The sequence below is a fragment of the Oryza sativa genome, chromosome 5 (assembly GCF_034140825.1).
Source record: "Oryza sativa Japonica Group chromosome 5, ASM3414082v1".
Taxonomy (NCBI): Eukaryota; Viridiplantae; Streptophyta; class Magnoliopsida; order Poales; family Poaceae; genus Oryza; species Oryza sativa.
Window position 1 is genome coordinate 9,081,447 of NC_089039.1, and position 72,089 is coordinate 9,153,535.

Sequence of the window (72,089 nt, forward strand, 5' to 3'; positions counted from 1 at the left end):
GTGGCTAGTACTGTCTCAATCGATATAAGTTTTACCAGGTACTTATGTCGAACGAACGAGTACGACCGCAGTTTCTAGAATGGGGACAGACCTTGTTATTATGTTAATTAGCAATATGGCACCTCTGTATAGTGGTTCTTATTTTTAAGTCCTCGCGCAGGAGGCAACTATAGCCGCGAAGGGCAACTTTAACCATTACCATGTACAGGTAAATGGTTTGTGATACTCGAGTATAAACTATATGGTATATTTCTAAACCCTGATCGAGATGACATGGTGTCATACGATCAGTTCCCCTTAAATATCTCGGGAACGCCAGAACTCCTCTTGCTGCTATTAACAATACGTTCAGAGCATATGAGGATATAAGTTCATGGAACAGGTGCCACAATTGTTAATGACTTAATACTGGGCCATGACTAAAGCTGATGATTATCAGCAAGTCGTGGACTGCGGGTAAAGCGTACATCTGCTGCAGTAGAATATCTTTGAAACTATCCGAATAGCCGTACTCATGGAATTGAGTACCGGGACTCATATGGTACCCTGGTTAGAAATCTAAAGTCTATATGTTTTATAAATTCTTGCTATAACTCTTCTAGATTGTCTAGTACTACTTTTTGCAAAGAACCCTACTATATGTCAATGCATAACATATTCCCATGATAACTTGCTGAGTATTGTAAATACTCATCCTTGCTCTTATAACCCCTTTTTCAGATTTGGGTCAAGAGGAGGACCCTTATGACTATTACTACGATGACCCGGATAACTTAGAGAATCCCTAAAGGTTATACCTCCCTAGTCATAATGTATAGAAACTTCCGCTGTGTATTAATTAGTTAGGTGAGTACCTATTATTGTAAAACACTTAGTATTGTAAAACTTTAACGTTCGCAACAAAGAACCAGTTATATTGTATGTATCAATATTTACTGATCCAGGGATTGATACATTAATTCTAGTCGGATCCAAGTTGTTAGTTTTGGGCTCCGACACTTTTGCCCAAACATATCTCTAAAGAAATTACATGAAATATCCTAATTAATAGATACAATTGCCTATCCGAGAGCTTTATCTCCATCATGGCAATCCTTGTGATGCACCTTGATCGATTATAGAAACATCTTTGAAACCGTCATCATCGGAATCGGCTGCATCACCTCTATCGGCTGTATCGACTGTCCTCTGTCCGATCCAAACTTATTTGTGCATTCAATCCTCGTCCAAGAATCAGCCGAGGTACACAAACTAACAATTTAATATACAAAATCATCAATAATACAACGTTACATACTTACAAAAGAAAAGAAAACTGCAGCGAAAAAACGATCTAGCGAAGCTCTAGCTCCACTCCCACGGGCAGCTCAACTAGGGTATAAGCCAAACGTCTTCTCCTTCGCAACTTGTTTTCAACTGAGGTTTGATTGATTATTGCAAGGTGAGCATATGACATACTCAACAAGCCACACAACAAATATGCAAGTGCACAAGGATACCAAAGGATGGCATAATATAAACTCATTTGCAAAAGCAGCATTTAGCAAACATTTAAAAGTTTTAATCAACACTGAACAGCACACCCATGCTACACAGGCCCAACCATCCTGAACAACCATACCCGGCTGTACAGATCTATCTCCAAACCAGGAATGTACCATTCTAAACCAAGAGCTAATCAAATTATTACCAGTTATAGCATCATTTATTATGGTGAGAAGTGTGAGACTAATCACGAAAGACATTGTTAGACCCGCCCATAACCACGGGCACGGCTATTCGAATAGTTTTACTCTGGCCAGAGGTGTACCACTGTACCCACAAGACACAACCCACCGTCATGTCACCGTGCCGCGCGGACACGTCACCATGGCGAGTGATTGTGACAAGACCCCTCGCATAACTCAACTCAAAGCAGTGCACCGTTCCTGGATCATAATTACCCCCTTATAAAACAAGGCATGGACTCCCCAGCGACCCCCGTGGGCTTATCTCCGCCACTTCTCAGTCTGGCACACCACAATGAGCCTTGCTATACAAAGTGTCCAGCCGTTGCCCACTCTGGCTTGTGGTTGGCACGGTTAATGTTTCACAACTGAATCTCGTGAACCGGTCCTTAATTGCAATGAGCACGACCATCAAAACCATGTGCTCACAACCCACCATTATCAAGTTTTAGTTGTCAAATTAATTAATTAACCAATCACGATTGACCATCGTGAGCTACCTTTACCATGTACATCATTAAGTAACAGTGAAACATTAGTTATCCCAATAGTGTGCTAATGTTTCTAAGCATGGCTAAGCAATTATATCTAATATATCTAGTTGAACCAATATATAAATCCAATTAGTCAAATTATAACCCAAGGTAATCAAGAAATAGGGTAATCAATGCAAATTGGCCATAACAAAGGAATAGGTTCACACCACCCAGTGACATTCGAAAATAAATGCACAGTTAAAATAAATAGAGAATTTAAATATATGATTAACATGCTCAAAGGAATTGTGTTTGGGATCTGTGTGACTTGCCTTGCAATAAAGGGTCTTCAATTAATCTTCTTGAATACTTCTGACGCACTCACGAATCTTCGAAACGACGGAAACGACAAGCTAACATGTAAAATGAGGAAAAAGACTAATAAAAACCAAATAAACAGTACATGTAAAGTAAACAAACATGTAGATCATGATTTTAGATGAATTATGAGACTTGAACGGCCTCATTCCGACTTCATATGAATTAGTTACGAATTTTACAAGATTTAATTCCAATTAAACCTATTAAAGAAAAGACTATTCTAAATTAATTAAACCATTTACAAATGATTTATAACTGAGATAAAATATTAAAACAACCTCCGGAAATAGATTGAATCATATTTAGTAGATAACATATATAAAAAAACATAATATGCCACTGAAAAGAGAGAATGGATAGAAGTCTCACTGAACCAAAGCGATCGGAGAGAAAGGGTCGACGATGACGGTCCGGCGACAACACACGAAGACGATGACGACGCTAGGGCCAAACAAGATTCGATTAGATGGGATTAAGACCCTAGGGATAAACTATACCGGTGAACGACATAGGAGCGGCGGTTGCCCGCGAACCACGGCACAATAACCGGTAGAGGTGGCCAAACGGGCGGCCCGGCCCGGCACGGCACGGGCACGGGTCCGGCACGGCCCGTTTCGGCACGGCCCGTTAGGCACGGCTCATGAAACGGGCCGTGCCGTCCCGACCCACGTGCCGAGCCGCCGGCCCAAGCACGGCCCGTGGATGGCCGGGCCGTGCCCGTGCCGGCACGGCATGCGTGTGGCCCGCCGTGTCAGTACGGGCCCGTGAATGAAAAATGGGCCGTGGACGGGGCACGGTTGGCCCAGGAACCGAAATGGCGCGGAGGGATGTGATGCGGACTTGCGGAGGTGGCTGGCAGGCTGGGCCATCAGCTAGGAGGGGTGCTCAACGGACTTGCGGAGGCGGCTAGCGGGCTGGGCCGTCAGTTGGGAGGGATGAGATACGGACTTGCGGAAGGATGAGATGCGGACTTACTACAGTAGCCGTGCCGTGCCGTGCCGGCCCGCGGGCTCGGCCGGCGGCCCAAGCACGGCACGGCTACTCGTGCCGTGCCGGCACGGCCCGTTACTGTAGCAGGCCGTGCCGGGCCGTGCCGGCTACAGGTTCCGCCGTGCCTCGGGCCGCCCGTTTTGGCCCGGCCCGTTTGGCCACCTCTAGGCACCGGGAGGAAGAGGAGGCAACGGCGATGCTTACCAACACTTACACAGCGATGAACGGCGAAGAAGATGGCTGGCGACGAGATCGGGACGACGGCGAGGTACGGGTCAACAACAGCGACGGCTTTCTGGTGACGAGCGGCGGCAACAGAGGGGTGTACGGGCTTCGGCTTGGCGCTGCGATGCCGACGACGGCCTCTGGGTGAACCGGCGACGACCGCAACAGCGAGGAGGCTCGGCCGGAGATCAAACCGAGGCGGCGAACTCGGCCTTCACGGTGACAGCGACTTCCAGCGAGACTTGGCGGAGGGGAACCGGTGGACGGGGTAGAGATCGACCTTGCGGAGCCGATGGAGGTGGTGGCGCAGGAGGGCGACGGCCTAGGCGACGGCGCACGGCGGCTGGAGCGGCGGCCGGAGGTGGAGAGAGAAGGCGAGCGCGGGGAGAGCGTTTCCGGCGACGGCGGCGGACGGGACTTAAGGGGATAGGTAGAGGACGACTAGGGGGTCCTTTATATAGGCACGGGAGCTCGGGATCAAGCCCACATCGACGGGAAAAACTCGGGCGAAAGTTTAGGATCTTCGCCGGAAAAAGGAAAGATTGATCCGCGAAATTGGAAAGGATTTCCATAGAAACTTTTGGGGATTTCTCGGGGAAAATGAAGAGGAGATTGTGAGGATTCCATTCCCACAACTAATTTGGAAAAAGGAGCAACAGGGAGGTCGGATTTGGTGGGAGGAGATCGGCGGAAACTGTGCACGGGCTGGAGACAGTCGGCTCTGTCCAGGGGTTGAAGACAACACTGTAGCGAGAGGGAAGAAAAACAGACTTTTCTGCGGGCTGAGAGGAAGGGAGAGAGAAGGAGGGAATGGGCTGAAAAGGGCCCAAGACTAGGAAGAGGATTATTATTACTTTTCCAAATAAATTAACCCATGAGATGATCTTTGAATTGTTAAAAATACTTCCAATGCTCAAATAATTCCAAGAAAAATCTTCAACATACTTGGACACTCAAAGTATTTAACAATATTAAAACCAGACCATTTAATGATTAATTTATTGATTAACTAATTACTGAATTGTTCTTTGTATTATTAAAATTAGGAATTGAGCTCTGAAAAATCCGAGAAAATTTCAGAGAGTATAGTTAATCATGGAGAATTTAATAAAAATTAAATCCAGCCATGCTTTATGTTTAGGAAATTTTATTTCCTACATTTAACTTCACTTGTAAATTAATCAACATCTAATATAAATTCTATTAATAATTTATTAAATAATTTATAAATCTTGAAACGGAAAATCAGGCTGTGACAAGACTCCAGCCGATGCCTTCGCAGCCGATGCATGCTTTGTTCTTCGAATCTATCTTTCTACCGAATCCGCTTCGATTCCAATGTCGAACCTGGTTCATATCTTACCAAATTTGGTCGTCAACAGGTTGACGCTATGTTACCCCATGCTCGAGGAGAACAACTACGGCGTTTGGGCAGTGAAAATGAAAATTTTCATGCGCGCACAAGGCGTGTGGGCTGCTGTGGAGGGCAACACGGCCGATGAGAAGATGGACCAAATGGCTCTCACCGCCATTGTACAAGCTATGCCGGAGGCCGTGGTGATGACCATATTTGAGAAGGAGACGGCGAAGGCAGCGTGAGACGCCCTCAAGTTGATGAACATGGGTGAAGAGAGTATCAAGAAGGCCTGAGTACAAACCCTTAAGAGCGAGCTTGATGGTATGAAAATGGGTAATTCTGAGAAAATTAATGATTTTGCTTTAAAGGTTACCACGATCATGAACGAGATTCACTCTCTTGGCGTGAAAGTGGAGGAGACCACCGTCGTGGAGAAGCTCCTACATTCTGTTCCCGAGAAGTCCTAATCCCTCATAAGCACCATTGAGCAATGGGGGGATGTGTCAGAGATGATGGTGACAAAGACAATTGGGCACCTGCGGGCATTCGAGGACTCTTCACAGGGGCTGCGTCGTGACAAAGAGGGGGAGCAGCAGCTGTTCGCCGCATATGCCGAGCCACGACTGATGCGTGCTGAGTGGGAGGCCAAGGTTGCTAAAGAGAGGAGGAGTGGAGGTGGTTCCGGCAGCAGCAGTGGTGGTGACAAGAGGAAGTACCACGGCAAATTCGACAAGGCAAAAGTTCATTGCTACAATTGTCAAGAGTATGGGCATTTCGCTGATGAGTGTCCTAAGCCGAAGAAGGACATGGCTTTTCTTGCCACAGTTGACGCGGATGATGAGCCAACATTGGTGTGATGACGAACGAGGAGGTGATAATAAAAACTAGATTAGGAGGTGATTGTTGGGTTTAATCTTGTTGATTAAGTGTTCTTGTCGTGTGAGTGCATGTAGTCGAGCTGTACTCAATCATGTGTGTGTCAGAAAGAATAAGTTGATAGGTGTATGTGCGAGTTAGTTGGATCAGTGATAGCTATGATCTGCATGCAAGTGATTACATGCAGCTAGTGCAAGTTGCCTTGGAGGAGTGGCCAAGTCAAGTGAAGTGAGAGTTATGGCGTGAAGTGTGGATCAGCTAGCATGCATGCATATGTTAGTGGTGATCTGCATGCAAGCAATTGTGGCTTGCATGTCGATAAGTTAGTGAGTGGGTACTTAGCCACGAGAATGCTCGGCCGCGTCGTGCGGCCAATCGTGGCTAAGTTATTGTTTTATTATTGTGTGGCTAATTAAGCATGTAAGCATTCCGTTTAGTTATATTGTTTGTGGAGAATAGACAGTGCATTAGCTGCGCGCTGGTGCGCAGCGCCACAAAATATTGCTTGTGCGTACATCTAGCGCTTGTGCGTGAGAGTTCTTATGTTCATCTGTTAGACTCTTTCTATAGTGTGTAAACAATAAGTGAGTGCGTGATCTTGTGAGCTAGGCCACCAACAAGCGACACCATGGGGTTCGTAAGCGGCAAGGTCTACGCACAAGCGGCAATGGCCTCCACCTCATCTACATGGATGCCCGCGTCCCGGCCTCTGTCGTCTCCGACCTCATAGCCCGTGCTACTTGGGAAAGCGGCCTCTCCAAGCATGTCGCCGCCACCGGCGCCACTCGCGGAAGCCACCTCGGTGACCCAGAACCAGAATACATGCAATCCGTCTGCAACCCGCTCACCGGCGAGCTGTTCCGCCTCCCGGACATCGAAGGCACCAAGCGGAGCACCATGTTCCCCGGGTGCCGCAACACTAGCCTCTTCACCTGCTCCGATGCCGGCCACGGGCCGCCTGACAGCTATGTCGTCACCGTGCTCTGCGAGGACAGTAACAGTGGAGCCTTCAACATGCGGCGGTTCCTCTTGCAAACCATCCCCGCTCCCGCTCCCATGGCAGATAAACATGTACATCGAGGCGGTGGAGTTCGTTGGATAGCTGTGGTGGCTCGATCTGACATGGTACATCGTCTCCACCGACCCGTTCAACGACCGGCTGGAGCTCGTTTTTTTTGAGCTCCCGAGGAACAGTGTGTGCCTAGAGCCCAGCACAAATATAATACAAGAGCAGGGTATGCACCGGCGCCTGGTGGTCAGCGAGGGTAGGTTGCGCTACATCGAGTTGTTTTAGAAGGATCCTTTCGTGCTCAGCTCATTTGCCCTTAACGACGATGGCAGCAGCTGGACGCTAGAGCATCAGGTGGTGCTTGGTCGAATCTGCGAGGTGAAGGGATGAGGAGGTCTGTGGAACACACTGCGAATTGGTGTTCTTGATCCACTGAACGCGAGCATCATTTGTGTCATCATTGACAAAGATGTTGTTGTTGCGGTAGACATGTGCTTTAGGGGGACAGAAGCGCATGCGCTTGTTGCCGCAACGACGTGGACCAAGCTACCAAGGGCTGCATGGATGCGGCGGCGATGGCTGCAAAGGCAAGCTCGACGTTGAGCAGTGGCTGCTTTGACTTGACGAGCCCGCTAGCTGCTAAGGCTGCAGTGACACCGACTCCCGCATGGATGTGTTCTCGGGCGACTCTACTCTGTGCAAGAAGAAGGTACCTCTTCTTTTACGCTGTCATCCGTGGTGTTTCTTCGTTCTGCCGTGTGTGCACCCTTATATCTACTCTATGTTAGAATTCTCACTTCATATTTCCCCATCACAACCTAAACCTCAAACGTATCACGTACTCAATCCATCATACAAGAATGTATCACGGATACTGCTCCCTCCTAGAGCACCGCTCAAGTGTTACAATACACATCTAGAAAGTAATTTGGAAATCTGGAAAAGAAAAATCAGGTGCATAGGTGATGTTGTCGTCTAGGACTTCACACAAAATAAAAAAGAATCAAATGAAAATTTGACCCCACACACATAGAATAAAAAAGAGCAAATCTATGTCTGATTTGAAAATGAAATTGCGCCAAAAGACAGTGATTGCGTGCATCGCCGCCAGGCCTTAGGATGCGCTTCGCATCCGAGAATGGGCTCCGATTGAAGTGTGCAGACATGCAACTTGTTTTTTGATGCATTGTTGCACTTCGCCTTACTTGCAGGATGTGATCAATCTCGCATTCATTCTTGCTTGCTATCTACCGTTGTTTGATCTTTTGTCGATTCTTTTCTTTGGGTTGTCTTTGTCTTGACCGCAGAGGAACACGTAGGAGGTGATGTGTAACACCCCAGAAACTACAAAGACACCGGGATGCTACTAAATAGAAATACATTTAATGAAGAAGGAGAAATTTTGACAGCAACTCCTCTAAAACATAAGCATTGCGGAAGCGTCAAATATAAGTATAGCATTGCAAGTAGCCATCCACAAAAAAAAGGAGAAAGGAACATTCAGGGATGAAATAAACTAATTTGAACTCTCAGATTCATCTAGTGCAACTTAACAAGGGTACAATTCCTTTATTATAAAAATCATGACAACTTTAAAGATTAAGGTGGCAGTGTGGAATGCAGCTGTGCTTCTACTCCCGTTTCCCCCAAGCGAGCATGTCACTTTAAGCACCTGAAAACACTGTAGGGGTGTGAGAATAAATCTCAGCTGGCGATGGAGAGGGGGACGGAAGCGCACGCGCCAAGTTGTATGCCAGCTAGTAAGGCTGTAGCAATGTTAGCTCTCGTATGGATGGAGTTCTCCGGCAACTCTACGCTATGCAAGAAGAAGGTACCTTTTCTTGTACACGTCATCCGTGGTGTTTGTTGGTTCTGCTGTGTGTGTCTCCTTAGATCTACTAAGGGCTCCCTCCCATAATATACCTATCTTCTTCCTTTCTTGTTCGAATATACCTCCCTCGCCATCTGCCTTTGGATGCGACCGAGAATGGACTATGCTATTCCCATGTGTAATGCAAACATGCTGCTACTTCTTTTCTTTTTCTTTCTTAATGCATTGGCAATTATAGAGGGTTTTGTCTTACTAACAAAATTTTGGGTGAAGATGGTGCAGCCCTTCGCATTGGGAGGGAATCATGCTTGCATTCGTTCTTTGTTGCTATTTGCTACTCTTTATGCTCTTTTGCGGATTCTGTCCTTTGGGTTGTCTTAACTACAGGAACACGCAGGAGGAGGTGAAGGAAGTCCATGTGAAGCAAAATGTGCCTGCGCCATCTTCTTACTTGCTCAAGTCTAGGTAAAAAAGATCCCCTCTAATTCTCAAGTCATGCATAAATTTGTCTACTTTTTGGGCTGACGGTTTAGTTACAAAGCAGTATGACGTAATTCCTTTCTTTCTGAAGCTAACCACAATTATCTTGGATTTTTAATTTTTAATCTAGAGAGAAATGATGAAACTAATATGTATACATGATTATAATCTATAAACATCTTAGAGTAATGTGTGCTCCACTTCTTTGAATGCACTGCTGCACTTCATCTTAGTAATGTGTATATACATAATTATCTTAGATTTTCAATTTTTAACAATATTGAAACTAATCTCTGTACATGATTATAACATGTAAACAACTTAGAGTAATGTGTACGCCACTTTTTTTTTATTGATGCACTTCATCGTATTAACAAGATTTATTCAATCTCTCATTCGTTCTTTGTTGTTATATACTGGTGTTTATGCTCTTTTGCCATTTTTTTACAGGGGCTACAATCACTATTTGTCAAGGCATGCGGTGTTAGTGTATCTGTGCAAGTGGATATAAATATAATACAAAGGTTGATTCTCTAGTCAATTTTGCTTGTCAAAAGATAGGAGTCAAAACTCAAGACACCTATGCACTGTTGACTATGATAAATCATTGTCGGAGTATACTTTACATCGAAACTCAACTATTGAAATACGTTACCGAGAAAGAGTCGGACAGTGAGTATTATCTATTTAAAACTGATGTTAATTTTCTTTATTTATACGTGTCTATAACGTTGTAACATTGTGTTTTGCTGTAGGTGAATGACATTCGATAAAAAAAAATCAATGTTAATGACAGATTATTGTACCATACTGTTCCATTACATCTAGATCGTTAAGATGTTGGAATCATTGTACCCCAAGACGTGGTCTTTCTTATATTTTGCCTCCTACAATATTCAGAAGCTGTTGATGCATGTTGCTGGACTACATCGTGAAGGGTTGTGCTATAATGGGGCTTTTACTAGCCAAAACATTATTTTTCATCATGATGCATTTACTGTAGTAAACGTCTCTACAGTGTCATTTAATGCAGGTCTGTATGTAGGGATTATACAGGTATTTACATTATATTCTCTACAAGGTTTGGACCGGTGTACCCATTGCATTTCGAGCATCTCTTTCAAATTTTTAAGGATGTGTCCTTGGGATGAACTCTAGAGATTAGTAAATAGTTGCCTTTGTTACATACCATCCTAGTGTTGAATCATATGTTGACAGAATGAAACAACTAATAATTTTAGATAATGTGCTACATACACACTCTAGACATCATACGGCTAATGTAGTTGCGTTGGGAGGATATACATTGAAATCTAAGGGGTTGTCTGCATTTTGCTAATAACTTTTTTAAAACATGCAAGAAACATGGTTCGTATAGTACTTACTTCATTATTCTTTCACTGGTGAAAATATATTTAAGTCTAAAATTGTGTTTTCCCCTAAACAGTTCCTAGAAGAACAAATCAAGACAATATTCTGTCTACACATGACAAACTACTTGCCAATGATATTACAAAGGCTTGCTTGACTTGCTCCACGGAACTAACACATGCTATATATCATTGACTTGTAAGTGGATTCAAAATATTTCCCAGTCAATTTCAATCTCAAATATTTCTCAGTGAAGTTCAAAAGGTGAAGTGAGATTATTTATGTAGGCTTTTAAACCGAATGACAGATGTAAGAATAGGAAATTAGGTACAGCTATGCTAACTTGATCAGAAATTGACTTTTCAAACTATCAATATATTCCTCATACCATCCTCGCATTCTTCTCTTGAACTGTAGGAAGAAATCTGGAGGTGTTTCAGTTGAAAAGTTGTGAATGAACGTCCTTGTATATGTGGTTTCTAGTTGCTCTAGCCTCATGGAGGCATGTATGGTGTCAATCTGGGGACATTCTCTATGTTTCTTTGTCCTTGTTGAGACGAATGACCGATGTTGCAGGTTGGTATGTGTTGCTTTATGGCGGGATGGTATCACGCTAGATTGTAAAGAAAAATAACCATGTTAGAAGCCGCTTAATTTATCTAGCTGTTTTTCTTTGCATTCCAGTATTACGCCAACCCGCCATGCTACAACACATACTACCCTACAACATTGGTCATCGTCTCAACAAGGACAAAGAAATAGAGAGGATGTCCCCAGATTGATACCATACATATCTCCATGAGGCCAGAACAACTAGCAACAACAGATACAAGAACATTCATTCACAACTTTCCAACTGAAATACCTCCAGATTGTTTCCTACAGATCAAGAGAAGAATGCAATGATGGTAAGAAGAATATAATGATATTCTGATAAGTCAATTTCTGATCAAGTTAGCATAGTTGCACCTAATTTCCCGTCCTTACGTCCGTCATTCAGTTTGAAAGCCTACAGAAATAATCACACTCCATCTTTTGAACTTGATTGAGAGATTTGAGATTGAACTCGATTGGAAAAGACTTGAGATCCACTTACAAGTCAATGATATATGGCTTGTTTTGGTTGCGTTGAGCAAGTCGAGCAAGCCTTTGTAATATCGTTGATAAAAAGTTTGCCATGTGTAGAGAAAATGCTACCTCGTTTTGTTCTTCTTGAAACTATTTAGAGAAAAACACAGTACCAGTGAAAGAATAATGTAGTAAGAATTATATGAACCATATTTTTTGCATGCTTCAAAAAGTTATTAGCAAAATGCAGACAACCTCTTGCATCATCAATATGCAAGGAATTCAACCATGTTGACGGAACCCTGTTCGGTTGGTAACGTTATTGAGTTCTGGACAACTCCTTGGATCTACAAGTATATCCTTCCAGAGCAACTACATTAGCCGTATGATGTCTAGGGTGTTCATTTAGCAAATTGTGTAAAATCATCAGTTGTTTCATCCTGTCAACATATGATTCAATACTAGGATGATATGTAACAAACACAACTATTGCTTAATCTCTAGAGTTCACCCCATAAGGACATGTCCTTAAGAATTCAAGGAGATATTCGAAATGCAGTAAATACATTGGCCCAAACCTTACAGGAAATATAGTGTAAAGACTTGTATAATCCCTAGCACATGGGCTTGCATCAAATGACACTGTAGGGCCATGAAGAAAAATCTTGTTCTGGCCAATAAAAGTTGTATTAAAGCTCAACTCTTCACGATGCAGTCTAGTAACATGCATCAACACCTTTTGAATATTGTAGAAGATGAAATCCAAGAAAAACCGCATCATGGGGTGCAATGATTCCAACATCTTAAATATCTGGATGTAATGGAATAGTACAGTACAATAATCCATCACTAACATTGCATTTTTGATCGATTGTCATTGGCATGCAGCAAAACACAATGTTATAGACATATATAAATAAAGGAAATTAACATCAGTTTTAAATAGATAATATTCACTGTCCGGCTCTTTCTCGATAACGAATCTCAATAATTAAGTTCAGTGTAAAGGGTACTCCGACAGTGATTTATCATAATCTAAAACCTTGCCATAACATTGTATAGGTGTCTTAAGCATTGACTCCTATCTTTTGACATGCAGAATTAACTAGAGAATCAATCTTTGTATTAAATACATCCACTTATACAGATACACTAACACCGCATGCCTTGACAAATAGTGATTGGCAGAGAAATAACGGTTTGCTCCTGGTTGAGAATGTGGTGACTGTCATGGAGGCAGTTGTTGCGTGCGGCTGGCACCGTGCTTTGCTGTTGTACCTCCGTGTTTGACTAACGATGTCAGTGAAGCGGATAGATTGGTTAAGTCTCAAAACTCTTTATGTGCAAAGGAGAATGGACAGATTGGATAAGTCTCAAAACTCTTTATGTGCACAACTTTTCCAACTACCATCCATAATAAATAAGTACATTCCAAAAAATGCCATTCAAAGTAAAATGAGCACACATAATTTGGGTTCTTTCCCACAAAAAAGTGTTTAGGACAAAAAAAAATAACAAACGGTAACGATATGCGAGAGCGTGCCAGTGTAACTAAGGACACAAAATAAACAGAAAACATAGGGAACATGTGCTTTATTAATCTCAAGGATCATAAATACAAATTCCCAATGTAATATATATGTATATATGTATGTGCGCTCCATAGCCTGTCGTTGGACAAATCTAAACTTGGATAAGTGGTCTTCTAATTCCTGGGGTCTCGAAAGACTCCTAGTTAATTACTGCCACAGGTTTAGGCCTACAGAGCACCTCCGATTAAGCTGCATGTGGTCGTCTCGTCGTCTTCGCTTCACGTTCTCCATGCACGATGAATGTTGGTGAAGATTGTGGATATATATCTAGGCGCCGGCAACGCATCCGCGGCCTCATCGGTCCGTGCGCCGGTGTTGGTGATGTAGCCTTCATATAGGCTCCGCCCACCCTCGTCGCTCCGCCTCATCAGTCTTGAGCAACGTGGTGGAGTAGATGGATTGATCTTCAACATGCATAGATCTCGTGTCGCTTGGATCAGCAACGACATCAGGATGGTGTTAAAGGGAAGAGGAGTTGGTCAAGTCAGTTGGTGTACACAACAGCCGAATATCCATGGCTGGGCACCTCCTGACTTGATGGGATCAAAGTAACAAAGAGTTGACGATGACAGTTGGTGTAGATGGCAGCCGGATATCCATGGCTAAGCACCTCCTGACTCGTCATGTCCCTTATACAACAGGGACTTGTAACGAAGATGTTGATGAAGAAGTTGGTGCAGACAATAACCGAACAAACGTGGCTTTGGCACCTCCTTCGGATGATGAATCTACTATTGATCCGGTTGATATGATGACGAGCCTGCAAAAGGGGCTCTATGAGTGTGCCGATAGTAACGGCGACCTTGGAAGAAGTAAATGCCTCATCGGCGGAATAGCCGAGGACATTGGTTGGTGTAGATCTAACACGAACGGTACATTGGCATCACAGACGGCACTATTCTTTCTTCATGTTGATATAGACGAGCGACGCTCCAATACACAAACAAGCGGCGGCATATTGATCTCGATGAAGAGGGAGAGAATCACGGACGGACAACATCTCATCTTGGCGTGATGAAGAGAGAGTGCATCATGGACGGACAGCATCGATCTCGCCATGACGAAGTGGAAGCGTTGTAGACAGATGGCATCTCATCATGTTACTATAGATAAAAGGAGACACGGACGGACGGCACGATGACTCTGGCTTGACGAGGTGAAAGCATCGCAGATGAACTTGACGACGGTGTGCGGGCACCAAGCGATGGTGCTCCGGTGTGATGAAGGGATGGCTTCACAGCATCACGAACGGCTTAGCAACCCCAGCGTGACGATGCGGGCACCGAGCAGCTAGCGGCGCTTCGATTGGCATTCTCGTCACGCGGCTCAACGACGAGTGTGAGGAAGATGGTAACACCACCGAAGATGGCCGGCGGACGTCGGCGATGAGATCACAGCAACGAGTAGTGTCATCACCAGCGACTCGACTGGATGATGTCGATCAGATGATTGGCACGGCGACTCCGACGAGGGCAGCACCATGGCTCCGAGGGCAGTGCGACAATCTCCATCGCCCAATGATGTGTTTGGTTGATGTAGACGCGGGAGACTTGGCGACGTTTCCGACGACTCCGACGAGACCTCCTCAGTCGGGCACGACTCGACGACATTCACGATGCCGTGACAACATGCTCCGGCGAGGTAGCGCGACGAGGTCATTCGGCCGGTCATGACGACGTAGAAAAACGGCGGCTTGCCTCCTGGTCCCACAAATGACACTTCCATGAGACTTGGCAAACTCGACGACGGCGTGCGGGCGCCAACTAGCAGTGCTCCAGCATCTCATCACCATCGCCATCTCATGCATGCATGAACTGAAAAAGAAAAATCAATAAGAAAGCCACAGGATCATTACCCATGGTACAGAGGTTGTTGATGCCCATGATCTGATGCTGCCTCTTGTTGTCGGTGAGGTCTCCTCCCGTCGAGCTGGTCCCGCCTGGCTACTCCGATGAGGCTGCGTCTGCGCCGCTTGTGCAAATCGATCAGATGAGGAATAGAAGAGCTGCTTTTGATATCGATCTCTGCATATGTGTGTGTTGATGGTGAGTGAATTGCTCGATGGCTGTGTCGTTGAATGTGTGAGGAATGTGTGTGAATATTGCTATGAATGAATGCGGATGAAGGGTTGCTCGTCAATGGATGGATGTGTGTTTCTCCCCTTGGCCTGGCTTGCTTTCGATGGGTTTTATAGGCATAGGGTGGCCTAACGGGTAGACGCGCATTCTCTGGCGCCGCTACGACCGCGCGTCAGATCGATTCGATGCCTCTGGGTTCAATTGCTGTGGATTGCCTTCATTTGAATCATCCAGATAAGAATGAGTCATCCGACGTTATCCCCACAGCAGTAGCTCACTCCCGTTGGCGTGAATATCCGGCTGCACATACACACGAGCAGCGCAACTACTGGCACCAGCCCATATGCAGCCCAGAGCTAGTCCCAGCTTGCTGCTTCTTTAAGTCCATGAAAGATCATCTATTATACGTATACGTATTTGCTAAGTAAACGACCACAAGCGCAAGCACATGAATCGCACATATATATATATATATATATGCAACTCCACTCTCTTGTTGGCTGGTTCATGCATATGTATATATTTAGCACACATATATAGTTGAGTACATGAGTCATATGGTTGGCCAGACTGATACATCCACACATTTGCATGGCCCATGCATCAAGCTAGCTTCACATGTATTTAGTGATCATAGATAATCCCTTGTTTCTTGCTTTGGCCAACACAAATATTCCTTGCATATGTATAGGATAACCAAAATATCATCAAACAAAAAGACTAGACAAAAGTTATGCGAAAGTTATCGGATAAATTGAGGAGGTGGGAGGCCAGACTAATCCCTAACTGCTTTGGAGGGAGTTGTCTGAAGTCGGTTGTCGCCAAATGTGAATTGGCTAACAGGTAAGTCATGATCTTCCTGTAGATGTTCATGGTACTGACGTACTGTCATCAAAATAGTCCATCTTTGTTCCATCCCAATTGTTCATGTATCTCATGCAGAAAAAGCCACAATCAAACCTAGGAGAAAAAAATAAGTGATGGCACAAGGTGATGAGATAGGAAAAACAGTATAATGAAAAAAAAGGTGAAACAAGTAATTTAAAAGCAATTTACGCATTGGACTGTAGTGGGTACTGTGGTGGAGTGGTTCTGAAACTTTGTTATATCTTTTATTGCAATTTTGGCATCAAGCGCAACCTTGGAGAAGTTAATCAGCTACATTACATAAGGAAAATGTTGAAACATTAGCTCATGGATTGCGAACAAGAATATATGTTGTGTTGAAAAAGTTGTAGAAAACAAGATGGAACATGCATAGTTACTATGCTTTGACAAATGCAGGAACATTAGTTAATGAGTTGCGAGATACAAATGTATGTTGTGCTGAAACAATTGAACATAATAAAATGGAACGTGCTGACATAGTTACCAGGTTCTGAGAGTACTGGAACCATTTTGAGTCATTGCATTTTGGGTCGAAATAATTGATCTGGTCATGAAGAATATTCATGCATAACAACACCTAGTGCCCGTCCCAAACAATTGGGAAGAAGAGCTAGGAGATAGAAAAAAATGAACTAATGTCAGAGATTCTCTGTGCATATGTACTAAAACAATAAATATGTATAGTCTAAGACATTTTAGTGTGAGCTAATGCAACAAAAACCTACCAATTCATGAAAAGAAGGAACAATATAGAGAAAAAAAAAGAAACATACCAGATCTTGTTTTGCGAGTTTTTCCTCCTTGTTAATCGTCTGAAGCTTTAAACAGCTCTGAGGTGTGAACTTCTCTGGCTCAACGATCAACTCAGTCTGCAAAAGAAAAGCTTAGGAAGCAAAAAAATCAAGCACATTAAAAAACAGAAAATCTACGCAACGGTGTCCTGTCCTAACGGGATAAATTAATGACGAAATCCATTCAACAGATCAGAGTATCAGGCCACCACACACACATTGCCTTATCCTCTGGACCTTCGTAAAGCTCATCCCCCCCTCCCCCCAAGTCTATATCTCTCTCTCCCTTGTTCCCCTCATGCTCGTCTGTCCCCCTTCCCCCTCATGCTGGTGAATGTCCGTGCAACCACCATTTATGTCGACCTCCCCCACATCGCCGTCGCTCTGGGCTCAATCCCCCATCTTCTTGCCCTCTACTTCTTCCACTTCGGTGGCACGCCCTTTGTTTTCTTTGGAGAAGGAAGAGGATGGAGATGATGACGTTGACAATGGAGGATGGAGAGAGCTTGCCATGGACTATATAGGTGATAGGGAGTACAAGCAAGCCGGGTTCCTTGGCAGCGACAATGCCTTTCAGCTCTATTGCTATCGGATTTTGATATTGTCTTTGTGTCTTCTCTTTTGGGATGGATGGATGGTGCGAGGCATAGCATGGCTGTTGCCAAAAATGCCGATCAGGTAGCATGTTGGTGTAACATACCCGAATTCTAGGATTAAGGAATTTCTATCAAAACTAGTTGAAAGGAAAGTTCTTCAATTTTGTAAACCAAAAATTTCCATTTTAAACCTAGGTGAAGTTGATCTAACTCTTGCATGATAAAATTTTAAAACAAATTAAAACCTTTGCATCTCTAACCTAGGACAAAAATATAAATTTATGTGTAAGCATGCATACTCTCATAGACATGTTTGACTTGAGTCCTTCATATGCATTTGGATTTGGATTGCATTTGGATTTTCGATTTGCATTTCATAATAGGTCTCATGAATATTAACTAAGATCTAGATAAACAACTAAACCATTAGGGCCTAGTGCTAGCTAGAGGAAGTTAAAATAGAAACCATACACCTTAAAATATATCAACAAGGCCAATGTCAAGCCCCACAAAACTATTTTGGTCATCCATCTGAAGACTAGTCATGAACATGGAAGTGACCAAATAAATTATATCATATAGGGTATATTCTATCTTAATCATCTCTATAAGCATTCTCTTAATTTAATACTAAAGTAAACTTGTGCATAATAGGTAAGGAGCTTATGACCTGTGTAATGTAAATTGTAATTCTAACATATCAACATCACCTCAGGTTAATGAGAGTCCAAATATAACTTTTATAAACATTTACATGCATTTAGGAAAGGGAAACATATATAAGACATAAGTCTTGCGAATTATCTAAAATAATTCGTGCAAGATAAAACCATGGGAAAATTCATGTAGGCTCTAATCAACACATGCAACTCACTGTAATTTTGGTATGATTTAATAACTAAATTTGGTACCTCAAATAAATCAGTCAAACTAATAAAAACTAGATTAACTGTAGTTCTTAATCGGCTAAAACCATACTTTGTCTAAAAGTGCATTTAACTGCATAAAAGTGTATAAGTAAAATAATTTATTCAAATACTAGGTCATTTATAATGAATAAAAATAAATTTTCCAGAATTTATCTTCTCTATTTAGGTCTCCTAAAAATTCGAACTAGTTTCCAAAGAACCCATATTCCTCTAATTTCTGTGAGTAATCTATCCATAATTTTTGAGTGCAACCAAAGAAAATGGAAACTAGGTACATACACCTACCTCCAGTAAAATCAACACTAGTTAATCTGATCAACACATTAAGTATTGAAGCTACAAAATTAGAGGAGAAAATAATTCCGGAAATTCGTCCAAAAACCAAGCTCACCCATGTCTCTGCCTACACATCTCTCTTCCACCTAGTTTACTTCGACCTGGGCCCCCTTGTCAGTCCCTCCGGCTTGCCCTTCCTCTGTGCAACTTCCCTAGCCGACCGAGAAACACTGAGAGGGAGAGATCGAGCGCCGACCGGCTCTGGACGCCGCGCGACGCGTGGCCACGACGTGTCGACGCCCTAAAAACGCCGAGCTCCATTTCTGCCTCTCCCAGACGCGTCGCCACTCTTCACCCACCATTCCAGTGCCGATCCATCCGAGGGAGAGCATCCTCGCTGCTCTTCTCCACTGGTTCTCCATCGCCGGCCACGAAGAAGACAATGGCCGCAATCGTTGATGAGCCGCGGTTGTTTCCTCTTCTCTTGCGTTCCATACTCTCCTCACCATGCCGAATATTTCTCCTTTTGATTTCATCCTCTCTGGTGCAGCCAATCGGCGGGAACGCTGCCGTGCACACCGGAGCTCTGGAGCGCGCTCTGCGCACCGCCGCAGCGACATCGTCGCCGTTGCCATCAATCTAGATCAAGCCGGAGCGAGCCACCACGCCACCAGCTTCACCTCAACCTCCTCTCCATTTCCCCTCAAGAATCTTGAAGAATGGTGCTACGAGTGTGGAGATCGTCCACCGTCTTCTCCACCTCCGGTCGCCGTCGCCATTGTCGATTCCGCCTCCTCCGGTGAGCCATTGTCCGATTCTTCGCGTATACACCATCCCTGGGACCTCACTAACCCCATGAAAACACATGCATGTCAATTCGATGAGTGGATCGAGCCGTTGCCGTCTTCCCGGAGCTCTACACCGTCGCCGGACCATCTTCTTCTCCGCTGCCGCTGTCCAGACTTTCCGGCGCCTCGTTCAAGGTTCGGTGAGCACCCTTGAGCCCATAGGATTGCATTCATGCATTTCATTCACTTAGAATTGAGCACCAACTCAACATGCAGTAGCAGCCTAAGCACAGCCGCCGCTCGGACTCGCCGCCGGCGTTACTCCGATGTCCACTGACCAAGAAAAGAAGAGGAATGGAATCGCAATAGCATGATCTTCATTTTGTCTTTTGGTCGCACCCTCAAACGAGCCACCGTTTGCCGCTGGCAAGCTTGAGATCGAGCTCAGCCATGGCTGTTCTGCCTCTCTGCGTGAGAAAAGAAGTCAGGGACCTTGTTTCGAGAATTTAAACAACTATAAGGTTTAATGTGCAACTTTTCAATTCACTGACATATGAGCCTAGGTCTGCGGGTTGATTCTTAGAAACCTCAGGGATCTTTTTGTATATTGATCTCTCACTGACAGTGGACCCCTTGGAAACAAAATCTGGAATTATAAAAGAACAGTAACTAAAACTTGTAAAATCCATATAAAATTAAATATAGCTCATTTTAAGATGATTCAAATTTCTGTGAACTCACCAAATTGGGAAATTTGATGTTATGGAATAAAAACTTGCACTCACAGTACAAATTTAGCCTCTAAAATTTATCCAAGTTAAATCACACATAAAGCACGCACAAATTTATAAAATGCATACAAAATTCATTTCAACTCATTTTAGAGCAAACTTAGTTTCTACAGATCCACCAACATGTTCTCTAAAAATAAATTAAAATAAAACATATAAACACTTTACATCAAATGCCTCTAAAACTATTATCTTTAAAATAACTAGTTTGGCATAAGATGAACTTTAGAAGTTTATATAAAACTCATCTTAGATCCTTTTTGAATAAACCCAAGTTCTGTATAATCACCAAAACATATACTTCCAAGTTATAAAATAAAATTATATACTTACTTATGTAAGTAATAACCATCATAGAGCAACCTTAAAATGTAAAATTTGTAGAAAATTCATCTTTAGTCTAAATGAAGTGAACCAAATATCTATAGAACCAGCAAACAGTGGGCTTCAACATAGTAAAATAAAATATGGAACCTTCTGTACAGGTTATAGCTCTAAACTTTAAATTTATAGGATAGGAGCTAATCACATAGTATCGATTGAGCAATATGTATATATATAAATGTACATAGAAATACACTCTAGCTATAATGAAACCCAAATAAAACTTGTTAGACCAGTGAATGCATAGTTCCATTCCCATCCACCAAAACTTAAGGCACTTAGCTTATGTAATAATTTCTAGGTTGATATAATAAATTGCTAACATGGACTAGAGCTCCCCTAGTTTATAAAATATGAACCATGATAATAAAGACCATAAGCCTATGAACTAAGGTTAGATTAGTTAACTAAAATACTCATTTTATACATCACTAGCTAGATGAGGCAAGTTCTAGACCTAAACCTCTAAAGCCATGAACCTATAGAACACTATACACCTATAACACGTTATAATTTGTAAAATACATAAAGAATTCATATTAACTCTAAAAATTATGAAACCAAATGTGTTAGTCTTAGAAAACACATATCTTCACCCCAGCAAACATAAACTTAATAAGAATCACCTTATAACAGCATTTCACAATAGTACCTAAGTAAATCCTACGCTATACCGATGAAACTTCTAAAATTCATAATTCTCAAATGAAATGAGATAAAATAGAAATTCTTTCACCTAAATTCATTTTAGACCAGTACCTATTCGCTGTGCACAAATCATCCATTTTAGAGCATTTTGGATTTTTCGCATATTTCGGTGTTTAATTGCATAACGTGTACTTTGTATAGATGATTGCTTAATCGGTGAAGAAGTGATTTAGGTGCTGATATTTTCCTGATTCAAGGCAAGTCCCACCTCCCTCTCTTTGATCACTTTGAACCTATGTTTTGGAGGTTATTGAAAATGTTTGCAAATCTTGCATGTCGATTGTACACTAATAAATTAAAATTTTGTTAAACTTGTTGGACAAACTCCTATTGTTTGCATTCACCTTGACCCCACATATATCCATATCCCTCACTCCTAACCTTAGGAACAATATGACTATACCACTTTATATATGACTTTTGGTGACACTAGGTTACTATATAAAGCTTAGCCATGCTTAGAATTGTCTTCCTTGTCATTATGGGCTCATTACAAACATGAAAATAAATTTTTAATTAATCTGGACAGAACTTTAATACTTGTGATTTTGATAAATAAAATGGTGGAAAAACATGGATTTTAGGTTTGGGCCTCAAGTGGTGCACATATGGTGATTAGTTGTGTACCGATAGGGGGAGAGTGTGCCCAAACCGACCTAAGGACTTCACTCAATGTCAGTTCATTTCGTATACAGTGCAACCACATGTGCTAGTATGGGATAGCCCAAGCTTAGTAAATTATTTATGGTTTAGCCTTACATTCTGGTAGGCTGGTGTGTATGAGTTCGGATAACTCAGAGGAACTTCCTATTTACCCCGACGTGGTAGTTTAGGTGACTAAGTCTGTCCAATACAACGGTATTGTGCCACGTGGGTGGGTTCCCGTTGTGTCCGCCACCACGGCGTTAAGTTTAAGGCGTGGGCCCGCCACTTAACGGTTCTAGGTCATATAACGTGTATGGCTTAGGATGGAGTAACACGTATCGTGCTGGTGTAAGGCTAAATCATGAATTTTGGAAAAGCTTTGTTGTGGGTAATAAATCGGGTACTTATGTATCGCGTGACATGCTCTTGCATGATTATTATTTCGCATCATGTGGGTAAAGTGTACAAACTCTGCAGAGTTAAAACTAATCGATTAGCCGTGCTCGCGGTCATGAGCGGCGTGTGGATATGTATTGAGTATAGACTTGTGTTTACTCTCCTAAATGCTGAAATTTACCTTCAAATTGTGATGAGATTTGAGAATGATCTCCTTGCTGCCATGGATGGCAATAAGGTGAATATTTATACATGATTAATGCCTACCTTGATGCCCAATACGTCAAATACTAGCTTGCTGAAATTTATTTGAAAGTAAACCTGATTTAGAAATGTTTTATGCAAATAAAACTTGCTTTATGCTAAAAAGAACCATATTATGCCTTCCTTGATTATATGCCTTGCAAGTAGGGTCTTAGGCTTGTCTTGGTGCTTGCCAGTACATTATTTCTAATAATGTACTGACTCTTGCTATGGAATTAACCTTTTGCTTGCAGGATTTAGACTTAGCCTTTGAGTGATGCGGGTGATCGACTGCTTCTTCTAGGACTTGAACTTAATGGGGTAAACCCCTAGTCGGTGTGCTTGTGGATTGGGTAGACAAGCTTCCGCTGTTCTATATATTTATTTGGCCAGTCGGCCGATGTAACTAAAGTAGATGTAGTTTATAATCGCTTTCATCTTATTTGTGTTTGCTATGTATAATCATGCTTGAGATGAAAGTGTGAATCTAGTGCACATCCTGGGAACTAGATTCACATGAGTATGAGTTAAGAATATTTGAGATGTTGTAGATCTTTAGCCATTTTTGTCAAGTCTCCTGAATGTGTAACACATCTGGTCACCGCCTTCGAGTGGTTTGACGGGCACATCTCAGGCTGAAGTTGACTGGCAGGCTAAAGGCCCGGCAATGTCTCCAATATTTCTCTCTCGAGGCGTCGGATATTTCATTATACTTGTTTGATGACTTGAATTATACATTTCATCTCTCAATTATAATGGAAGGTCCGGAGAGCCTACGACAGCATGGTATCAGAGCAAATACCGACTATAGGAGCCCCTTAAGTTGGTCGTTTAGAATGATTCCTTAAAATTATTTTGAGTACTATGCTCTCAGCTACAAATTATTTGCGAATATTATATTCTATCTTTTATCTCATCCCTCTTTATAGATTATTTTCCTCTATCTCTATTTTGATTTTGGAAACTCTTATCTTGCTCTATAGGACCGTAACATTTTGAAAATGCTACTTCTGTATAAATGTGTTTGAAATCACCTAATAATCAATATAAAATAATATGAAAGTGTTTTGAAAAGTTTTAAAATCCATTTGCAACCTACACCTATGTACTAGTACGGATTTGTAAAATATCGGGTTAGAGATAGCCTCTAGTGAATGGGTTTTGAAAATGGGTTGATAAAATTTAAAACTTGATAGACATGATAGAATTTCCATCTCCCTATGTCGTCTCTGCACTAAAAATGGATTGGGTTTATTTTGAACTCCTTTCTCCCGAAATTTTAAAATTTTACCGATATGGCCTAAAACGAGTAGTTTTGAATAGGATAGAATTTGTTGTGCTTAAAACTTTAGATTGTTTGCTTAGATGGACCACCCAAAATTCATATAGTTTCTGGACCACTCTAACATAATGCCATTAAAATATGGTGAATTTACGTAACTTAAAACTTGCATAAAGTTTCATTTTGTGCCGGTTATTCTTTTTCTGGAATCTTGAGTCAGTCAGTTTGTTCTTTTTGTCTAGGCTAAACCGTAGGTGATAAACCTGAGAATTTTTACAGGCAACATGTAGACTAACTAAGCAAGCTTCATGAATTTTGACATAATTTTTAGACCCCTGCATCATGGTAAAACAATTTAATTAGGTAGCATAACTACGTTCTGAAATCTGTAGACAGCTGCATTCATCTTTCTGTGTAGCCCAAAGCATGCATGATAAAATATGCACCTTTTCACAGTAGCTTATCAACATACCTAGTAGTCTCCACGAATTTTGGCTAAAGTTTTGAGTCTTTGCATCATGGCATAAAAATTCATATGGCACTGCATAGTCCCAATCTGAAAACAGTAGTCAACCTGGTTGTTTAATTTGTGTAGTCTAAACTATAAATGATAAAATCTTGGTTCCTTCAAGGTAGTTCACAACCTAACTCACCCATCTCTCTGATTTTTGCCTGGATTTTTGCACCTTTAGAACTTGACCTAAAAGTTCAACAAAGACAGTAAACTGACAAAATCCAGCACTGCACTACTTGGCATGATCATTTTCTCTAAAATAATCCACTTGTCCAAAAATCACCATTCTTTTCCAGGTTAAAGACCACTTTGTTAGGATGATGAATATAATATTTTTTTTCTTAGCTTGTCATCCCACTAGCATAGACTTTTGTTTCAGTTTATACCTCGGAACTGGGTAGGACAGCACCTAGCACATATGTCGATTTAGCCCTTCATTAAAAATTTCTTTGATAAACCTCATAGCAAAAACTTTATTTTTTTTAAGGGGGATAGTGTACCATGACCTTATACACCCAGAGACAAATATGCAATCTTGATAAGCCCCCCTCAATGCCTAAAAGAAACCCACCATACTAGGAACAAGTCATAAGCAAACTATGTGATTTATGTTGAGATGGCTCAATGCGCGAATTTTGTACCCCTTTATGGTTGGATGCAAGATCTGTACATTGAAGCAACTCACAAACATGGTTTGGAACCTTGACTTAAAGATTTTGAAAACTTCTCTAAAATGATCTACTTGTTTTAAAAATTACCACCGCAACCTACTAATCAGTTGAACCGAAGGGGATTGTACTATGGCATGTATGCAATACAAAAATACCTTCATAAGCATTGAATCATTCCATACATTCATCGCATCATCCATTTATCATGAAATCATAGCATACATCCATGCCTTCTTAAAAAAAAATATTGCTATACATGCCATCAAGCAACCCACTTAACTTTAAATTGGTAACCTTCGAGCTTGCTGTCCAAAATTTTAAAATTTTGGAAATGTGGGCTCAACTAAGATAGATCAATGACCATAGATCCAAAAAAAAAAATATGTACCATAATGTACCTTGTTAGAACCAACTTCTCTAGTACCACTTTTTGATTATCTACCAAAGCCTTCGTAAACCACAATTGAGTAAAACCTGCCACCCATCTATTAAATAGAAGTTTCAAAATGTTTTATGGTAGCAAGTCTATGATACAACTTAAGAAAGTTACTATCATTTATCAATCCTCAGGAGATAGTCATGACTTAAGCTAACCTCACCCACAGGAAATTAAGTAGAACCTTTTATTAGAGGTATTAAATGTGGTATGTTTGAAAGAGATTTAGAAAAAAAAAATAATTAAATCAGATACTATAGTGTTATCGGAAAGCATCATACAAGTAAAACTTTCGGTAGGTCTTTCAATGTCATCAAGGTTAGGATTATAATCCATTCTTAACTTTGACAAATTACCGGGGGCTCGATAGTAAGAACCACACTAAAAGAGTAGAATTCTCAGGAAGCCAACACATTGAACAATGTAACCACCCACAACCATACCCAAATCTCGGGGACGAGATTTATTTAAGGGGGATAGGTTGTAACATACCCGAATTCTAGGATTAAGGAATTTCTATCAAAACTAGTTGAAAGGAAAGTTCTTCAATTTTGTAAACCAAAAATTTCCATTTTAAACCTAGGTGAAGTTGATCTAACTCTTGCATGATAAAATTTTAAAACAAATTAAAACCTTTGCATCTCTAACCTAGGACAAAAATATAAATTTATGTGTAAGCATGCATACTCTCATAGACATGTTTGACTTGAGTCCTTCATATGCATTTGGATTTGGATTGCATTTGGATTTTCGATTTGCATTTCATAATAGGTCTCATGAATATTAACTAAGATCTAGATAAACAACTAAACCATTAGGGCCTAGTGCTAGCTAGAGGAAGTTAAAATAGAAACCATACACCTTAAAATATATCAACAAGGCCAATGTCAAGCCCCACAAAACTATTTTGGTCATCCATCTGAAGACTAGTCATGAACATGGAAGTGACCAAATAAATTATATCATATAGGGTATATTCTATCTTAATCATCTCTATAAGCATTCTCTTAATTTAATACTAAAGTAAACTTGTGCATAATAGGTAAGGAGCTTATGACCTGTGTAATGTAAATTGTAATTCTAACATATCAACATCACCTCAGGTTAATGAGAGTCCAAATATAACTTTTATAAACATTTACATGCATTTAGGAAAGGGAAACATATATAAGACATAAGTCTTGCGAATTATCTAAAATAATTCGTGCAAGATAAAACCATGGGAAAATTCATGTAGGCTCTAATCAACACATGCAACTCACTGTAATTTTGGTATGATTTAATAACTAAATTTGGTACCTCAAATAAATCAGTCAAACTAATAAAAACTAGATTAACTGTAGTTCTTAATCGGCTAAAACCATACTTTGTCTAAAAGTGCATTTAACTGCATAAAAGTGTATAAGTAAAATAATTTATTCAAATACTAGGTCATTTATAATGAATAAAAATAAATTTTCCAGAATTTATCTTCTCTATTTAGGTCTCCTAAAAATTCGAACTAGTTTCCAAAGAACCCATATTCCTCTAATTTCTGTGAGTAATCTATCCATAATTTTTGAGTGCAACCAAAGAAAATGGAAACTAGGTACATACACCTACCTCCAGTAAAATCAACACTAGTTAATCTGATCAACACATTAAGTATTGAAGCTACAAAATTAGAGGAGAAAATAATTCCGGAAATTCGTCCAAAAACCAAGCTCACCCATGTCTCTGCCTACACATCTCTCTTCCACCTAGTTTACTTCGACCTGGGCCCCCTTGTCAGTCCCTCCGGCTTGCCCTTCCTCTGTGCAACTTCCCTAGCCGACCGAGAAACACTGAGAGGGAGAGATCGAGCGCCGACCGGCTCTGGACGCCGCGCGACGCGTGGCCACGACGTGTCGACGCCCTAAAAACGCCGAGCTCCATTTCTGCCTCTCCCAGACGCGTCGCCACTCTTCACCCACCATTCCAGTGCCGATCCATCCGAGGGAGAGCATCCTCGCTGCTCTTCTCCACTGGTTCTCCATCGCCGGCCACGAAGAAGACAATGGCCGCAATCGTTGATGAGCCGCGGTTGTTTCCTCTTCTCTTGCGTTCCATACTCTCCTCACCATGCCGAATATTTCTCCTTTTGATTTCATCCTCTCTGGTGCAGCCAATCGGCGGGAACGCTGCCGTGCACACCGGAGCTCTGGAGCGCGCTCTGCGCACCGCCGCAGCGACATCGTCGCCGTTGCCATCAATCTAGATCAAGCCGGAGCGAGCCACCACGCCACCAGCTTCACCTCAACCTCCTCTCCATTTCCCCTCAAGAATCTTGAAGAATGGTGCTACGAGTGTGGAGATCGTCCACCGTCTTCTCCACCTCCGGTCGCCGTCGCCATTGTCGATTCCGCCTCCTCCGGTGAGCCATTGTCCGATTCTTCGCGTATACACCATCCCTGGGACCTCACTAACCCCATGAAAACACATGCATGTCAATTCGATGAGTGGATCGAGCCGTTGCCGTCTTCCCGGAGCTCTACACCGTCGCCGGACCATCTTCTTCTCCGCTGCCGCTGTCCAGACTTTCCGGCGCCTCGTTCAAGGTTCGGTGAGCACCCTTGAGCCCATAGGATTGCATTCATGCATTTCATTCACTTAGAATTGAGCACCAACTCAACATGCAGTAGCAGCCTAAGCACAGCCGCCGCTCGGACTCGCCGCCGGCGTTACTCCGATGTCCACTGACCAAGAAAAGAAGAGGAATGGAATCGCAATAGCATGATCTTCATTTTGTCTTTTGGTCGCACCCTCAAACGAGCCACCGTTTGCCGCTGGCAAGCTTGAGATCGAGCTCAGCCATGGCTGTTCTGCCTCTCTGCGTGAGAAAAGAAGTCAGGGACCTTGTTTCGAGAATTTAAACAACTATAAGGTTTAATGTGCAACTTTTCAATTCACTGACATATGAGCCTAGGTCTGCGGGTTGATTCTTAGAAACCTCAGGGATCTTTTTGTATATTGATCTCTCACTGACAGTGGACCCCTTGGAAACAAAATCTGGAATTATAAAAGAACAGTAACTAAAACTTGTAAAATCCATATAAAATTAAATATAGCTCATTTTAAGATGATTCAAATTTCTGTGAACTCACCAAATTGGGAAATTTGATGTTATGGAATAAAAACTTGCACTCACAGTACAAATTTAGCCTCTAAAATTTATCCAAGTTAAATCACACATAAAGCACGCACAAATTTATAAAATGCATACAAAATTCATTTCAACTCATTTTAGAGCAAACTTAGTTTCTACAGATCCACCAACATGTTCTCTAAAAATAAATTAAAATAAAACATATAAACACTTTACATCAAATGCCTCTAAAACTATTATCTTTAAAATAACTAGTTTGGCATAAGATGAACTTTAGAAGTTTATATAAAACTCATCTTAGATCCTTTTTGAATAAACCCAAGTTCTGTATAATCACCAAAACATATACTTCCAAGTTATAAAATAAAATTATATACTTACTTATGTAAGTAATAACCATCATAGAGCAACCTTAAAATGTAAAATTTGTAGAAAATTCATCTTTAGTCTAAATGAAGTGAACCAAATATCTATAGAACCAGCAAACAGTGGGCTTCAACATAGTAAAATAAAATATGGAACCTTCTGTACAGGTTATAGCTCTAAACTTTAAATTTATAGGATAGGAGCTAATCACATAGTATCGATTGAGCAATATGTATATATATAAATGTACATAGAAATACACTCTAGCTATAATGAAACCCAAATAAAACTTGTTAGACCAGTGAATGCATAGTTCCATTCCCATCCACCAAAACTTAAGGCACTTAGCTTATGTAATAATTTCTAGGTTGATATAATAAATTGCTAACATGGACTAGAGCTCCCCTAGTTTATAAAATATGAACCATGATAATAAAGACCATAAGCCTATGAACTAAGGTTAGATTAGTTAACTAAAATACTCATTTTATACATCACTAGCTAGATGAGGCAAGTTCTAGACCTAAACCTCTAAAGCCATGAACCTATAGAACACTATACACCTATAACACGTTATAATTTGTAAAATACATAAAGAATTCATATTAACTCTAAAAATTATGAAACCAAATGTGTTAGTCTTAGAAAACACATATCTTCACCCCAGCAAACATAAACTTAATAAGAATCACCTTATAACAGCATTTCACAATAGTACCTAAGTAAATCCTACGCTATACCGATGAAACTTCTAAAATTCATAATTCTCAAATGAAATGAGATAAAATAGAAATTCTTTCACCTAAATTCATTTTAGACCAGTACCTATTCGCTGTGCACAAATCATCCATTTTAGAGCATTTTGGATTTTTCGCATATTTCGGTGTTTAATTGCATAACGTGTACTTTGTATAGATGATTGCTTAATCGGTGAAGAAGTGATTTAGGTGCTGATATTTTCCTGATTCAAGGCAAGTCCCACCTCCCTCTCTTTGATCACTTTGAACCTATGTTTTGGAGGTTATTGAAAATGTTTGCAAATCTTGCATGTCGATTGTACACTAATAAATTAAAATTTTGTTAAACTTGTTGGACAAACTCCTATTGTTTGCATTCACCTTGACCCCACATATATCCATATCCCTCACTCCTAACCTTAGGAACAATATGACTATACCACTTTATATATGACTTTTGGTGACACTAGGTTACTATATAAAGCTTAGCCATGCTTAGAATTGTCTTCCTTGTCATTATGGGCTCATTACAAACATGAAAATAAATTTTTAATTAATCTGGACAGAACTTTAATACTTGTGATTTTGATAAATAAAATGGTGGAAAAACATGGATTTTAGGTTTGGGCCTCAAGTGGTGCACATATGGTGATTAGTTGTGTACCGATAGGGGGAGAGTGTGCCCAAACCGACCTAAGGACTTCACTCAATGTCAGTTCATTTCGTATACAGTGCAACCACATGTGCTAGTATGGGATAGCCCAAGCTTAGTAAATTATTTATGGTTTAGCCTTACATTCTGGTAGGCTGGTGTGTATGAGTTCGGATAACTCAGAGGAACTTCCTATTTACCCCGACGTGGTAGTTTAGGTGACTAAGTCTGTCCAATACAACGGTATTGTGCCACGTGGGTGGGTTCCCGTTGTGTCCGCCACCACGGCGTTAAGTTTAAGGCGTGGGCCCGCCACTTAACGGTTCTAGGTCATATAACGTGTATGGCTTAGGATGGAGTAACACGTATCGTGCTGGTGTAAGGCTAAATCATGAATTTTGGAAAAGCTTTGTTGTGGGTAATAAATCGGGTACTTATGTATCGCGTGACATGCTCTTGCATGATTATTATTTCGCATCATGTGGGTAAAGTGTACAAACTCTGCAGAGTTAAAACTAATCGATTAGCCGTGCTCGCGGTCATGAGCGGCGTGTGGATATGTATTGAGTATAGACTTGTGTTTACTCTCCTAAATGCTGAAATTTACCTTCAAATTGTGATGAGATTTGAGAATGATCTCCTTGCTGCCATGGATGGCAATAAGGTGAATATTTATACATGATTAATGCCTACCTTGATGCCCAATACGTCAAATACTAGCTTGCTGAAATTTATTTGAAAGTAAACCTGATTTAGAAATGTTTTATGCAAATAAAACTTGCTTTATGCTAAAAAGAACCATATTATGCCTTCCTTGATTATATGCCTTGCAAGTAGGGTCTTAGGCTTGTCTTGGTGCTTGCCAGTACATTATTTCTAATAATGTACTGACTCTTGCTATGGAATTAACCTTTTGCTTGCAGGATTTAGACTTAGCCTTTGAGTGATGCGGGTGATCGACTGCTTCTTCTAGGACTTGAACTTAATGGGGTAAACCCCTAGTCGGTGTGCTTGTGGATTGGGTAGACAAGCTTCCGCTGTTCTATATATTTATTTGGCCAGTCGGCCGATGTAACTAAAGTAGATGTAGTTTATAATCGCTTTCATCTTATTTGTGTTTGCTATGTATAATCATGCTTGAGATGAAAGTGTGAATCTAGTGCACATCCTGGGAACTAGATTCACATGAGTATGAGTTAAGAATATTTGAGATGTTGTAGATCTTTAGCCATTTTTGTCAAGTCTCCTGAATGTGTAACACATCTGGTCACCGCCTTCGAGTGGTTTGACGGGCACATCTCAGGCTGAAGTTGACTGGCAGGCTAAAGGCCCGGCAATGTCTCCAATATTTCTCTCTCGAGGCGTCGGATATTTCATTATACTTGTTTGATGACTTGAATTATACATTTCATCTCTCAATTATAATGGAAGGTCCGGAGAGCCTACGACAGTTGGCAACAACATCTCTAGCTCCATGGTTGCTAGACTTCTTTTGTCTTCTCTGTTTTTTGTTGTTTTGGATGGATGGATGGATAAACAGATAGATGGGTTGCTTGGATCGTGGCTACTTTTGGGGTAGGGCTGGTACCAGCCTATACATGCACATTACCAGTGTGTATCAAATATGATACCTAGGTATTAAGCATGATACATCTAAGTATCAGGTATGATACATATAGGTATCAGGTATGGTACCTGAGACTTAGATATGGTGCATATAGGTATCGTGAGTACTAAGCATGGTACATCTAAGTATCAGGTCTGGTACATATAGGTATCAGGTATGGTACCTGGTACCCATATATGGTACATATAGGTATCATGAGTATTAAGCATGGTACACCTAAGTATCAGGTCTGGTACATATAGGTATCGGGTATGATACCTAGTACCTAGATATGATACATATTGGTATCATGTTTGGTATTCATTGATACTGGACATGATACTTGGTACCCGGTCTGGTACATGTAGGTATCATATATATTGTGTATGGGGCTAGGTCGGACCTTGTACTCACATCAAAGACAACACTGGCTAATTTTCCAGTGAGTGGTGGCTGCACGTGGCCTTGCGATAGGAGACCACATGCAATGTCTTACGAAAAAGAAAAGAAGGTAGCGTGGTAGGAGACTAAAGCTTGATGTGGACAGATTCATTTAACTATCCCGTAACTCTCTATCCCTCACGGGATCCCGTGCGCTAGCAATTCTCATTAAAAAAATGTAACAAAAGCTAGATAAAAAAAAATTAAGAAAGGAGAGAAGACATATTTTTTTTATGTTTGATTGCATCTTGCTCTCTTCTCTACATTCATCGTTGAACATCTGTATCCAACAAGCCATGACTTCATTGTTCGACCTCTAGCTTTCATTGCATCGCAAAAATACTTAGTGAAACATGGAATCCATCCATCTTTAAGAATGGAGGTGGTAGCATGATATGGAAAATATGGAAGTAATCAAACTAACATGTTAGTTTGATGTAACAAAATGGGATTATGTGATAAAACAAGTATGAATAATATAGTTCTAAACCATAAAAAAAACAAATGTGCATTGCACATGTATGTGCAGTGCTGATGTAACATAATCATAAATGTTGTGAAACAAGTATATGTGACATACTGGAGCATTTAAACACAGTAGTATGAAAAAAACTGGAACATGGAGGTAGTGTGTTGAACAAAAAAAAACAAAAGGTATTGATGCAGCAAACATGTACAGTCTACTCAAACATATGGATAAAATGTCCTGAAACAATCATAACCATTGTACTGAAACATAAAAGAGGGGCAGTATGCAGTGGTCATCTATGTATGTGCATGCCTGATGCAACATAATTGGGAATGTGATGAAACAAGTATGTAAAATGTGGTGGGACATATAAAAACAGTAGTGTGAAACAACCATTTGTTGTTCACTGCAACATGTAAGAATTAGCAAAAAGAGAAAAGGGAAATTTGAAACTCACACATCACTGGAGGATTCCTTGCTCCTCCTGTTTGGCATGGATGTAACACATCTCGTGTAAACATTCCCCACTTCAGCTATGGTTCTCATTTTCTTCTCATCTCCACCACATCATCAATATCCTTCCCCTTCCTTGCCCTTTTCTTCCTTTTTTTTGTCATGAGTGCTTAGGCCACTACTTGCATCACCTGGATGCAGACAAAAAAAAAGACAGGTATTTATAGTTAGTGACAAAAAAAATGATCAACAAGAAAATAAAAAAAATATTTGTGGTAATTGTTATACCTGCAGGTAAAGACAAAACAACAATGGTAGATGTATTTGCCGTTGTCGGAGACTGAGGTACTGGAGAAGGAGACCTCATTGCTACCAGGGAATGATCTGCAGGAGAAGCTGACGTAGCTGCTACTGGAGAAGATGGCCTGGAAGCTGACGGAGACTGAGCAACTAGAGAAGGCACTCTCACAATAATTGCAGTTGCATCATTCATCTCACAACAATTCGCTAAAATTTATGGTAATCCATGGAAGGTAGAACTTCTAATATCAGACATGGTGAACACCATGAACCTATATTTGCTGTGAAGGTAATGCACACTTTCTGGCTGATGTGCAGAAGCATGGAATGTTTAGGCTTACCTCTGAAAATTGCTCGTGGGCCAATGATCTTGAGTGCCCAAGGTGAAACCAAAGCTCCTTAGCCATGTGTGGTGCAAAAGAAGAAAGCAACAGAACAAAGGATTCAATAAACTGACTTTGGTTGGGTGTCCCACCGTAAGAAGAAAGCATTATAAGAGAAGTAAAAGAAACACGTTTACTAGAGTACAGATATTGTGGCCAATGCCATGTTAAACTGATCTTGTCATCCATTCTTTTACAGTTCAATTTGAATATTCAAGGCATCCTATTGGGTTTTACTAACATCAGGTTTATAAATTGCAAAAGGTTATGTGCGAATTTAGCAAGTGCTAAGCAGAAAATAAAGAAGTACATGCATAAAAGTTCTTAAGCACATTTTAAGCCTTTACTGCACGAAAGCACATATATAAGCTTGTTTGGATTTGAATAATTGCAGTACAGACATGAAAGATCTATGTACTAGAATTGCCTTGTAAGGGGAGATTGGAATATCTATTATCCTAAGAGTGCGGTGATTGTTTTGGTGATTAATGACAACCCATTGTTGGAACTAACTATTTTCATGAGTTGGTGAGATTAGGTTAAGTTCCGGCATCAAGTTAAAAGATTGAAGCTAGAAGATGGACATTATACCTTGATGAGGAGCAAGTGAAGACATTGATGATGCGGGGTATGAAATGGCTATCTATGGCAAACCGGTGAAGAGAAAGCAAGGCTCGGCTAGAAGATGGACATTATACCTTAATGAGGCGTAAGTGAACGCATTGATGATGCGGAGTATGAGGTGGCTATTAATGGCAAAACGGTGAAGGGCAAGCAAGGCTCGGCTACAATGGACCATGTGTGGGGTGAAGGGCAAGCAAGAGGCTTGGCGCCGATGGACCGAATCCGGTGGTGAAGGGCGAGTGAAGGCTTTGTCATGATGGTCATGATGGACCGTGCGAGGCCATTTGAAGCTATGAGTAATCCGTATCAATTATAAGAAGACCGCAAGATGGAATGTCGAGGATCAAGAGGATGTGGTTCTTCGATGAACATCAAGTCAAAATCCAAAGTGGGCATTGATCAAAGCAAAGGTATAATTGATTTGGGACTAATATGCTTAATGAGTGTAGGTGAGAATAGTCCCAATAGCGAACTGGCGTTGACGTTGACAACCCTCAAGGTGAAGCAAGAAGATGACATTCTTAGTGGTGTATTAGTCCCAGGTTGCTTAGGAGTGGGCTAGGATGCTTGGAGACCCCCCAAAACAAAGCGGCAAGAAGACTTGGAGCCGAGTTAGACTAGTTTACCTTTTCGCTTTGAGTTTAGGAAAAACCGTACTATTAAGAGGGGTTCCAAGTGTGGTTCTGAGATAACACAAGTGCTCTTAGTAGTGTCCAAGTGTTGAAATATTTTTAGGAGCTATTTTTGAAAATGGCTCTACTCGGGACAGAGAGTCCCACCCGAAGGTTCTGTCCGGAACTTCCTGGCGCCGAGGTGAGGTTGAAAATTTTCCTAAGTGCTGCCCGGAAGTTCCTGGCACTTTTACCCGGAACCTCCTGGCAGGTTTCCAGTTCAAACTTGTGAGTAACGTCTAGATGACGTCACCTAGCCGTTATATATATTGATCTCGTCCCCACGTCACCCTTTGGCCATTCCACTTTAGTTCTTGTGTTCCCTAGCTTGTTCTAGCCTCTCCCAATGTGATTTTGCTTTCTCCACCCAAATCTTGTGTATTTCTTGAGTGAGAGAGTGATTTTGAGGGTGGTGGTGAGGATTGGAGAAGGTTTTGAAGGCTAGGATGACTTGAGCACTTGGGGTATCTCGTTGGGCTGTCATTTGGAGCTTGTTACTCTTGGAGGGTGACCTCCTAGACGGTTAGGTGTCGCCCGCGAGTTTCCAACAAGGTTGTGGATTGACCCGGGCAAGTTTGTGAGGGCGTTATTCCACCTCCGAAAGGAAACGGAATACACGGTGAGTGAATTCCGAGCTGAGGTTTAGGAGGTCGTCTTGGTAGAGCAATCCTCACTTGTGGTGTTCTCTTGGTGTTCAAGTTAGGGATCTTAGTGGTCACTTGAAACCAAAGAGAAGTACCTAGGGGTGTTGGCTTGAATACCGGAGACCTCTTCCTAGGCCTTTGCTTGGTGAGGCAAGGAGTTAATCAAGACTCGGTTCTTTGGAGCTCCTCAACGGAGACGTAGGATTCTCAGTGGAGAATCCGAACTTCGGAAAACAAATCTTTTGTCTCCTCCCACTCTCTTTATCTTTGTGATTGTGATGCTTATCTCCTTATTTGCCTAGTTGTGCTATCATGTCTCCCATTGTACGATCACTTGTGATATCTTGTGTATTTTCATGTGTATTACTCTTGTTTGAGACATGTTGTACCTCTCTATGGTTTAGGCTTCCTTGTGATTTAATTTACTTGTTGTGAGGTGCTTGAAATAGCAATTCACAACTGCTAGGAAGTTCCTAGGAAGAACTCCGGAAGTTCCGGGCAGCTTTCTCTGCTTGTGAGAAAAAGCTGCCAGGAAGTTCCGGACCTTTTGCCAGGAAGTTCCGGGCTCTGATTTTAACCGCTGCGATTTGAAGTAAATTTTAGGAACGCCTATTCACCCCCCCCTCTAGGCGACATCAAGGCCCTTTCAATTGGTATCAAAGCCTAATCTCTGGATTGGCTTAACCGCTTGGAGAGAAGATGTCGGGGGATGGCGAGAAAAGTGTGAAGGGGTAATATGGTTGATACTCAAGATGCTACAATGTCAACAAGAGGTGAAAATTTCCTTGAACTTCTCATGCTAAATGGTTCAAATTACATGTCTTGGAGTACTCGCATTCTTTATGTGTTTAGGGCCATGGGTCCTCAAATAGAGCAAGTTATAGTTGTGAGCATTTCTCCTCCTAGTGATCAAATGCTATCATTTGAAGAGGAAGAGAAATGCATACATCTCAATGCTCAAGCTACTAATGTTTTGTTTAGTGCTTTGAGTGAAGATGTGTTTGAATCCATCATGCCACTTGAGGATGCTCATCTCATTTGGAACACACTCAAGGAGAGATATGACAAGTCCGAGTGTGATGAGGTAAAGCTCGCTATAGAAGAACCACTTGTGGAGTACTCAAATTCATCGACAATTTGTAAAGAGCCTCAAGTGATTCTATCCAATGGTCAAGATTGCCTCACCACATTCACCTCCTCATAGACACATGTCTTCATTGAAGGTAATGAAATGGTGAGTAGCGTCAATGTGGATACTTCTACCTCCTACAGTGCTTGTGAAACTAATCTTTTGAAGGAAGAAGTATGTGGAAAAAAATGGCCAAGTGAAGAATTTACATCTCCAAGATGCTCATCTCCACGCTCCGATGAATATTCTTGCATCATGGAGAAATCATCTTTGGAGAAAGAAAATCTAGAGCTTAAAGCTCAACTTGTAGAGCTCACTAGCAAGCATGTGGACCTACAAGAAAAGTATGATGAACTTTTGTGCTCTCATGGAAATATTGTAGATTCACATGCCATGCTAGAAGTAACTCATGAGGTGATCATAACAACGGTAAAATCCTATGTGCCTCATATTCAAGTTGACTTTACTTGTGCTAACTCTTATTGCTCTCAAGCAAATATTTTTCCGAGCACTATATGTGACCTGGATTATGTAGAGAAAAAGGATAAGCGCATCGATCATGGACTTGTTGGCAATGCTCAACCTTCTCAAGATAACCGTGAGAGCATGGTGAAGAAGCTTGAGAAGGGAACAACCGTAGCTTGCAACAAGTTCTATCAAGAAGATATCAAGTCCAACAACAAGATCAAGGGGCAAGATCAAAGGAAGAACAAAACTTCCATTACTTGCTTCAAGTGCAAGAAAATGGGACATCATGTGAGAGATTGTCCTTGGAAGAAAGAGAAGAAGTTGAACAAGAATGAGGATCTTGCTCACAAGTTCTTCAAGTCCACCAAAGAGGGACACTTTGCCTCAAGTTGTCCTCGCAAGATTGATGATGAAATCACACTTCCAACAAAGACATCTAGAATCAACAAAAGGAAGTGCTATGGTTGAAATGAGAAGGGGCATGAAATTGGATTTTGTCCTCACAAGAAGGATGATCATTGCAACCGATCAAGCAAGAGGCAAACCGGCAACAAACAAGTCAAAAAGCAAGATAAAAGCAAAACTCAACTTTGCTACAATTGCCAGGCTAAGGGACATATTGGTAAAAATTGTCCCATTGGTAACATTCCTAAGCCAAACCTCTCATTTCATCACAATTTGCTTAGGAAGGCCATAAATGGCACTTGTGCTACTAGGGTGATTAGTTCACTACATGCTAGCACAAAGGCCATTTGGGTGCCTAAATCTCTTGTGACTAACATCCATGGACCCAACGTGATTTGGGTACCAAAATATGCTTAGATTGTCAATTAGGTACTTGGAGGTGCATTGGAGGCTCAATTCATCCTTGAAGAACTAAGTTTGTACCATGAGCCAAATATGGAATCAAGGATGTGAATAATTGCTCTACATTAAGAACCAATGCCATCTCGGTAACAAGTATTTACATTGAAATATCTATGTCCTAACCTTGTGTAGGTTTTCGCTTGTGTATAATGTCTATCCTTTAATGTTGCTTGATTCATTTTTCAAATTTAATTTCGAGTAATGTTTTGGTTATCACATTTAGGGAGAGTGTTATAACTTCTCAAATCATTTGCATCCCTCAAATGTGTTTTGATTAAATTGATGCTATAATAGTCTTCAAAATTCTATTTTAGTTAAAAAGTCAAACTCTATAAAATTAGTTGTGAAAACTTGGTTTTGTTTGTTCAAAAAGGTTCCTACACCAATTTGAGAAGTATTTCAAAAGTTGATTCAAAACAAAAATAAGTTTTGGAAAGAAAATGTTTTTAGCCTCTAAATGTAGATGCTAGGATCTTGTTTTTGCTTTTAAAATGTGTTTATGTCAAAATATGTCCTAAAAGGTTTTTGCAAATAATCCTTTTGTCAAGCCACTAGAGTTGGTCATTTCAAATGTTTTTGGTATTTAAATATATTTTATATGATAAACGATTTGAAATTATTTGATCTCAAAATTCACATGAAAACTTATATTGACCATATTTGGTCCTATTATGGCATCGAGTGAGTTTAGCCACTAGAACCATATATTGTGATGTATATTGGTTCATGGAGGTATTTCAAACTCATAAAAACCAAAACGTCTCCAAAACAACTCATTCGCTCAAAATTGCCTTTTGGGTCATTTTGTTGGAACTTCAACATTTTATCGTTTTTTGAGCAATGAATTAAACATGAATCCTTTAAAAGTGATTTTATTGGTGCTAGGACAAGTGTGATCAAAGATATGGTGATCCTCAAACAAATCCCTCGCACGAGCACCATGGATTTTGATGGTTTCCCAAAAACTTGGTTTTTACCTTTGGTTTTCCAAGTTCTTTAAATTTGGTGATGAAATATTAAATATTTTGGTAATTTCTTGTTTCATCTGATTTCCCATGTTGTTGTGAGCTTGTGGTTCAAATTTCGTGAAATTCCGAGTTTGTTCGGGTGATTTGGAGCAAAATCTTAAAAGTTCTCGGGTACTCTCGGGTACTGATTTTGTCGGCTAGGAAGTTCCGGCCAAAATGCTTGGAAGTTCCGGTCAGCAGTCTCTGTTGAGACAAAGAGGGCCGATAGGAAGTTCCGGAAAAATTGATAGGAACTTCCTACCAATTTTTCCGGAACTTCCGGTCCAACTTGCCTCAAAACATAGTTTTAAAATCTTGGCTTAACCGAAAAGTTTGTTTTGACCCAAATACTTTTAGCTCAAGCTTCCAAAATTCAAAAGTTCAAAAGCTTACATGAAATGTTTTCTAAAAGAGTCCCTCTGGTAAAAATTCAAAACTCTTATTTGACGGTCCAAAGTTTGTGAAAAATGTTTCAAAGCGTTTCAAGTTTTATCTCAAGTGTTCTAAAAAGCTTTTGGAGTGAAATTTTTGTTTTTGGAACAAAATGTCATTTCTCCAACATGTTGCTTTAATCATATTTGGTCCAAACATGCATATGGTGGGTTTAAGCAATTTGACTAATGTTCTTTGTGAACATTGGCCTAATTTGGTATTTCTAACCCATCTAAGTCTTTCCAAATGTCAAACTTCTTAAAAAAATCCTTTGGTTGAAATTCATTGTTTTAAAAGTCATACACTTGATAGAAAATTCATTTAGTGAAATTAATTTTGGAGAAGTTTCTCTCAAGTTCAAAGATATTTTTTGCAAGCTTGAATTATTTCGGACTTTTTCTCTCTTTTCTCAACTTGTAGAAATTTTCAGAAAAAACTGACTTTGAGCTAATTCGTGATCTTTATATCTCAAAATGGGTTGTGTTGTTGTGATTTGGAAAGAGCTTACATTGTGACTTTCGATTCTCTATAGTTGGACTTCATTGCCAAATTTTGTCTAAATTATCAAAGGTCATTTGAATGTCATTTCAATGCTCCTTCTAAGTTATTTTTTGAGTTTCCAAGATTTGAACATCTTCAAATTTTCAGCTTTCTTAATTATTGTGATCCTTGTACATGCATGTTGGTTGAGAAAGGTGCAATGCTCCCACAATGAAATTTGTGCATTATCGTGTGATCTATCTCCAAGGTTTGTTGTAGATTTTTCAGCCCATGGATTGGATTACCTTCATGTGTCAACCGGAAGTCCCGGTCTACTAAGGACTTGTATGCTCCAATGGTAAATCTTTTACATCATCTCTACATATACAAGCTTCAAGTGTCATGAATATTCTTTCTTATGGTAGATTGCCATGCATTCATCTATTATCTTGTGGCAATTTACATGCATTTTTACTACCCAATGTTTGGCACATGTATATTCTTGCAAATCATTTATGTGCAAATTGTTCAAATTATAGGGTGTACTCCTCATTTCTTTTCATTAGACAAGTGCATGCTTCTATCAAGTAATTCAAATGCTTGCATGCACATATTTAGGGGGAGCATGTCCTATGTTTTGTATTTTTGAGACTAACTTCTTGTTAAGTGTATTTTATGTTTAGTCTCATGGGAAGTGAAACATTCTCAAATGTATGCTATTTACAAGTGGTAATTCAATTACCTTTTCATCTTATATTTTACCTAGCTACCTTTCATAATATAGATTAAATTCCCTTGCTTGATTTAAATGTCAAATAGTGCACATAAATTTGCCTTCCACAGTATGTGTGCATTACTTTTGGGAGAATTTAATTTATATTATGAGTTTCACGAATAAGTGATCCAATTTTCCTCCACATCTAAAGGATCATTATTTGTGAAACTCTTGTGCTTTTGGTGCTTTCTCTTTTCTATTGATTCAAATAGAGAAAAGAGAAAATGATGGATCAAGGGGAGATTGATTTATGATAACCAAAGGAATGGATAACGAAGGATGAGATTGGTTAAGTACCATCATCTTGAGATGTGAGGTTTATGAAAGTGTGCTTTACAATTCTAGTCCTTAAATTTATTTCTTTTGGTGATATTTGCCTCCTTGACCCAAAATATAGTGTAAACTACTCCCCTATTCTCATTTGAGTAAAGTGCATATGTATGCATTAAATTTATCCTTATATGCACACCTTGAGGGGAAATTTATTCTATACCTTGGAAGACTAATGGTTTAAATTGAGTTTATCCTTTTAGTCTCATGTCGGAAGTGGACGACTCCTAAGGTAGATTTCATTATTGCTTCTATGAATTTTCTTTGCAACCTTGATTTCATAATATAGGATGGATTCTTGTGTTCCTTCATTTCTTTTGTGAAAGTGCATAAGATTTCTTTTCACTCTTTGGTATGCACGTATTTAGAAGGAGTTCATCCTATGTTGTGATGTTTCATAAGTCTTGATATGTCTCTTCATCATCACTACTTATTGGGTTTTGGCTTATGAGACATTTCTTTCGGGCATACATGACTTGTCTATAGCATCATATGCCCAACATACTTTTTGCCCTCCTTTAAGTGAGTTTTGGGAGATGCATTAAAGATAAAATATTTTTTTTTTGGAATCATGCTTTTGTGCCTTGCTCCAAATTAAGCGAGTTTAACTAATCAATGTATTTGCTATATGTGCATATGGGTTCTTACCAATTGTGACTATTATCTAGGTCTATCTCTTTTGATTGGTATTCTTCTATCAATTGGTGTGGTTCATATGCACAAAACCAAAAAGAGCTTGATTTGGATTGGTGTTTCTTTGGACTCCAACTCTTTCTATTGGAATTTCGATGAGTTCAATTGCTTTATTCGGTGTTGGTGCACATGTTTTTCTTGTATATCTTCTTGTGTGTACCTCGAGGCTATTTGTACTTTGCTATTTTGAAACTAACGCTTTTGATAGAGTTTCATCTTGTTGTAGCCTCTTTGGAACACCAAAGGTATGTTAAACCTTTTCTCCTTCAAGTGTATAGGACTTGTGTAGTTCTTATATACTTGATATGATTTCTTTTTCTTTATGCTCCCACCCAAACATTCAATCTTTTGGTGTTTGATGCCAAAGGGGGAGAAGTATAAAGAGAGATAGATAGAGGGGAAAGTGTATACTCGTTTCATATGTTGATGAAACCAACCCTCTAGTATATGTTTCATGCTCATGGTAACATATACTAGAGTATTCTCTTTAAATTCCTATTTTGTGGTAGTGTTGTCATCAATCACCAAAAAGGGGGAGATTGAAAGATCTATGCACTAGAATTGCCTTGTAAGGGGAGATTGGAATATCTATGATCCTAAGAGTGCGGTGATTGTTTTGGTGATTAATGACAACCCATTGTTGGAACTAACTATTTCCATGAGTTGGTGAGATTAGGTTAAGTTCCGGCATCAAGTTAAAAGATTGAAGCTAGAAGATGGACATTATACCTTGATGAGGAGCAAGTGAAGACATTGATGATGCGGGGTATGAAATGGCTATCTATGGCAAACCGGTGAAGAGAAAGCAAGGCTCGGCTAGAAGATGGACATTGTCACAACCAGATTTTTGTTTTAGGATTTATAAATTATCTAATAAATTATTAATAGAATTTATATTAAATGTTCATTAATTTACAAGTGAAGTTAAATGTGGGAAATAAAATTTCCTAAATTTAAAGCATGGATGGATTTAATTTTTATTAAATTCTCCATGATTAATTATACTCTCTGAAATTTTCTCGGATTTTTCGGAGCTCAATTCCTAAATGATACAAAGAACAGTTCAGTAATTATTTAATCATTAATGATCTAATTATAATTATGTTAAGTGCTTTTCTTGTTTAAAAATCCTTAATTTATAAATTGTTGTCTAAAAGGGAATTATTAGAAATGATTTTAAAAGCCTAGAAGAGAAGATCTAATTTTAATTTGTTAAATCTCAATATAAAAGTAGGCTAGATAAAATTTTGTTAAATACTTCTCTTGTTTCTATAGTTCCTAGATTTTTCTGGGATTTATTTGAGCCAAGGAAGTATTTTTAATAAATGGAATTGCATTTCATGAATAATTTAAAGGGAAAAAGGTTTTTAAAAGTCCCTTTTGGTTTTGGGCCAAAAGCCGGCCCAAACCGCTCTCTCTCTCCCTCAGCCCAAGTCGGCCCAAGCCGAGCCGCCCGCGCGCGCGCGTGCGACCGCCGCTGACAGGTAGGTCCCACCCGTCAGTCGTCGTCTTCCTCTCGCTGAAACCCTAGCCGAGCTGCGCCGCCGCCGCCATTCCAAATCCGGTCGTCCCTTTCCGTTTCCGGTGAAATTGATTGAGGGGAAAGGATCCCCGTGATCCACTCTACCTTTTCCCTTTTGGAAACATCGTCTAAATCGCTTTGGAAATCGCCGGATTTGAGTTCGATTCGGATCGATTTCTCTCCTCCGAACCCTAAACCTTCCTTCCCGTCGCCGGTCGCCGTGGGCCTTCGCTGCCGCTCCCTACCCCCTATAAATTGACCCCCGAGCTCCCCTCTACCCGCCGCCACCCTCGCCTTAGTCTCTCGTAGCCGGTAGAGCTCTAGCGCCGTGCCGCCTCGCGCCGCCGTCGTCGCCGCCGCTCCAGCCGTGCGCCGGCGTCGCTCCAGTCGTCATCGTCGCTCGGGGAGGTCACCGCCGTGGTCGCCGTCGCGTCGCCGTCCTCGTCCGCCTTTTCGCCGTCACTGTCAGCCGCCGGAGCATCGTCGCCGCCGTTGACCCGATCGTCGCCGCCACTCTTCCTCGTCGCCGTCGTCGTCCGTTGATCTTCCGCCGTCGTTTTGGTCACCGGTGAGTTCGCCGTGCCGTCCGCTACGCGTAGGTGTCCTCCGTTTGCGCCGCCGCGCCATCGTTCGCCGGCGAGCACGCGAGGCCGAGCCGTCGCCGGTGATGACGTCATCGCCGACGTCATCGTTGCCGTCCGCCGTGGTCCGGTCGTGGACCAATGGATCTTGGCCATCCCTTTTGGATGGATGAATCTCGGTCGTTCGTTTTCGTGAACCGTCGCCATGCACCCGGTCCTCCGCAAACCCTAGCCGATGACGCAATAATTCCCTTTTCCTTTTTAAAAATAATTCATTATTTCGTCATAATTCAATTAAAATCCATAAAAATGCTTTAATCCGGTTTAATCTTTAAAAATTCATAACTAATTCTTTGTAACTCAGTTTAATGTGGTTCAAGTTGCAAAAGTTGTATAAAATAAAGATCTACATATTAAAATTATCCATAAATTGAATTAAATTTATTTAATCCTTTTTAAATAGGCTTTAATTAGATTTAATCTTGTAAAATTCGTAATAAATTCATATGAAGTCCGAATGAGGCCGTTCAAGTCTCATAATTCATCTAAAATTATGATCTACATGTTTGTTTACTTTTTATGTATTGTCTATTTGGTTTTTATTAGTCTTTTTCCTCGTTTTGTGTGTTAGCTTGTCGTTTCCGTCGTTTCGAAGGTTCGTGAGTGCGCTGGAAGTGTTAAGAAGATTAATTGAAGACCCTTTATTGCAAGGCAAGTCACACAGATCCCAAACACAGTTCCTTTGAGCATGTTGATCCTATATTTAAATTCTCTATTTATTTCAACTGTGCATTTATTTTCGAATGTCACTGGGTGGTGTGAATCTATTCCTTTGTTATGGCCTGTTTGCATTGATTACTCTATTCCTTGATACCTTGGGATATTATAATTTGACTAGTTGAGCTTTATATATATTGGTTCAGCTAGATGTTAGACATAATTGCTTAGCCATGCTTAGAAACATTAGCACACAATTGGGATAACTAATGTTTCACTATTACTTAATGATGGATATTTAATGATAGCTCATGATGGTCAATCGTGATTGGTTAATTAATTAATGTGCCAACTAAAACTTGATAATGGTGGGTTGTGAGCACATGGTTTTGATGGTCGTGCTCATGACAATTAAGGACCGGTTCACGATTTTCGGTTGTGAAACATTAACCGTGCCAACCACAAGCCATAATGGGCAACGGCTGGACACTTTGTATAACAAGACTCATTGCGGAGCACCAGACTGAGAAGTGGCGAAAATAAGCCCACGGGGGTCGCTGGGGAGTCCATGCCTTGTTTATAAGGGGGTGACTATGATCCGGGAACGGTGCACTGCTTTGAGTTGAGTTATGCGAGGGGTCTTGTCACAATCACTCAACATGGTGACGTGTCTGCGCGGACACGGTAACATGCTGGTGGGTTGTGTCTTGTGGGTACAGTGGTACACCTCTGGCCAGAATAAAACTATTCGAATAGCCGTGCCCGCGGTCATGGGCGGGTCTAACAATGTCTTTCGTGATTAGTCTCACACTTCTCACCATAATAAATGATGCTATAACTGGTAATAATTTAATTTAGCTCCTGGTTTGGAATGGTATATTCCTGGTTTGGAGATAGATCTGTGCAGCCGGGTATGGTTATTCAGGATGGTTGGGCCTGTGCAGCATGGGTGTGCTGTTCAGTGTTGATTAATATTGATGATTAATTACTCTACTGTTTTACAATTCTCAAATGTTTGCTAAATTCTGCTTTTGCAAATGAGCCCTATATTATGCCATCCTTTGGTATCCTTGTGCACTTGCATATTGCTGTGTGGCTTGCTGAGTATGTCATATGCTCACCTTGCAATAATCAATCAAACCTCAGTTGAAGACAAGTTGCGAAGGAGAAGACGTTTGGCTTATACCCCAGTTGAGCTACCTGTGGGAGTGGAGCCGGAGCTTCGCTAGACCGTAATTCCGCTGCAGTTTTCTTTTCTTTTGTAAGTATGTAACATTATTATATTGATGAATCTGTATATTAAATTGTTAGTTTGTGTACCTCGGCTGATTCCTGCACGAGGATTTAATGCACAAATAAGTTCGGAAATTGCTATTGAATTTCTGGGCGTGACAGACATTATACCTTAATGAGGAGTAAGTGAAGGCATTGATGATGCGGAGTATGAAGTGACTATTTATGGCAAAACGGTGAAGGGCAAGCAAGGCTCGGCTACAATAGACCATGCGTGGGGTGAAGGGCAAGCAAGAGGCTTGGCGCCGATGGACCGAATCCGGTGGTGAAGGGCGAGTGAAGGCTTTGTCATGATGGTCATGATGGACCATGTGAGGCCATTTGAAGCTATGAGTAATCCGTATCAATTATAAGAAGACCGCAAGATGGAATGCCGAGGATCAAGAGGATGTGGTTCTTCGATGAACATCAAGTCAAAATCCAAAGTGGGCATTGATCAAAGCAAAGGTATAATTGATTTGGGACTAATATGCTTAATGAGTGTAGGTGAGAATAGTCCCAATAGCAAAATGGTGTTGACGTTGACAACCCTCAAGGTGAAGCAAGAAGATGACATTCTTAGTGGTGTATTAGTCCCAAGTTGCTTAGGAGTGGGCTAGGATGCTTGGAGACCCCCCAAAACAAAACGGCAAGAAGACTTGGAGCCGAGTAAGACTAGTTTACCTTTTCGCTTTGAGTTTAGGAAAAACCTTACTATTAAGAGGGGTTCAAAGTATGGTTCTGAGATAACACAAGTGCTCTTAGTGGTGTCCAAGTATTGAAATATTTTTAGGAGCTGTTTATGAAAATGGCTCTACTCGGGACAGAGAGTCCCACCCGAAGGTTCTGTCCGGAACTTCCTGGCGCCGAGGTGAGGTTGAAAATTTTCCTAAGTGCTGCCCGGAAGTTCCTGGCACTTTTACCCGGAACCTCCTGGCAGGTTTCCAGTTCAAACTTGTGAGTAACAGCTAGATGACATCACCTAGCCATTATATATATGGATCTCGTCCCCACGTCACCCTTTGGCCATTCCACTTTAGTTCTTGTGTTCCCTAGCTTGTTCTAGCCTCTCCCAATGTGATTTTGCTTCCTCCACCCAAATCTTGTGTATTTCTTGAGTGAGAGAGTGATTTTGAGGGTGGTGGTGAGGATTGGAGAAGGTTTTAAAGGCTAGGATGACTTGAGCACTTGGGGTATCTCGTTGGGCTGTTATTTGGAGCTTGTTACTCTTGGAGGGTGACCTCCTAGATGGTTAGGTGTCGCCCGCGAGTTTCCAACAAGGTTGTGGATTGACCCGGGCAAGTTTGTGAGGGCGTTATTCCACCTCCGAAAGGAAACGGAATACACGGTAAGTGAATTCCGAGCTGAGGTTTAGGATGTCGTCTTGGTAGAGCAGGCCTCACTTGTGGTGTTCTCTTGGTGTTCAAGTTGGGGATCTTAGTGGTCACTTGAAACCAAAGAGAAGTACCTAGGGGTGTTGGCTTGAATACCGGAGACCTCTTCCTAGGCCTTTGCTTGGTAAGGCAAGGGGTTAATTAAGACCCGGCTCTTTGGAGCTCCTCAACGGAGACGTAGGATTCTCGGTGGAGAATCCGAACTTCGGAAAACAAATCTTTTGTCTCCTCTCACTCTCTTTATCTTTGTGATTGTGATGCTTATCTCCTTATTTGCCTAGTTGTGCTATCATGTCTCCCATTGTACGATCACTTGTGATATCTTGTGTATTTTCATGTGTATTACTCTTGTTTGAGATATGTTGTACCTCTCTATGGTTTAGGCTTCCTTGTAATTTAATTTACTTGTTGTGAGGTGCTTGAAATAGCAATTCACAACTGCCCGGAAGTTCCTAGGAAGAACTCCGGAAGTTCCGGGCAGCTTTCTCTGCTTGTGAGAAAAAGTTGCCAGGAAGTTCCGGACCTTTTGCCAGGAAGTTCCGGGCCCTGATTTTAACCGCTGCGATTTGAAGTAAATTTTAGGAACGCCTATTCACCACCCCCCCTCTAGGCGACATCAAGGCCCTTTCAAGACACCAGTTCCATATTCCTGTCTGAACAACTAATCAATGACTAGCGATAATATAACAATGGAGACATATAGTAAAATAATCTGAACAAAATATTTTGCAAATTCAAGGCAAATAACTTGAATTTTAACAAAGCAGACACATTTTTTAAACTTATGTTCATATGGGAACAGTGTATAAAAAAATAAAACTATGTGTCTTATTTAATAGCAAGTCATCTGGCATGGAACTTAAATAGATAATGTGTAGGCAACTACAAAATGGATATGCAACAGAATTTATAGATGAAACTATGCATGTAAACATAGCTTAAGGTTACCTTGTATGCAGCATTCACAAATTCCATCATTGCTGAAATTGCAATGTTAAATCTTATTTCTTGAATTTCCTCTGTGACCTATAAAACCTAGAATAGTACATTATAGTAAGGAGTGGCATGAATCACCAATCACATCAGCACAACTACATGAAAAACATTTATCACTGCATAATCATGTTTAGCAGTAAGGAGACCCTGAGAATTGGCTGATGATACAATCTTGAAATAGTTAGTACATAGGCAAAACTTTTCACAAGATAACTGATAGGGGCACAGTTGCGAAGTACCATTACAAATAATCCATCTCAATATTGGAAGCATAAAAGATTCAAAAATAATTGAAATGGTGGCACATGCCGTAAAATTAATTAATAAAATTTATATTCCCCAAGTGCATGGCATGTATAGGAATTATGTGCCTGGAACTTGGTAGAACTGTTCAAATTTCCAAACCAGACTGCTAGTAAACCTAAAATTTTGAATGGCTTTCATTCAGAGTGAATTAGTGAAAAGATGTTATTTGGTCATGCTATCAACTGTGACCTACTCTTGCAATGCATTTGTGAAGAACTCGGAGCTAATACAAGGTTGGTTCTTTATCGGTAACCGTAGTTCTAACTCCATATGATCCATCTAGTGTGAAACTAAAGCATTTCTTTTTTGACTACTGCAGGAAAAAACAAACAATGGAGATACCCTAATACTCCCTCCGTCCACCTAAGATTGAAGGCGATATTCCATAGTAGAACTATTTGTCCAGATTTTCTGTTCTATGAAATATCACATCCGATTCTAGATACACTTATATTGGGACGAAGAAAGTATTTTTGAATAAGATGAGTGGAGCTATGCACGCCCTAATGTCTATAAGCAAGACCAGTGGGGTTGTGCAATTGAGGTAGGTTGCATCTTGGCTTAGCTGTTCACGAGAAACTACCCCCAGTCGAGATTGGCCACGCCTTGATTTGAGTTGATGGCGTCTTCAGGGGTAAGAGCCAAAGATCCACACTGGGGATGGCCTAAGGGGGAGTTTTGATGGTCACCATATTTTGCCACAACTTTGATAAGCTACTTTGATCAACTTATCCTAGTGCTACTTTGATCAGCTTATCCTAGTGTTTATTTGGCTGCCATCTTTTTTCTGCGCTATCTTTTTCTTTTGTGTCCCCACCTGTCATATATACATATCTTTGCCAATACTTGCCTAACTTGTGGCCAAAGATTTTTTAGCCACACAAATTGTGTCATGCCACACCTTAGCTATAAAAAGTTTGATAAACAAAAACAAGCATCCAAATAGCCCTAACTCATGCCGTGTTTGGAATGATATATTGCTATAGTCTAATTAGCCACACATAAAACGAGACGGATAATTAGTGTATAATTAAATTGAATATTAACAATTATAATTTTGAAAATAAATAATTTGTTTCTTAACAAAATTTTATAGAGTAAACAATAAAAACGTGTTAGGAAAAAACAAGGATTTTTCATTTCAAGGTGCTAAAAAAAACTTAGGGGATATACACGTGGCAAACAATAGGGAAAAAAGATACTATCTGTCTAGACTATCCAGATGTCACCGAGAGCAAAAGAAAAACACAACCCTCTTGTTGTCTAGCAAACGATGGCCTACTGGTGGCGGCAGTGTTGGGCTCTGGTGCATCGGTGGCGCGAAAAACTATAGTGTACTCACTTTGCCTCAAACTATAACACAATATTAGATGGAATGGGATTAAAGTTTTGGAACGCGGTAATTTCCACACCCTGCCAAGCAAATATTTTGTCCAAAATTTTCATTTTTTTCAAATATTTGTGAATTTGGTAACAATTTATTCAAAATTCAATAAAATGTGTCAAAATTTCATTAAAAAAATCGTTCGAAATATCCGAAATTTCAGAATTTCAACACCCACAGAAATTTTGGTGCCTTCCAAAAGTGCAAACCCTGGATGGGATATACCTTAGTTTTATTATGAATTTAAAAAAAGCATGTATCCAGATTAATAGTATTAAGATATATTTAATCTAGTCTTAGGTTGTTATATTTTAGAATATAGGGGTTATCAAACTTGATGTCGACACAAAGATATTGCTGATCCGCATGCATCGAGCTCTGTGGCAGCACCTTGGAAGCAGGAAGCATGGGATGATAAGGAGTGGACGACGGGAGATCGGTTCACTGTGTTGTCCCTGCCGGGCGACGTACGTCGGCCACAGCTACACCGACCCACACCTGATATGATCAGACAGACGAAGCTCGAAGGAGCGCCGCCATCATTTCTCTTGTGGACAGCCCTGATCACCCCCTTGTTTCATCCGCAAGACCGCAACACTGGATTCTCTAACCGCGTGGACGTGGATGTAGTATGGTCGATTATTGCTACTGGTACATGTGAAATTTATCGCTGGTGCGCGTCATCCCTGTCCACACACCCATCCCTGCAGCAAGAATTTTTTGGTGGTACATGTGAAAATTATTGCTGGTCCGCGTCATGACGCCTTCTAAGAGCAAGTATAATAGTAGGCTATAAGCCGGCTAAATGCTGAGGTGGAGGAGAGAAGATAGAAGAGAAAGGAGAAGCGGACTGTAACTTACAACCGGCTTGGACACAATAACCAAGAAACTCTGTGAGAAAGACAAGTGGACCCTATATTAATTGTAAAGAACTAACTATTATATGAGTAAACTGAGAGAAGGCTAAAAAAACCTTATAGCCAACAGATCGGTTGTAATATTAGCCTTGCTCTAATGTTTGAGCTCGTCGGGCGGCATTTACTGCCTCGAGCTCCACTCTGCTTTGCTCTCCTCCCTGTCGCACCTGTCTTACCTTGCCAACATCGCGACTTCCGATGACTGGTGATGCACAAAGGAGGAGGCGTATGTGGTGCACCGAAGTCACATTGGCTCAAGGCGGCAGCTCCTCGGTGGCCATGGCATGCGAAAAGGCAGAGGGAGAATGTACCAGCAGGAGAGAGAGAAGGGGAAGAAGATGATGACATGTGGGATTTGGCCATTTTTGAGATTGAGAAATGGACACGTTAGAGGTTATGTACACATGATGCTACGTGTCAGATGAGCATCATATAGGATGAAACCACCGTTTAAACCGTTGGGATGAAAAATAAACCCAGGTTTGATTCTTAAATGAGTTTATGTATCTAGCTTTACAGTTGAGAGAGTTTAATCAGACATCAGGCTTCGGCTATAGATGAGGGAGGGAGGCAAAATGGTCGTTTTCCTTGGTATGATATCCATGGCCGAGCTATCTCCAGTAGACCTCAAGATCCAATATAACAAAGCATTTTGCATGAATATCATACAAACTTCATTTTGAACCGTGGAGTGCACATGGATTTCGTGCTGTGTGAGTGAGTAAAACAATGAGCCTCGGCTCAATTTTTCTTTTCCGAATGTCTTATAAACACCACCTATGCAAGCAAACACTAGTGTTTGTACACATTAAATTAAACCACTGAGATATATTCGAAGGAATTCCTAACCTTCTGCCACAAATAATAGAGGTTTTTCTTTTCTTTTGCATATATTACCTACCAGTAACAATAGATTGGCACCTGGTTGCTGATGCATCATAACCAGGAGACACTAAATTCTGTTACCATCAGCAAGCTAATACTGACCTTGCAAAAAAAGAAGCAAGCTAATACTGAATTGTTTGCTAGCTGAAACAATGTGATCACAGGTATCTGACGAGAGAGAAGATGCCTGAATAAGACGCACACGGTATATTCAACAACTAGGCCTCCTCTTTTTCATGTGAAAAGATGAGCGGATTGTCCTGCAACTAACACAACATATAGTCTTGATGATAGTAACACGCTTGACTGAACTGGGTCACTTTTTACTGCAATGTCCTCAATGTGCTTACCAGCAAAGCCTCCACAAAAATAGAAACATAAAACAGTTCCAGTTTGTCCGAAAAATAAGACTGTACGGTAAACTGCGAGGGCCAAAACACTCAACTTCTCCAAGTTTTCCAAAACGAGAAGCCTCCTATTCATTAGAACGCATGCCAGTTGGTTTCTATGAAACCTGAATCAGACAGAAGATTAGGATTCATCTCAATAATTATACGAAGAGAACGACAACTGGTATATAAAGGAACAATTACGGTGTTCAACATAAATGCAAGTATATAGGAAACTATGACAGTCCATATGTAGTCCTTTTTTACTCATGAAAATTGAAAAGGTAGTGTTGTACTATGTTTTGTTCTTGTCCTCATTCAGCAGAATATGACGCAACAAATTATTTTTTTTAATATTCATGTCTTGATTCGGCAGAAGATTACACCCATGATCCCTTCTCTAAAATACTAAGCTTCATTTCAGGCTTGACAAGTGATAATACTTTAGGACTAAAGAATGATAGTGGTTCATCATGATGACAATGCTAGGCATCCTTTAAGCTCTTAGTACTTGTGTTTGTGTGCACCTAATAATGTCTGCTTGTTCACACACACAAGCCAACAGAAATACCATACTCCCCTATAACCGCTTTGTATTTTCATTAAAGCAATGAACATGATATTATTATTACTATCTATCAATTATTGGTCCCAGGAAAAATATCAGAACAGGATCACTCATGAAAAAACAGAAAGCTCTTATAATTAGTCGCCCATAATATTATACGAGACAAAGACAATAAATTGTGATGATTTGTTTGATGAAACTAAATCAAGATTACTTCGTTGGTGTTTTATTGGCCTGATTTGGAGTATGTTAGTAAGTCATGCAATGCTGTTCAAGAAAAAAAAGCTATAATTTGCACACTGATGCAAGGTCAAGATCAAGAGTAGAACATGATCATGATAATTTTTAGTGTAGTAGTATACCACTACCCTAAAGACAGCAGAAGACACAACAGTTGCTCATCTATTATTCTCATATTCGTTCTCTCGAAAGCACAGGACTGCGTTTCATTTCATTAAGGAGAACGGAAGTTAAAATATTGACAAGAACAGGGGAGCAAAAGAAAACTCCAAAGAACCCCCCTCCCCCTCCCCCGACACACACACACACATCATCATCATCCAAAGGCATAATTGCCCAGGTTAAGGGGTGCGTTCAGATGTCAAGGTTTGGAACACACTCCCTTCACACGGAAAACGAGATAGTTCATTAGGACATGATTAATTAAGTATTAGCTAAAAAAACTTGAAAGTGGATTATTATGATTTTTTAAAACAACTTTCCTATAGAAAACTTTAAAAAAAACACACCGTTTAGCAGTTTGGGTTGTGCGCGTGGAAAACAAGGAAGGAGAAGTTAGGAAGGTGGACAATCGAACACAGCCTAAGTCACCTAAACAGGAACTCATGGAGCGCAGATGTTCCAGCTAAACACCACAAGCCACATTCATTATCTACCATATTATAAACTGGCCTCTCATGATTCAGAGTAAACACTTCAAAAAATGAGGACACTTCGTCCATGTTCTTGAGTCTTGACAATGGTTATGTGCCATCAGAACTGAATTATCCTACTAAAAATGAGTGTACTAGAAGCAATTAAGTGAAGTCTAAAGAAGAAGTGAATTTTCTTGGTTAATTAAAACAAGGAAACAGAAATGATGGTATTGTACTATGTGCATGTTCCCTTTTTTTCTTAAAGCGCACTGCATTATTGATTTTCTGTATACTGTTTCGTTAGTTCGACAGAAATTAGCGACATGATCACTTTTCAAGAAACACTAAGCAATATGTTATATAGACAATAACAAGACTATAGGCTTTATTTAGGTTTTACTACAGAATAAGTGTTACTGGACCAATGCAAACTCTGTATCTACTATTGAGTAATAACTACCATCTGGCAACTATAGTCTATAGATCTTTTGAACCATATTCCTGTTTCCATTTCTTTAAGTGGACTGTGTTTATTTTCTGTATACCATTCCTCTATTGCAGCAAAACCTTGTTAAGGAATACAAAACCATAGACAATAACTTCAGGTGTAACATGACGACAGACTTTATTTCGATATACTACTAAATAATTTTTACTGGGCCAGCGCAAACTTTATATAGATATCAGCATCTGGCAAATACAAATATGTTCAGATGATGGAAAGTCAACTCATTAAAATTTGGTAATACATACTCCTACGACATGGCAGAATAGCATCATTGGTTGGCATAAAACAGACATAGCAATTTAATAAACAGGCTTTCATTGTCAGCAACAAATTAACGCCTGATAATTAATTGTTAACATGGTTTCCTTAACACAGTATATGAGGGAATAGACGATGAATTAAACAACAGTAGCAAAGGAAAGCATACAGTAACAGAATCTTCTTCACCTCAATTCTTCTTGTCCCTGTCTACACGAACCAATATGTCTGATAAGGTCTTGCTTTTGGCATCACCCTTGTTGCTCGCAGATGTTCCTTCAATTGAAGGACATGAACAATTATACAGCAAGAACAAAAGTAGAAGCTCACATTTTCATACATTGCATGAAATAGCTGAACTGCCAAAGGCAAACTGAGGCATCGAGAGTATGGCATTCGCATGTCAAATATACTTGAAAGAGACCACGACACCACACTTCTATTCTGAATTTTAGTTTTTCAGGAAATATTCTGAAATTTGTTCATGTTTACACTGCTAATATATATTCACGTGCTATGGGTAAGCGCCTTGGTGTCTTAGGACAATCATTCACCAAGGCCTAACCATGTACCTGAATTACAAACAGCTACTCCCTCCGTTTCACAATGTAAGACTTTCTAGCATTGTCCATATACATATAGATGTTAATGAATCTAAACACATACATATGTCTAGATTCATTAACATCTAAATGAATGTGAGCAATACTAGAAAGTCTTACATTGTGAAACAGAGGAAGTAGCAAATTATCCCACCACTAAGAGTTTGAGGTTTGTATTTTGTAAACGCTAATCATAAGAAGTGGTCCATCTGCTATTCACAAGCTGCCTATAACCATGCAATTATTTTAGAGAACATGGAAAAATATAAAAGTTGCTATGGATCTAACAATTCTAGCATCCTTACCCACACATATCACAAAAGCATCATCTTAAACAAAACATGAACGCGTGAAAGATGATTACCAGCAGCGGGGATTTTGCTTGATGCAAGCCACGGTGGGAGCACACATGATTTAAGGATAGAGGTGATAAACCAGGGTGAGCCTTCACCTTCTTCTATCGGCGAAGACCCAAGCACCTTCCCCATCTCCATGTCTACAGAAAGAACATGTTTGCCAACGATGACACAAATGACGCTCGAGTTTAGTGGGTCAATGACGGCAATTCGCGGGGTGTCCTCTGGTCCTCCTCCCTTCACCTCGCAGATTCGACCAAGCGCCACACGGTGCTCCAGCGTCCAGCTGCCGCCATCGTCGTCAAGCGCGAAGGAGCTGAGCACGAAAGGATCCTTGTCGGACACCTCGACATAGCGCAGCCTCCCCTCACTGACCCCCACGCGCCGATGAATACTCTGCACTTCTACTAGTAGATCTTCGCTGGGCATTGGCCACACACTGCCCCTCGGGAGCTCGACGAAGTGGAGCTCCGGCCGGTCGCTGAACGGGTCGGCGGAGATGACGCCCCATGTCAGATCGACCCACCACAGCCGTCCGGCGAACGCCACCGCCTCGGTGTCGATGTCCAGCCGCCGCACAAGCGGGAGCGGGGACGGCAAGCCGTCAATCTTGTCCCACTTCCCGGTTCGCGAGAGGAACCGCCACATGTGGAAGGTCCCGCTGTTGCTGTGCTCCCGGAGCATGGCGACGGCGTAGCTGTCGGGCGGCCCATGGCCGGCGGCGGAGCGGGTGAGGAGGCCGGTGTGGCGCCAGAAGAAGGTCTTCTTGGTGCCGTCGATGTCCGGGAGGCGGAACAGCTCGCCGGTGATGGGGTTGCAGACGAAGCGCGTGAGGTCCTGATCCTGCGGGTTGAGGCCGTCGAGGTCGAGCTCGCCTTCCCGAGTAGGGGTAGCGCCGGCGGCGAAGGCCTTGGAGACGACGGAGAGCGGGGCGTGGGAGTCCACGTAGGCGAAGAGGAGGAGGCCGTCGCCGCTCGTGGCGTAGATCACGGCGCTCAGCAACCCCACGACGTCGATGCCGGTGCCGGGTTTGGGGCCGGGCCGCCGGTCGACGAGGTGGTCAGGCAGGAGGAGGTAGGAGGAACACGGTGGCTCGGCGAGAAGAAGGGACGCGCGCGGCGACGGAGTTCTGGCCTCCGTCGCGTGGTGGATGCTGTGGATCATCACCCACCCAGGATGGCGCGAGGCGTCGGCGTCGGCCGCGGCGGCGGAAAGGGCGCGCCGAACGGGCGCGGCGGCGGCGGCCGCGGCAGAGAGGGCGCGCCGGACAGGCGCGGACGCGGAAGCAGCGGCGGAGAGCGCGCGGCGGAGCGGGAGTTGCATCCTGCGCCGGTGGAGCCGTGGAGGAGGCCGGCGAACTGCGAAAGCGAGAGAGAAAGGGACCCGCGTGGCGTCGAGGAGAAGCCGAGGAGGAGGTGCTGGTTCACGGTGGACCAGGTTCACGGAGGTGAGCTCAGACTCTGACAGCGGCAGAGGGGAGCCGCGCGAGCGTGGACCTGTTCCACCGAGCGCCCGGTGTTCTGCAGCAGGGGGTCGTGACACTGACACCCGGTGTACGTGGACTAGGTGCACCTATTCAGTTTTGTACTTGCTTTGCCGTGTTGTTGTAGCTTCTCTTCTTTTGGGTCCACATGTCAGGCGAAAGGCCGTATTGAGAGTTTGAAACTCGGAGGGGAAAAGTGCTCTTACTGGTTTTCCCGCCAAAATTCTACGCTATGTGGGCCGACAGATGGGCCCAAGCTATGGGCTATCGATCAACTAAACCTCAAGGCCCAGTTATGACCATCCTTTTGCACCCCCAGCACGTAAGACCGAATTATTAACCAAAATTTCTCCTTCAATTTGAACCGTGACATTGAGTTTGTGCTGTGTGCAGGGTTTACGATTCCGACATGCCCTTCCGTTTCGGGCACTGGCGGAATTCGAAATTTCGCGAAATCTGGTGGAAAACCGGTAAATTTCAAACAAATTTCATAAACCAAAATTTGAATACAAATTCTCTGAGTTTGCTGACAAGTTCTCGAAAACCGGTCGGTTTTAGCGAAATTCCGATCAAAATCATCGAAATGACCAGTAATATGTAATTTGGACCAACTACTAGCTGGGCCTAGTACATACAATTTGGCCCATATAAGTGTTTTCCTTTTTTTTTAATTCTTTATTCTTTTCTTTCCTGATGTAAGTTTCAGTAAATAAAACACAATACATCATTTTTTTTGAATATTTATATCCCAATAGGTTCTATGAATATCATAGTATTTATAAGATTTTATTTGTTTTTTCTTTTTTTATCAATTCAAATTTGAATTTGGATGAAACTCCTCGAAATCTCAGACGGTTTCTACTTTCGAGCCTCGTCAGAATATCGAAATTTCACGAAATTCGATCGGATTTCGTCGGAATCGTAAACCCTGGCTGTGTGAGTGAAAAATAACAGGCCGGCTCAATTTCTCTTCCAAACCAGACAAAATATACACCACCTATGCAAGCAAAACAATTGTGTTTGCACACAGAGACATGTTCAAATGAATTTCGAATTCCTAACCATCCGCCTCAAATAATAGAGACTTTTTCATACTATCTTCCTACAAGAGCACCAGTAACACTAGATTGGCACACAATGGCACCTAGTAGTACCTGATGCTTCCTAACCAAGCATAGAGATACTTTTTAAGTTCTTTTACCATCAGCAAGCTAACACTGACCTTGCAGGAAAAAAATATCAAGCTAATAGTGAATTGTTTGCTAGCTGAAACAATGTGATCACAGGTATGAAGAGAATGAATAAGCAGAGAACTGAGATATCATGATTTACAGAATTATGCATCATCTTTTTCAATGACAAAAAATGAGCTCATTGTCTTTCAATTAACACACCATGTATAGTCTTATGTGATGGCAGTGACATGCTGACTGAACTGGGTCACTTTTACTGCAATGCTCTCAATGTGCTCGTAAGCAAAGCCTCTACCAAAGAAAACATAAAATAGTTCCAGTTTCTCCCAAAATACGACAGCTAACTGCGAGGATCAAAACACTCAACTTTCCAGGTTTCTCAAAAAGTCAAAACGAGAGTTCTCCATGCTACCATTCATCAGCTTCCTAATTCATTAAAACTCATGTCAGTAGGTTTTTATGAAACCTGAATCGAATAGAAAACATTAGAATGTATATAGAAAATAATTTAGTGATCGACATAAAAGCAAGTAAACAGAAAACTGACAGTGGCTCATCATGATGACAATGCTGGGCAAGATTTTGTACAGTCCTAGTGTGCACCTAGTAATGTCTGCTTGTTCAGTATACCACACAAGCCAAAAGAAATACCACCGTAGCCCCCTATAACTGCTTTTTATTGTCTTTAAACCAATGAACATGATATTCTTATTACTTTCTAGATTATTGGTCCCAGCCTCCCAGGACAAAATAGTAGAACAGGATCACTTGTGACAAACAGAAAGCTCTTAATTAGTTGCCCATAATTTTATATGGGACAATAAATCATATTGATTTGTTTACTGAAAACAAATCATGATGTTGACTATCATTTTTATACTTGGTATTTTATTGGCCTAATTTGGTATATGTTTATAGGCCGTGCAATGCTTGTTCAGAGAAAAGCTATAATCTGCACACTGATCCAAGGCTCAAGAGTAGAACATGATTGTGATAATTTTGAATGTAGTCTACTACTACACTAAAGACTGCAGAAGAAGCGAAAGTTGCTGAAGTATTATTCTCATCTGAAATATCGATCTTATAAACTGGACTCTCATGATTCAGAGTAAACACTTGAAAACATGAGGACACTGCATCTATATTCTTGAGTCTTGACAATGGTTACATGCCAACAGATCTGAACTATCCTATTAAAAAATATTGTATTAGAGCAATTAAGTGAAGCACAACTCTTTGTGATACCATGTGAAGATCATAACTGTGTCAGTCTTCTGTTAACATTTCCCCCAAAATGAGTTCATTGTTGCAGAATCATTGACATCCTAATACGTAATATCCAAAAAGAAAGAGCTTCCTACTCCACCAAGAACATCTTTCACCTGTTAAATTTCAGACATTAGGGACATCTAATTGATCATATGCAGAGAATGAGCTGAGGAAGAAGCGAACAAAAATGATGGTATTGTACTATATGCCTGTCCTTTTTTTTTTAATAAAAGCACACTGCATATTGATTTTCGTTGATTTTCTGATCAAAATCAATATGCTACAAAAATTAGAGACATGATCACTTGTTAACTAACACTAAGCAATATAAACAATAATAAGACTATAGTCTTTATTTACGTTTGACTACTAAATAAGTTTTACTGGACCAATGCGAACATTGTATTAACTAGTGACTACCATCAGGCAACTACAGATCTTACAGCTGATGCAAGGTCAAGACATTAATGTTTGGCATACTCTTTTTTTTTAAAAAAAAAAGGTAGAAATGAATTCCGGCCTATACATCAACAAAGGATGCAAACAACCATTTTTAATTCAGAAGTGATATTACAATTTACAAGATGGTAGATAGCATCGTTGATTTTCTTAAAGCAGAAGTACCAATTTTGTAAGCTACGCTATCATGATCAGCAGCAAATTAACACTAATTAATAAGTTGTTAACACAGTTTCTTTAACAGGGGAGATAAGGAAATGGATGGTAAATATTAAACAAGAGTATCAAATGAGAGAACACAAGGACAGAATTTTTTTTCACCTCAATTATTCTTGTCGCTGTGTACACGAACCAACATGTCTGATAAAGTCTTGCCTTTGGCATCACCTTTGTTGCACGAAAAAGTTCCTTCAATCGCAGGACATGAACAATTATACCACAAAACGAAAAGTAGAAGCTCACATTTTTGTACATTGCATATAATAGATGAACATCCAAATAGGTAAACTGAGGCAACAAGAGCATAGCATTCTCATATCAAATGAACTATTAAGACAAAGGGGAGTTACTAATACCAACTTTCTATTCTGAAATTTCAGTTTTTCAGGATATATTCAGAAATGTTATTCAAAATTACTCTGCTAATATCCATAAGTATCTTATCTTAAACAAAACATGAAGGTGTGAAATTTGGTTACCTACCTGCATTAGGGATTTGGCTTGATCCAAGCCATGGTGGGAGCACGCACGGCTTAAGGCAAGTGGTGATAGCCCATGGCGAGCCTTCACTTTCATCAGTGAGCGAACACCCTAGCACCTTGCCCATATCCATGTCGACCGCAAGAACATGTTTGCCAATTAGGACACAAATGCAGCTTGAGTTTAGTGGGTCAATAACGCCAATCCGCGGGGTGGAAGTGTAATCCTTTGAGGGGAGGCCTCCTCCATTAACATGGTCCCTGCAGAGTGGAGCAAGCTCCACCTGGTGCTCCATCGTCCAGCTGCCGCCGTGGTCGTCGAGGGCAAATGAGCTGAGCACGAAAGGATCCTGGTTGGACAACTCGACGTAGCGCAGCCTCCCCTCGCTGACTCCTAGGCGCCGGAACATACCCAACGCTTGTACTGGATGGGTGCTGGGCATTGGCCACACACTGCCCCTCGGGAGCTCGACGAAGCGGAGCTCCGGCCGGTGGCTGAACGGGTCGGCGGAGATGGCGCCCCAAGTCGGATCGACCCACAACAACTGTCCGGCGAACGCCACCGCCTCGAGGTATAGCTCCATCCGCCGCGGGAGCGGGAGCGGGGACGGCAACGGCAAGCCCACCAGCTTCTCCCACTTCCCGGTTTGCGAGAGGAAACGCCGCATGACGAAGGCTCGTTCATCCCCGTTGCGGCTGCGGTCCTCGTTGAGCAGAGCGACGGCGTACCTGTCAGGCGGGCCGTGCCCGGCGGCGGAGGCGGACCGGGTGAGGAGGCCGGCGTTGGGGCCGTAGGACAAGGTCTTCTTGGTGCCGTCGATGTCCGGGAGGCGGAACAGCTCGCCGGTGATGGGGTTGCAGACGAAGCGCGTGATGTCCGGGTCCATGTCGACGCCGATCAGCTTAGGCTCCCGAGTGCCGCTGTGCGTGGAGACGACGGGGGCGTGGGCATCCGAGTAGCAGAGGAGGAGGAGGCCGTCGCCGCTGGTGGTGCACACCATGCCGCCGAGGAGGGCCATGACGTCGCCGTTGTCGGGGCCGGGGCCGGGCCGGCGGTCGAAGAGGTGGTCGGGCACGTAGAGGTTGGAGGCGCCCGGGGGGTCGGCGAGGATGAAGAAGGCGCGCGGCGCGGTGGATCTGACCGCCGGGATGTGGTAGATCATCGCCCACGGCGGCGTGCGCGAGGGCGAGGCGGCCGCGGTGGAGAGGGCGCGCCGGCCGGCCACGGACGCGGCGGCGGAGAGGGCGCGCCGGAGCGGGAGCCGCTGCATTTTGGGAGTAGTCGGCTTGCCAGCGAAGGAGAAGCCGAAGAGGCGTGGTGGGTGGAGCTCTGACAAGCCGCGGCAGGTTGGATTTTGCAGTTGTGTGAGCTGGTGCACTAGACCTGGCGCACGCAGTGGGCACCTGCTGTGGGTCCTTCTACCCGTTGCCGTGGGGTTCGCATCCTCTGCCATTAGGGGGTAAATGGCAGAGGGGAACAGTAAAATGTGAGTAGCGCTACAGTGTTTTGCCATTGCTACAGTTGCGGTGGGGGTTCTCTTCTATAGGCCCACATGTCCAGATGAGCGACCGGACGAGACACGGAGGGGGAAAGTGCGTAGCCCTTTGACGTTGGGTGTGTTTAGTTTCTGCGTGTAAATTTTTTTTAAAGTATGCGGACAAATATTTGGTATTAAATAAAGATTAATAATAAAATAAATTATAAATTTTATCAAATTTATTAAGTCTAATTGATCCGTAGCATCACATTGTTAAATCATGGCGTAATTAGACTCAAAAGATTCGTCTCGCGATTTACATGCAAACTGTGCAATTGATTTTTTTTTCATTTATATTTAATACTCCACGCATGTATTTAAATATTTGATGTGACGCTTTTGGTCAAATTGTTTTGGAATATGAACAAGGCTGTTTTCGATATTGCATTTTTGGCCTCCCCTGATTTCTCGAACTATTAGATGATGATGCAGTTTTATAAAAATAAATTAATAGAAAAATAATTTTGAAATTATATTAATGCACTTTTAAAAGTTTTTTTAAGCTGTCGGTGATATGGGACCGGGAGTATCATGACCAGAGGCTTGAGGCAGACGCAATCGCCCACGTGGCCTGGCACCTTCGGGGACGTCGGGCCCGAGGGTGAGGTGTCCGCCCTCCTCCTGATTTCCCCCGAGGGGGGGTCGGGTTGCGCTTGCCCCGGCCCCGAGGGCCGAGGCACCCCGACCCCTTAAGGAAGTCTGCGCCACATATATGGGATAAGTGAGCACAGCTGTGCTCACCTAACAGCATTTATTGCAGTCTGGTCAAGCGTGTCACGCTGCATGCAACGCAGTACAGCGCGTTCCTTTATCCGGTCTGTGACCAGTCACAGACCGGTCAGATCACGGGTTAGGTGGCGGCTGGCGGTCTGACGCACGCCTTGCCCCATCCCGTCAAGACGAAAGCCTCTAGGCACTCGTCTCAAGCCGGAGCTAGGGTGTTATCTCTTAGAGATGGCACGTTAGCCCTGGTCAGATTTACACCAGGCTTCATCCTAACCATTACAGGCAAGGTGTTACACGAAAAAGGGCAAACATGCACGTTGTTAAGCTGACGCGTGGTGAACAAGAATGACCGGTCTGGCACTGGTCGCGTCATCGACAGACAGCCACGGTCCCGCGTCATCTCTGTCTTCGGGGGAGGTGGGGGTAGGTGTGGGCTGTCCCATCAGAAGGGCTCCCGGATGGAAACCGTACCGATCTCCGCCCATTAAAGAGAAAAAGAACAGTCCAGTTTGGAAAGAGAAAGGTGCATGTGGTATCCCCTTGAGATATAAAAGGAGGACCTTGCCCATTTAGAGGGGGACGGGACTTTTTTCCCTTTTGGAAGGCTGAGGGGAAAGGGAGTTAATCCTTTGTGACTCGTCCATACACAAATCCACAAAAACACAGGAGTAGGGTATTACGCTTCGCAGCGGCCCGAACCTGTATACATCACTGTGTCTCGTGTGTCTTGCGGGCGGGTGATCTTTCCAGATACAGAGAGAGAGAGCTTGAGATCTCACCCTAAGCCCCCGGCCGAACCGGCAAAGGGGGGCCTGCGCGGTCTCCCGGTGAGGAGCCACGAGCTCCGTCATCTGGCGCGCCAGGTAGGGGGCTCAGTGTGTGTTTTCTGAGCTCTCATACTCTTCCGTGTGCGCCAAGTTTTTCTTGTTCTGCCTAATGGCCGAGCAAGCGAAGGCGCACGACCTCTCACCGAGTGTGAGCGGCGACGACGGGGAGCCGAATCCACGCCGTCGAGCTCGTACTCCCCCACCTCCTCCGCGCCAAAGCCCTAAGCAGGGGGAGGCGCTTGAGAGGGTCGACAAATCCGTGGCATCACCAGTCGCAGGTGATGCAGGAGAACGGCGAGATGGGGAGCGTCGCCTCCTCGTCTGCGGCGACGGCAGCACGCCTCAGGGTGCGCTTCAGGCTGCTGGCGCGCTCCTACGACACCCGCCTGTCGTCCATGACCCGGAGTCTCCAGCCCAACGATGGCTGGAAGACGTGGCCAACTTGGTCATGACGGCACAGCAGCGCCTGGGTGCTGGTGGACGGTCCGCCACCACCAAGACCTCCGGCGCCGCTACCACCGGCTCCGTGTCGTCAAGGCGGAGGGCGCGGCGAGCGGCGGCTGCTGCGCGCCATTCGGCCGCCACTCCCTCGTCGACACCTCCAACTCGGGAGGATCAGCATGGAGAGCCGGATGCCCGCATCGACATCGAGCGCCGGCGTAATAACCGGCGTACTCCCCGCGCAACGGAGGGCGCCTCTTCGTCCAGAGTGTCACCTCGACATGGACGAGAGGATCAGCCCTCCGTGCCCCCGGCCGGTGGTGTTGGCTGTAGAGCCTTTGTGGCGAGTCTTCGGAATGTCCGTTGGCCCCCAAGGTTCCGGCCCACCATCACCGAGAAGTACGATGGGAGCGTCAACCCCACCGAGTTTCTCCAGGTCTATACGACCGGGATCGAGGCCGCTGGGGGTGACGACAGGGTCATGGCGAACTTCTTTCCCATGGCCCTAAAAGGACAGGCGCGGGGTTGGCTAATGAACCTGCCACCCGCGTCGGTCCACTCCTGGGAAGATTTGTGCCAACAGTTCACCATGAACTTCCAAGGCACATATCCGCGCCCAGGCGAAGAAGCGGACTTGCATGCAGTACAGCGAGGCGATGATGAGTCGCTTCGCTCGTACATTCAGCGGTTTTGCCAAGTCCGCAATACTATACCATGCATCCCTGCACACGCGGTGATCTACGCGTTCAGGGGGGGCGTACGGCACAACCGCATGCTCGAAAAGATCGCTTCCAAAGAGCCCCAGACTACCGCGGAGCTTTTTCAGCTCGCGGACCGAGTGGCTCGTAAGGAGGAAGCGTGGACATGGAACTCCTCCGGTTCCGGAGTGGCAGCTTCGGCCGCCCCCGGATCCGCCGCTCAGACAGGGCGGCGTGACAGGAGGAGGAAGAAGAGGTCGGACCGTTCCGGCGACGAGGGTCATGTCCTCGCCGTCGAGGGCGCTCCGCGGGCCACTCGAAAGGGGAGGCCTGCGAGCGACAAAAAGAAAGAGGCTGGTACTCCCAGCAGGGAGCGCCCCGCCGGCAGGTGGTGCTCCGTCCACAACACCTCCCTCCACGATCTCGCGGACTGTCGTGCAGTCAAAAACCTGGCTGAGCGAACGAGGAAGTGGGAGGAGGACAGGAGGCAGGAACGCCGTGAGGGCAAGTCCCCGGCGGTTCCTTCCGGCAAACGGCGAAGTGAGGCCAAGCAGAAGGCCCCCGCTGTTGACATCGATGATGGTGATGATGACCTAGGTTTCCAAGAACCTGGGGCCACCATTGCCACCGTCGATGGAGGAGCGTGTGCTCACGTCTCTCGCCGGAGCTTCAAGGCTATGAAGCGAGAGCTTCTGGCCATGGCCCCTACTCATGAGGCGATGCGTCGGGCGCGGTGGTCGGAGGTTGCTCTCACCTTCGACCAGACCGACCACCCACCGTGCATTGCCCGGGGAGGGCAGGTTGCGATGGTAGTTTCCCCCACCATCTGCAATGTGAAGTTGGGGCGTGTCCTCATAGATGGAGGAGCGGCTCTCAACATCCTTTCCCCCGCGGCCTTTGATGCTATCAAGGCCCCGGGGATGGTGCTCCAGCCGTCTCAACCGATCATCGGTGTGACGCCGGGGCACACATGGCCATTAGGTCACATCGACCTACCGGTCACCTTTGGTGGATCAGCCAACTTCCGCACGGAGCGGGTGAACTTCGATGTGGCGGACCTCAGTCTGCCCTACAACGCGGTCCTGGGGAGGCCCGCGTTGGTGAAGTTTATGGCGGCGGTCCACTACGCCTACCTCCAGATGAAGATGCCGGGCCCCGGTGGCCCCATCTCTGTCCGTGGCGACCTTAAAGTCGCGCTCGCTTGCATGGAGCAGCGCGCGGACCACCTCGCTGCTGCGACCAAGCCCGAGGGTGGTGACGAGAGGCTTGGCACCTCCGCCCCCACCGCCCCGAGGCAGCGGATTGCCACATGTGACGAGGTCCCGGTCAAGGAGGTTGCCTTGGGCGACGGCCCATCCAAGACCACACGGATCGGTGGTCTTCTGGATGGCAAATAGGAAGACGCGCTCGTCTCCTTCCTGCGGGCAAACGCTGACGTCTTCGCATGGAGACCAGCGGACATGCCCGGGGTCCCCAGGGAGGTGATTGAGCACCGTCTCGCCGTGCGGCCGGGCGCAAGGCCGGTCCGGCAGAAAGTGCGGCGGCAGGCCCCGGAACGTCAAGCCTTCATCCGCGAGGAGGTGGCGAGGCTTCTCGAGGCCGGATTCATCCGTGAAGTCATCCATCCGGAGTGGCTGGCGAACCCGGTGGTCGTTCCCAAGGCGAACGGCAAGCTTCGGATGTGCATCGACTACACCGACCTTAACAAGGCATGTCCTAAAGATCCTTACCCCCTGCCTCGCATAGATCAGATCGTCGACTCCACTGCGGGGTGCGACCTTTTGCGTTTTCTAGATGCATACTCTGGTTACCATCAGATTCGCATGGCTAGGGAGGATGAGGAAAAAACTGCGTTCATTACCCCCGTAGGAACCTATTGTTATACATCAATGCCCTTCGGGTTAAAGAATGCAGGTCCTACTTTTCAACGTACTACTCGAATTTCTTTGGGTAGCCAAATAGGACGTAATGTTGAGGCTTATGTCGATGACTTGGTTGTAAAAACGCGCAACCAAGAAACTTTACTTTTAGATCTAGCGGAAACTTTTGAGAACCTCCGCTCCGCCCGCATAAAGCTGAACCCCGATAAGTGTGTGTTTGGTGTACCTGCGGGCAAGCTTCTCGGGTTCTTGGTCTCTGCCCGAGGCATTGAGGCTAACCCCGAGAAGATTCGAGCTATCGAGCGGATGCGCCCCCCCAGCAAACTTAGGGATGTGCAATGCGTCACCGGTTGCATGGCCGCCCTAAGTCGTTTCATATCAAGGCTGGGAGAGAAGGCGCTACCCTTGTTTAAGCTCCTCAAGCGCTCGGGGCCGTTTACTTGGACGGAGGAAGCTGAACATGCCCTCACTCAGTTAAAGGCATATCTCAGCTCTCCCCCGGTTCTAGTCGCCCCGGAGCCAAATGAGCCCCTGCTACTTTACTTAGCGGCGACCCCTCAAGTAGTTAGTGCAGCGTTGGTTGTGGAGCGCGATGAAAATAATCCTCATTTCGTGCACCCCCATTCTGTGCTAACTTGGCCCGGGAGCGAGCGGGGAGGAGAGGCCCCCGAGTCGGACGGTGGCCTACGGCCCCTGACGACCGGAGTCGGCCCTCTGCCCGCTTGTCAGACGGTGCTAAGTGCCCCCGACCCTCAGGAGGGCCCCAAGGCCACTGCGGGAAGGCCGCACTTAACGCCCTTTGACCCCGAGGCTAACCCTGTGCTGACTCGACCCGGGAAAGAGCAGGGAGAAGAGGCCCCCGAGCCGAACGGAGGCCTGAGGCCCCTGACGACCGGAGTAGGACCTTTGCCCGCTTGTCCGACGATGCCAGGAGCCCCCGACCCCCAGGACGGCCCCGAGGCCACTGAGGGAAGGCCGCCCCTTTCATCCTCCGACCCCGAGGTCATCGGCACAGAAGACAAGTGCGCCCCGAAAGGCCACTTGAATGAAGAACGCCCCGGGGATACGGCCCCCAGCAAAGAGGATCGGCCCCACCGAAGGGTGCAGCGGCCTGTCTACTTTGTTAGTGAGGCCCTCCGGGATGCCAAGACCCGATACCCTCAGGCCCAGAAAATGCTTTACGCTATTCTGATGGCCTCGAGGAAACTGCGCCATTATTTCCAGGCGCATCGGGTCACTGTGGTTACGTCTTACCCCCTCGGGCAAATCTTGCATAATCGAGAGGGTACAGGACGAGTGGTAAAATGGGCAATCGAGCTTTCTGAGTTCGATCTGCACTTTGAACCACGCCACGCTATCAAGAGCCAGGCCCTCGCCGATTTTGTGGCAGAGTGGACCCCGGCTCCAGAGACCGTCTCAATACCCGAGGCCAGCACGGACCCCTCTCAGCTGCCTCGCACCACCCACTGGGTGATGCAGTTCGACGGTTCTCTGTCTCTCCAGGGCGCTGGTGCGGGGGTCACGTTGACCTCTCCAAACGGAGACGTCCTCAGATACCTGGTCCGCCTCGACTTTCGAGCGACCAATAATATGGCAGAGTACGAGGGACTCCTTGCCGGACTCAGAGTGGCGGCCGGGCTGGGGCTCCGCCGCCTCCTGGTGTTAGGCGACTCTCAGTTGGTTGTTAACCAAGTCTGTAAGGAGTACCGGTGCTCTGACCCACAGATGGACGCCTACGTACGCCAAGTACGGCGTATGGAGCGCCATTTTGACGGGATAGAGCTTCGGCATGTGCCCAGACGGGATAACATGATAGCCGACGAACTCTCACGGCTCGCGTCCTCGCGAGCCCAGACCCCACCGGGCGCCTTTGAAGAAAGGCTTACCCAGCCGTCGGCGCGACCCGACCCCTTAGGGGAGACGGATGCGCCTGACCGGCCCCCGAGGCCCGTCGGAGTCCAGGCCTCGGGACCCGAAGGGAGCGCTCCAAGCTCCCTTAGATTGATTGCTTGGATCTCTGAGATCCAAACATACCTCACAGATAAGACTCTACCTGAGGACCGCGAAGGGAGTGAACGCGTACAACGCATTTCCAAACGCTACGTGCTGGTAGAAGGGACCCTCTATCGGCGCGCGGCTAACGGAATCCTCCTGAAGTGCATTCCTCAGGAACAAGGCGTTGAGCTTCTTGCTGACATCCATGAGGGCGAGTGCGGAGCCCATTCCGCCTCGCGCACCCTGGTTGGCAAGGCCTTTCGTCAAGGATTTTATTGGCCGACAGCCCTCAATGATGCAGTCGATCTGGTCCGGCGATGCAGAGCGTGTCAGTTCCACGCCAAGCAAATCCATCAGCCGGCCCAGGCCCTGCAGATCATACCACTGTCATGGCCATTTGCTGTCTGGGGGTTTGATATCCTGGGACCGTTCAAACGGGCCCCGGGCGGGTTTGAGTATCTGTATGTTGCGATCGACAAGTTCACTAAGTGGCCCGAGGCTTATCCGGTTGTCAAGATCGATAAGCACTCTGCTCTTAAATTCATTAAGGGCATCACGGCCCGTTTTGGAGTGCCTAACCGTATTATTACGGATAATGGCACCCAATTCACTAGTGAACTCTTCGGCGACTACTGCGAAGACATGGGCATCAAGCTCTGCTTCGCCTCACCTGCCCACCCCAGAAGCAATGGCCAAGTGGAGCGCGCCAATGCAGAAATCCTCAAATGCCTTAAAACCAAGACCTTCAATATTCTCAAGAAGCACGGCGATTCATGGATCGAGGAGTTACCAGCGGTGCTCTGGGCAAACCGAACCACACCAAGCCGAGCGACCGGGGAAACGCCTTTCTTCCTCGTCTACGGCGCAGAAGCGGTTCTCCCATCCGAGCTCACCCTGAGGTCTCCTCGGGCCACCATGTACTGCGAGGCTGATCAAGATCAGCTTCGTAGAGATGACCTCGACTACTTGGAAGAGCGAAGGCGGCGCGCGGCCCTCCGAGCCACGCGCTACCAGCAGAGCCTGCGGCGCTACCATCAGCGCCACGTCCGGGCCCGATCACTCTGCGTCGACGACCTCGTCCTACGCCGCGTCCAAACGCGTGCTGGACTGAGCAAGCTCTCACCAATGTGGGAGGGTCCGTATCGAGTGATCGGTGTCCCCCGGGCGGGCTCCGTACGGCTGGCCACGGGCGACGGCACTGAGCTGCCAAACCCGTGGAACATCGAACACCTTCGTCGCTTCTACCCCTGAGGAGGGGGGTCGGGTGTCAGGTTTTGGGCTCGGGCTAACCCCGCACCCCCCTCGGGTGTGCAGGGTTAGCCGGGGGCTACCACACATGCACAGCCTTACTTTTCTTATTTCAGCATTTCAATAAAAGCAGTTTCAATTTCCTAAAGGTTGTGTCTGTGCCGTTTTTCCTTCTGAAGAATCTTAACTTGAAATAAGGTCACTCGTGCTCAACCTTACCCTCGGGGGCTCGGTTCGGTCAGCTAAAATCGCCAAGCGGGGCCCAGAACCGAGCCGTGCCCCGGGGCGTGGTGAACTCCGGGGGGGAATCGGCAAAAACCCACAATCGGGTCACCCATAACCCTCGGTCACCATGTTCCCGGCCTGGCCAGTCTCGACATGTGGATCTCCCCAGGCACTAGCCCCGACCCGAGCCATTTGAGGATCGGGACTTGAGCACGAGCCCTTAAATCAAGCTAAAATGCAAAAGGACCACGGCACAAATCATCCTCAACTCATATGCATAGCAAAATAAAGTTAACATAAGAAATTTTTCATCATTTTTGATTGCAGATTAAGTTGATCTATACAAAAAGAAGAAAGAAAAAGAAAAAATTGGAGATTGGCGGGGGCCTGGGGGCTCATTCCAATGTGCCCGGGTCGCCGGCCTCGTCGCCACCGTCGTCCTCACCGCTGGCGTCGCCCTCCTCGTCGGAGCTGGGGGCGAACGCGAGCCGAGGGGCCGACCCCTCGAAGCTTTGGACGATGTGGTTGGCGGCATCCCGGACCCGCGCGCGCGCATCGTCCTCGGTCCCGGGGGGGAACTCCTCCAGCGCCATCCATGGAGAGAAGTTGGGGTCCCGGGCCTGGTAACTCGCCAGCACGAGTTCGACCGCTCCCCGCGCGAGGTCCCTCGAGGATGACTTGATGGTCTTCTCAAGCTCCTCGGGGAGTTGTTCGAGAACCCAGGCCATCCTGTTGAGGTGCGGAGCGAGGCCTTCCAGATTGGTGGGGGGCACCGTCGTCTGGCCTTTCCAGAGGCCCGCTTGCCGACCGGCGCGCTTCAGGCGGGAGACCGCATCCCAAAGCATGTCGGGCCCAATCTCGCCCGCCAAGCGAAGGGCCTCGGCCTCCCCGGTGGAGAAGTCCAGCGCTCGCTGCATATCGGCGACGGTGTGTTCGGCAGCTGCGAGGCGGGCGGCTAAGTCGCTTTCGCCCGCGGCCGCCCCACCGATATGCGCCCTCGCGTCCAGCTCCTTTTCCCGCGCCTCGAGGTCAGCAGCCCGCTGCTCCAGTGCGGCTCTCTCGGCGCGGACGCATTCAAGATTGCGGCGCGCCTGCTCCTCCTGCGCCGCCTCGCGAAGGGACAGGCTGTCCGCCAGCCGTTTGGTCGTGGCCTCAGCCTCCTCGAGAGCTCGCTCCCGCTCAGCGAGTGCGTCCTCGCGGAGGCGGAGCGCGCACTCCTCCTCGGCGCAGGCGGCCTCGTGCGCCGCCAGCGTCGCCTCCCGGAGAGCAGCGGCGGCCTCGCGGTCCGTCAAGCCTTTCTCCACGGCGCCGGCGTGTTCTTCCAGCGCCATAGCACGGGCCTCAAGGGACTCCTCGCGCCGCCGGGACGCCGCCTCAGCCTCTGTTACCCGCCGCTCTCGGGCAGCGGCGGAGTCAAGGACTCCCTGGG

The 72,089-nt window shown here is 43.8% G+C and overlaps 1 protein-coding gene, 2 long non-coding RNA genes and 1 other non-coding gene across 8 annotated transcripts; 2 read left to right on the forward strand and 2 right to left on the reverse strand.

Moving 5' to 3' along the window:
• Positions 1-916: 916 nt before the first annotated feature.
• On the reverse strand, positions 917-3,093 carry LOC136356482 (uncharacterized). The gene is made up of 3 exons (XR_010741328.1): positions 2,954-3,093; positions 2,536-2,616; positions 917-1,251 (listed from the first exon to the last, which is right to left on the reverse strand). It is a non-coding gene; the product is annotated as an uncharacterized lncRNA (long non-coding RNA).
• A 16,182-nt stretch (positions 3,094-19,275) lies between these two features.
• On the forward strand, positions 19,276-23,458 carry LOC4338216 (uncharacterized). 2 transcript variants are annotated; one of them, XR_010741738.1, is made up of 3 exons: positions 19,276-19,929; positions 21,754-21,809; positions 23,151-23,458. It is a non-coding gene; the product is annotated as an uncharacterized lncRNA (long non-coding RNA). The 2 variants fall into 2 exon arrangements; XR_010741737.1 differs by having other exon boundaries at positions 19,276-19,924.
• A 4,268-nt stretch (positions 23,459-27,726) lies between these two features.
• Positions 27,727-31,919, forward strand: LOC107277846 (uncharacterized). Of its 3 annotated transcripts, XR_010741746.1 has the most exons (4): positions 27,727-27,860; positions 27,943-28,375; positions 30,205-30,260; positions 31,602-31,919. It is a non-coding gene; the product is annotated as an uncharacterized protein (transcript). The 3 variants fall into 3 exon arrangements; XR_010741745.1 differs by having other exon boundaries at positions 27,727-28,380; XR_010741744.1 differs by having other exon boundaries at positions 27,727-28,375.
• A 20,418-nt stretch (positions 31,920-52,337) lies between these two features.
• LOC112939025 (uncharacterized) lies at positions 52,338-57,347 on the reverse strand. 2 transcript variants are annotated; one of them, XM_026025606.2, is made up of 3 exons: positions 55,989-57,347; positions 55,212-55,298; positions 52,338-52,938 (listed from the first exon to the last, which is right to left on the reverse strand). In XM_026025606.2, the coding sequence occupies exons 1-2, from the start codon at positions 57,301-57,303 to the stop codon at positions 55,213-55,215; spliced, it is 1,401 nt and encodes a 466-aa protein (XP_025881391.1). In that variant the 5' UTR covers positions 57,304-57,347; the 3' UTR covers positions 52,338-52,938; position 55,212. The 2 variants fall into 2 exon arrangements, with proteins under 2 accessions (XP_025881391.1, XP_066166943.1); XM_066310846.1 differs by lacking the exon at positions 52,338-52,938 and having other exon boundaries at positions 55,041-55,298.
• Between the last annotated feature and the right edge of the window lie 14,742 nt (positions 57,348-72,089).

What these genes read in the sequence shown, in the direction of transcription:
- LOC112939025 (XM_026025606.2), bottom strand. Translation starts at nt 57,303, where the DNA reads ATGCAACTCCCGCTCCGCCGCGCGCTCTCCGCCGCTGCTTCCGCGTCC. An exon ending in AAGCAAAATCCCCGCTGCTG is followed by an intron (nt 55,299 to 55,988) that starts GTAATCATCTTT and finishes CTTCAATTGAAG; the next exon opens with GAACATCTGCGAGCAACAAG.